Source organism: Gossypium hirsutum, chromosome A05 (genome assembly GCF_007990345.1).
Source record: "Gossypium hirsutum isolate 1008001.06 chromosome A05, Gossypium_hirsutum_v2.1, whole genome shotgun sequence".
Classification (NCBI taxonomy): Eukaryota; Viridiplantae; Streptophyta; class Magnoliopsida; order Malvales; family Malvaceae; genus Gossypium; species Gossypium hirsutum.
This window is the reverse complement of record NC_053428.1, coordinates 33,303,260-33,363,557: the sequence shown is the minus strand read 5'-3', so window position 1 is coordinate 33,363,557 and position 60,298 is coordinate 33,303,260. Positions and strand designations below refer to the sequence as shown.

Here is a 60,298-nt window from a genome sequence, read left to right as displayed (position 1 = left end):
CAGCGAGAAGAGAAAAAGGAAAAAGAAAAAGAAAATAGAGGGGTGTGGGTTTTGGGTTCGTCGACGGTGATGATGGAAGGAGTGCGATGGTGCGAAACTGTGGCAGCGAGGAGTTGGCGATGAGGGTTTTGACAGTAGTGTGGGCTGGTTATGGGAGTTAGGTTTTTTCCTTTTTCTTTTTTTTTGAAGAAGATGAAGAAGAAAAAGGGTTTTGAATTTCTGGGGTTTGGGGTGTTCTATTTTTTTTGTTTTTTATTTTTTTATTTTTCGGTTGGGCCTATTGGGTATTGGGTTTATTTATGGGTAATTTGGTTTTTTAGGTAGGTGAGATAATTGGGTTGGATGGTGGGTATTGAGCCAATTTTGGATTTGTGTTGTTGAGTTGGTATTTGGGTATGTGTGGATCGGTTAAATGGGTTGGTGGGTATTGGATTTGAGTTTTGGGGTTTTATGAAGGTTAGGTAATTTGAATTTTTTTCGTAGGTAAATAACTGTCACCAAATTAACATGTCGTGCCCACGTCACCAAAATTATCCGACTATCGAAAAAGATTCATAATCTCCATTACGTTTCTGAAAATATTAAATTAACTGAATTAAATAAAAATTTATTTATTTACATCCTAAATCTTACTAAAACTCAAAATTAAATAAATGAAAATAAATTTGGGTTGCCTCCCAAAAAGTGCTTTTGTTTAACGTCGTTAGCTTGACGACATGAGAATTTATTTATCCGTCTCTTCGAGGACTAACTCTTCAACCACGTGGACTTGAAAATTCTCGTAAAAATGGTTTAATCACTGTCCCATTAACGTTAAAATTTTTTCTGGATTCTTCCCTTTTAACCTCGACTGCACCATGTGGAAATACGTGAGTAACAACAAAAAGCCCTAGCCACTTAGTCTGAAGCTTACCTGCAAAAATTCTTAATGTAGGGTCATAAAGTAATACTTTCTGTCCTACCATAAATTGTTTATGGGTTATCTTTTGGTCATGATATGCTTTGACCTTATCCTTATAAATTTGGGCACTTTCATAAGCTTCTCGTCGAATTTCCTCAAGTTCCTAAATATGTAACTTACGATGCTTACCTGCAACTTCCAACTCCATGTTACATTGCTTGACTGCCTAAAACGCTTTATGTTCTACCTCAATAGGAAGATGACACGGTTTACCAAAAATTAGTCGATAGTGAGACATACTTATGAGTCCTTTATAAGCCGTACAGTACGCTTACAGTGTCTCGTTTAGTCGCAAACTTTAATCTTTTCTACTTGGCTTGACGGTCTTCTCCAAAATCAACTTGATTTCCCAATTCAACACTTCCGCTTGACTGTTTGATTGAGGGTGATAAGCCGTAACGACTCGTTGCACTACCCCGTATTTTTTCAAAAGTGTGTCGATTACCTTATTACAAAAATGTGTTCCATGATCGATGATCAATGCTCACAGTGTGCCATAGCTAGAAAAGATGTAACTCTTTAAAAAATCGACTACTATTTTGGCATCAGCATGACGAGTGGCTTTTGCTTCCACCCACTTCAACACATAGTCAACTGCAAGTAAAATGTAGACATTACCGTATGAAGAGAGAAAAGGTCCCATAAAATTTATACCCCATATATCAAATATTTCACAAACATGTACAGGGTGTAGAGGCATTTCATTTTTTCGGCTCAAGTTTCCTACCCTTTCACACTTTTCGCATGTTTTATAGAACAAATATGCATCTCGAAAGATATGTGGCCAATATAGTCCACATTCAAGTACTTTAGGCGCAGTCTGTTTAGGGCTAAAACGTCTGCCACATGCATAAGAATGACGAAAAGAAAAAATAGAGTTTACTTCAGTTTCTGTAACACATCGTCAAATTACCTGTTCGGAACAATATTTCCAAAGGTAGGGGTCGGCCCAAACGTAGTATCGCGATTCACGTTTGATCTTATCTTTTTCAGATCATGATAAATTAGGAAAGACTATACCTGTAGCAAGGTAATTCATCATGTCCGCGTATCAAGGAAAAATTGTCTGAGTAGCAAGCAGACTTTCATTCGGAAATTGTCTTTAAGTGGTATGACATCCTTCGATGGAAGTATTCGGCTCAAATGGTCAGCTACCAAATTCTCGCATCCTTTTTTATCCTTTTTTTCGAGATTGAACTCTTGCAAAAGTAGTATCCACCTAATAAGCCTCAGTTTTGCTTCCTTCTTCCTGATCAGATATTTAAGAGCTACATGATTAGAAAAAATGACAATCTTAGTCCCTAATAAATACGAACAAAAATTTTCCAAAGCAAAAACTATAGCTAGAAACTCTTTTTCAGTGGTCGAGTAATTACTTTGGGCAGCACCTAAAGTTTTAGACGTATAGGAGGTAATGTGTGGTTCTTTCTCTATCCTTTGCCCAAGGACTGCTTCTACGCTATGGTCACTTGCTTCACACATTATCTCGAAAGGATAATTCCAATTTGGTGGTTGAATGATAGGTCCCGAAATGAGCTTATGTTTGAGTGTGTCAAATGCATCTCTGCATGAATGGTAAAACTCGAACTCCTTGTCCTTCTGTAAGAGATTGTAAAGCGGTTGCGCAATTTTTGAAAAGTCTTTAATGAACCGCCTGTAGAAACCTGCATGACCAAGGAAAGAATAAATCTCCTTCATAGTTGTAGGGCATGGTAGTGAGTTAAATATGTTGATTTTTACTTTATTGACAAAAATTCCCTCAGTAGAGATGATACAACCTAGAACTAATCCTTTATCTACTATAAAATGGCATTTCTCATAATTTAGAACAAGATTAAATTCTAAGCATCTTTCCAAGATTTTTGCAAGATTTGATAAACATACCTCAAAAGACTTACCATATATAGTAAAGTCATCAATGAACACCTCAATTATTTTGTTGACGTAGTCAGAAAATATACTTACCATGCCCCTCTGAAACGTGAGTGGTGCGTTGCAAAGTCCGAGCTGAATTCTTCTGTAAGTGAATGTGCCAAATGGGAACGTAAATATCGTCTTCTCTTGATTTTCAGGCGCCACTGGAATTTGGAAAAACCCTGAGTAACCATCAAGAAAATAATAATGAGACTTCCTAGCTAAACGTTCTAACATCTGGTAAATAAAAAGAAGTGGAAAATGATCTTTCAGAGTTAAGGAATTCAACTTCCTGTAATCGATGTAAACTCTCAACCCATTTTGGACCCGAGTGGGAACCATATCACTTGCCGAATTCTCAATTATAGTTACGCCGGTCTTTTTTGGTATTACATGGACTAGGCTGACCTAATTACTGTCAAAAATAGGATAGATCATCCTAGCATCAAGTAACTTCTAGACTTCTTTCCTTACTACCTCCATCATGGGCAAATTGAGACGCCTTTGAGCCTCTCTTTTGGGAATAGTGTTATCGCCACTTTAATTTTATACATGCAAGTCAAGGGGTTCAACCCCTTAATGTCTACTATCATCCACCCAATTACCTCTTTATAGTTTCTAAGAACTTGTACCAAGTGTTCCACTTCTACCTTCGAGAGTTTACTCGAGATTATTTCTGGTAAAGTATTTCCTTCGCCAAGAAAAGTATACTTCAAATGGTCTGGAAGGGGCTTGAGTTCCAACTCTGGAGCCTGCAAAACAGACGGTACAAGCTTAGTCTGTGAAGATGATAATTCAAGATATTTACATGGATTTCTCCATAATTGCAGCGCCTCCAAATAAGCCATTGTTTCGTGAACAGACTCTTCAAAGGTTATCCACTCTCCTTGTTCCTCTATGGCATCAAAGTCTAGTCTTCTACACAGAACAGTTTGCTCAAAATGATCGAACATTCCTTTACATTCTTACTCATGTTTATAAAACACTTAAAAACGAAGACGATGTTCAATGTTTGGCAATTTGAGAATCGTGCCTACCGTGCTGGGTTGCACTTTTTCATTGGTCTGAAACAATTGGAGATCCCTTCGGAATTTCACTCACATTTTCTAAAATCCTTCAAAATGAAGGCGATGTTCGATGTTTGGCGATTTGAGAATCGAGCCCTATCGTGCTGGGCTGCGCTTTTTCATTTGTCCAAAATAATCGAATATCTCCTCGAAATTTCACATGTATTTTATAAGGTAAGGCAATGGTCAATGTTTGGAAATTCGAGGAATCATACCCTACTGTGCTGGGTTTCGATTTTTCGTTGGACTAAATAGTTGAGCATCCTTTTGTGATTTTCAAATTATAAATTTTCGGTCGTCGAAATAAGAAGATTTTTGACAATCAACTCGGGTTATTCAAATGTTATCAAAAAGGGAACCACATTTCAAAAACATTTTAGACATAAGGACAGAATTTAATCGCTTTGGTACCAATTTTGGGCGTAGAGAGGGTGCTAACCCTTCCTCATACGTAACCGACTCCCGAGCCCGTTTTCTAAAATTTTCGTAGACCATAATCGGTGTTTTAGTAAACTGAAAATGTTTTATTAAAATAACCAAATTCTTAGGTGACCCGATCACACCAAAACAAAAGGATCGGTGGCGACTCCATGCATTTGTTTTTCAAAAGTCGATTCCCCTTTTTTATTAAATTTAAAATTTTTAAATCGAAGGATGGTTTCGACAGCTTGGCGACTCCATTGGGGACTTGAGAGTTGAGCCATAAAAATCGATTATTTACTATCTTTTTCTCAAAAACCGAAAATGCCTTTTTAAAAAATCATGTATCTTTCGATTGCATTTGATTGTATGATTGTTTTGGTGCGGGTCTTGTAGAATAGCACTGCATTTCATTGCATGACCACTGTGGTCACACCTTCTAAGTAGGAGTAAGAAGCTACGCTTTCGTGAGGTTTTCACCTCTGCATGGGCTAGTGTATTGCTTCCGGGGTACATCCGTACCTATGATTTCGTGGGATTTTCATCTCCGTATGGTCATAGGGAAATGTATCCCCCCGAACCGAACTCGATCTATATGAGCCTATAATGGGTGAGGATTAAGGAAACTGCTGGTTCAGGTACCCTATCCCTAGAACTAAACCACATATAGTGAACCTTAGGAGCTATCCTTGGGTGAAGCTGCATCGAGCCTTAGTACTTACCCGAATATGCATTATAATTATCGTTTATGTGCTTGCATTCTATCGCTATTATTTGATACTAACCGGTGTTTTGTTTTGATTGTCTTTTTTGCATGACATTGCATACTAAAGGAGGCGTTAATCTGTATTCAATTACTAAGTTAGAAAATTTGACATGGAGAATGAATTTCTTAGTAAAGTCGAGGATAATGCGGCCGTTCGTGCATGGTCGGAGAGGCTACAATCTGATAGAGGGGATAGCCTGGCAGAAGGGTATGTGTCGGAGCTACAGGATTTCACTCGCGTCAATGTAGTATAGAATGAGCTGCAAGAGTTGAGAGACATTTGGGCTAGTTGGGATGAAGGGATCAAGTAGTTGTTTTACCAAAGCTATGGTGACATATCCTACCTGCTAGACATTAGAGTGGATAAGCATTTGTTCTAAGCCTTGGTGCAGTTTTGGAATTCTGCGTATAAGTGTTTCACTTTTGGAGAAGTGGATTTGGTACCTACCATGGAGGAATACACTACGCTGCTTAGGTGTCCAAAGCTTCAGGTCCGAAAGAATTATGCCCGTGTTTTTAGTAGTCAGACTTTCGTGAAGAAACTGATAAGTATTTCTGGGATGAGCGAGCCTTGGGTCATTACTCGAATTCAGCAAAAAGGAGATAGCAAATGTATCCCTTGGGAGAATTTACGAGATTTGATCTTGACGCATCCAGATGAAAGAAAGAGGGTTGATATATTTGCCTTAAGCATCTACGGATTAGTGATTTTTCCTAAGGCTTTGAGGCACATAGACGAAGCGGTCATTGACTTGTTCGATCGCCTTGAAAAGGGAATCACACCGGTACCGGAGATATTAGGAGAAACGTTCAGATCTTTGAGCTTATGTCGGAAGGCAGGTGAGGGGCGGTTTATTGGATATGCACAGTTGTTGATGGCATGGTTTCACAGGCACTTCTGGAAGGTAGACAAGGTTTCCTATCAGGTCTTTTCCGAGGGTTATTCACCGTTAAAAGAAGAGGCAGCTATACAGAGGAGAGAGGATATCTCGGAGGAGAAGTGGATGGACATTCTTCAGAACTTCAAGGAGGGGGATATCGAGTAGAGAGTTTATTAGATGGTTCTTGACGAGATCATGTACCGATGTGGTAACTTCGATTGGGTGCCATTGTTAGGAATTTGGGGAGTTACCGGCTATACTCCATTGATAGCCTTGAGGCAATAAAAGTCGAGCCAGTTTGTACCCACGACCTATGGGCTTGCTCAGAGTGAATTCTCATTTAAAGGTGCTCATTATAAGAAGAGAGTTCGGGAATTTTCAGATGCTTGGAAGCAGACTTGTTGGATGAAGAGGTTAGCCGTCGGTTCAATGGTAACACCCGAGTACAGTGAGTAGTTTAAGAAGAGGATTAATGATAATATTCCTAGGCCAAGCTTGGAGAATGCTCGACCTATCGAGGAACAATTACATGTCGCCCCATCAGAATTGGAGATTATAAGGCAAGATTTCGAGAAGAAGAGTTTGGAGTTTGGGAAGAAGATCGAACAATTGGAGGAAGAGAAGATGCTCCTGAGATTAGATGCTGATGTTCAGAGGTCAGAGGTTGAGAAGTGGAGAAAAGGAAAAACTAAGGCCGAAGAGGATCTAGACAGCTTGAAGACGGACTACAAGAAGCTGCGCCTATCTATGAGGACTGCGGGTTTAGGTAAAACTTTCGAACAATGGCGTCATGAAATTCGAGAAGAAAAAGCCAATACCGACTGGTGGGAAAGGAAATTCTGAGAATCTCAAGCATGAAACGAAGATTTGGAGAAGAGTCTGTCGGAAAGCAGAAATGAGCGAGGGGAATTAAGGGCTAGAGTGGCAGAACTCGAGAAGTCTCTACATCACTACCGAAACCGCAACATCGCGATAGAGTTGAGGGCGAGCTTGAGCAAGATAGAAGAGATGAAAGGAAGAATAGAAGAGTTAGAGGCGTCACTGCAAAACTGCGAGATGCGGATCCAGTTTTTTGAAGCAAACGAGGATCGTTGGAAAGAGCAGCTTCACCGTGCGCAAGACCAAGTCAAAAACAGAGATTACCTTATGGGGGAAGCCATAACCCAGATTTAGGAAGTAGCGGACTATTTGCAAACTTTAGCGATTCAGGCAGACACACTAAGCGTGAAGTATGAGTTAGAGTCGGACCGCGGACAAGAGCTGGCCTCGTTGCTTAGAAAAATTAAAACTTTGAGTGTTAGAGCAAAATTTTATCTGTAACTCAACTTTATGTAAAAGATTTTATTTTCAAGTGAAATTTTGTAAAGGCAATTGAATCAAAATTGATGCCTCCTTTGCATTCATGCAGTTGCATTACATCATATCATTATGTATTAGAGGCCATAAGAGGTTTCTAATTAATTAATTAAAAATCATTTCAGTAACCTGGAAACCAACCAACCACGCACCCCTACGGTACAAGAAAAAAATCAATGGATAAGAGACTCGAGAAATTGGAGCAAATGCAAAAGGACATGGAAGAATAAATACAGTCTCAGATGCAAGAGTAGCTAGCCAAGATTCAGCGAGAGATGAAAGAGCAAATGATGGAGTTCCAGAGGGAAATGATAAGTCAGTTATCTCAATTGCTGTTGGGAGGAACGGATAAGGGAAAGGGCCCCATGGACAAAATTGAAGAAACTAACGAAGATCCTCAATACCCCCTGGCTTTACTCCGACACATGTACCGATGAAGCCTGAGATTAACCTACCGAAACCATCTGTCACGATCATGCCCCAGCAGGTTCAGGTCAGAGCTTCAATACTGATGAACTTCTAAACTGGCTCAGGCTCTAAGTTTGTCAACAACCCGAACTATCTGCCCATTCCCGATTTGGACGAAATTGTTGAAGAAGAAAAAACGAGGATGGATTCGTAAAAACAATTGGAAGAACGGTGTAAATGGCTTGAGGAGAAATTCAAAGCCATGGAGAGCGCGGATCATCATCAAGGGATTGATGCCAAGGACCTAAGTTTGGTCCCAGATTTAGTTCTTCCCCCTAAATTCAAAATGCCCGAATTCGAGAAATACAATGGAAAAAGTTGCCCTGAAGCTCATATCACTATGTTCTGTAGGCTAATGACGGGATATGTTAATAATGACCAGCTATTAATCCACTGCTTTCAAGATAGTCTGGTCGGGGTAGCGTCTAAGTGGTAAATCAATTAAGCCGCTCTAAGATTAACTCGTGGAAGGACCTGGCCCAGGCCTTTATGAAGTAATATAATCATGTGACAGACATGACCCCTGACAGAATCACTCTCCAGAACATGGAAAAGAAATCGAATGAAAACTTCAGACAGTACGCGCAAAGGTGGAGAGAAGTGGCCATACAAGTTCAGCCATTGCTTCTAGAGAAAGAGATGACAATGCTCTTTATCAATTCCTTGAAAGCCCCTTTTATCACCCATATGTTAAGAAGCGCCACAAAAAGCTTCTCCGACATAGTGATAACAGGGGAAATGATTGAAAATGCTATGATGAGCGACAAGATAGAATCAGGAGAGAGTGTCAGGAAGTCGGCCCCGAAAAAAAGAGACAATGAAATGAACAACGCGAACACATCCAACAAAGGTCAGTGTGACAGCCCAAAATTGACCCTAGTCGGGAAGTGGTTTCAGGACCGCTAAACCGAGTCACCGAAAGGTTTGAATGCGATGTTTATTATCTAGAATATGTAATCATGAATGTGTGAAAATTTCAAGCTTCGATTTAGTCGATTGCATGTGAATTTAGTCAATAGGACTTATATGAGAAAATTTTAAAATTTGATAGGTCAATGCATGAGGACCTATTAGTGCATGTGGAAGAAAAAGGGGACTTGCATGTCAAATTCCCCCTCCCTAATATGTAGTGGCCGGCCATGCTATGGGTGGAAACATGTTGGGAACATGTTGGCCTAGTGAGGTATGTAGGATAAAAATATAATAAGAAGTATGGGGAAATAAAGAAATGGAAAAAGGAAAGGATGGGTGGTAATTGTTTCTTTCCTCCCCTTTTGCCGTGAAAGTAAGAAGGAAAAACAAAAAAAAAAAAGTGTCCATCTTTCTTCATTTCCCCTTGGCCGAATGTTCTAAAGAAGAAAGAAAAAAATTTGTTCATCTTTTATCATCCTTGGCCGAAAATGCTAAGAAGAAGGGGGAAGGGGAAGTAAGACATTCGGCCACTCCTTCTAGTCTTGAATAAGGTATGTAATGCATGGTAGCTTTTGGAAATTGTTGAATGTATTAAGCTAGTTACTAAGTCCCTTACTTAGCCCATGTTCAAATCTTGAATATTGTTGGTAACATGAGCAATCGGTCATTTTAAGTCACTATTAAGGTAAGGAAGTATGTACTAGCTTTTGAAATTTTAGTTGATATTGAGTATGGTTTTCGGCTATAAAAGATTAATATGTTTTGTGTTGAAGTTTTTGGTGATTTTGAGTAGTTAGGGCTAAATTACAAAAACAAATTTTTGAAGGACTCAAAGGTGAAATAAATGAGATGTATGGACTTATATGGGCACTAGGAAGATTCGGCCCTTAAGGAGTGTGACCAAACTTTGTGTATTTTGTGTTTTGTGGAATAAAGACTAAATTGTGAAAGTGCGAAATATTAGGGGTAAAAATGCAATTTACCCATTTATGCGTTATTAGACTAAATTGAATGAAAATATGTTAAATTAAGGCTTGGCAAGCTAGCTATTAAGGTGAAATGCTAATGTTAGTATTTGATTCGGTAATAATCTGTTTGGGGACAGCAGCAGTAAGGTGATTTTGGAAAATCGCCATAATTTGTAGGAGTTGAATTAGAAGCTGAGTGAATTATGCCATTAAAGCTTGAAGAGTCTATTTTCTTACAAAAGAAACTATGAAAACAAAAGAGTTACCGATCTTGAGATATTTGAAGTATTGTGGGGCTGAGTCAAAATGACTACTAGATTCCCTGTTCTGTTTTTAGAAAATCATTATAAATTGTACAAAAATGATTATAAGATAAAATTTATATGCTTAGACTCCTTAATGAGTCTAGTTTCAAATGAGATCAAATACAACACATTTTGAATTCTGTAAAATGAGAAATTTGATTCGTAGTGAAGAGTGGTCAGAATAGTCAAACAGTGAAACAGGGGAAACTTTAAGAAAAATCTGGTATTGATTGGCCGAGCCAAAAATTCTGAAAATTTTATGGATGGAAGATATACGAGTCTATATTCAGGGAAAATTAACGGCTAGTGATTTGGAGTTTTGTAGCTCCAGTTATAAACAATTTAGCGACTACTGCTCAGGAAAACAGCTCGTAGTGAATATGTGATTTTGTTGTAAACATTAATGAAAATTTGCCAATGAGTTATTTATTGACTATTATAAAGCTTACTATAATCTATGTGTGTGAAAGTCAAATCAATATATATATTATTCTGAAAGTAATACTTGAATAGTCGATTAATGACTATTTTAAATTATTGATTTGGCTCAAGGAGTTAAAGGAGGTGAATCGAGCAAAGGCAAAGAAAAGGTTATCGAGTAGCCGAGTTGGAACCGTCTTACCCAACACGACGTAAGTCATTAAGCATGTAGTTGGTATTGTTTCAAATGGTCATAATGTGTATGTATTGATGCTGAATGGAATGAATAAATATACATATATATATATAAATGCATGTACGTATGTGATGATGAAATTGTTGAATGAAAGAAAAGAGGTAAGATGTACTGAGTTGTTGATCTCGGCACTAAACGTGCGGGATAACCATTTATGACCATGAGATTGGCGCTAAGTGCGCGGGATTAAATTGTACAGCACTAAGTGTGCGATTCGACTATGTTGCACTAAGTGTGCGAAATGAATATGATGCACTAAGTGTGCGAATTGACCATGCGGCACTAAGTGTGCGAGTTTGACTATGTGGCACTAAGTGTGCGATTTGATTATGTAGCACTAAGTGTGCGAGTTGATTATATAGCACTGAGTGTGCGGACTCGATATACATTCGTGAATCATTACGGACACTATGTGTGCGACACCATTGAGTCGATCGCGGACAGCGGATCGGGTAAGTGTTTTGAGTACATGGCTATTATGTGCTATGCTCATACTTGGTGTTGAGCTCGGTAAGTTTGAACCTATGTGACAAATATACTTGAAGTCACGTACATAAAATTTATCGTAGGATGGGTGAAAGGCCGTTTAGTCGTTTGATTGTAACGAAAATAAATTGATTTATGAAAATGTTTCAATGTCCTATTGATGAGTATATGGAATGTGAATGCATGAATTGATATGAAATTGAATTGATAGGTTGGAGGAACTATGGTATGGTTCGGAATGGATGGAGTAATTAGCCTCGTTCCATTTTGTTTTCTCTTGTGATAATGTTATTGATGGATGGTAGTGCATAGCTTATGACTTACTGAGTTATAAACTCACTCGGTGTTTCCTTGTCACCCATTATAGGTTGCTTGGACTCATCTATTTTTGCGTGGTCGGGCCGTCATCGAAGTCATCACACCGGATAGCAAGTTTTGGTACTTTCTTCTTAGTTGGCTTAGAAGAACATTTTGGCATGTATAAGCTAGTACGTTGTGTTTGAATTATGGCATGTAAACTTTAAGCCATGCGAAAATGGCACGAATGTTCGATTGAGTTGGATCAAGGGTAGGCATGAAATGGACCTAGTTACTTTCGTAACAGATGCTGGCAGCAGCAGTGTCATGAGATTGAAAAATCACTAAAAATAGTAGGAGTGGAATTAATTGATGAATAAATTATGTAATCGAAGCTCGATGAGTCTGTTTTCACGAGGAAGTAACGAAAAGATCATATGAGCAGTATATTAAGAGATAATCAGATTTTTGTGGGACAGGGCCAGAACGGTTTCTGGATTCCCTGCTCCGACTTTGGAAATTCATTATAAATTAACCAGAGATAATTAGGGGTCGTACCATATATGTACAGATTCCCCTCTGAGTCTAGTTTTCGTAGAAACAAACGGCATCAGTATTGAAGCCCCGTGCAGGGAGATATCCAAGTCGTAATGGGCAAAGGTCAGTGTAGTCGACCCCTGCAATATGGGAGATTTTGACTAATAAACTGTACTAATTGGCCTGACCAAAAATTCTATAAAAAAATACATAGATGGGCACATGAGTCTAGTTTCTGGGAAAAATCACGAAACTTATTTTCGAGTTACGAAACTCAAGATATGATTTTTAAAACGACTAGTACACAGATTGGGCAGTGTCTGGAAAATAAATTTTATAAGGGGTTAAAGTCAGTTAACACCTCGTGTTCGACTCCGGTGTCGGTTTCGGGTTCGGGGTGTTACAGTCAGTCCAAGTCATTCACCGTAAATCAACCTAAGATGGTGACCACCAATCAGGAAAGCTCTGTAAGACAAGAATCCAACGCGAGGGAGAACACAGAAAGGCCACAATTCACCCCTATACCCATGACGTATAGAGAGTTGTACCAAAACCTGTTCAACGCTCATGTGGTGTCCCCTTTCTACCTGAAGCCACTGCAGCCCCCGTATCCCAAATGGTAGGATACAAACGCCCAATGTGAATACCACGTGGGAATCACCGGGCACTCTATCAAAAACTGCGCTGCGTTTAAAAAATTAGTCGAAAGACTCATTAAGATGGGGATAGTGAGATTTAACGACCTAGCCACACCTAATGTAGTAGGAAACCCACTCTCCAGTCATACCGACTAAGGAGTGAATGAGATAAGTGAAGGCTTGAACAAGAAAACCAAATATGAGGTGGCAGAAGTTAGGACCCCGTTGAGGCGGGTATGGAAGGAGATGGCCAAGAGAGGATTGATCGCGTTGAATTCGAGGGAAGATTTCGAAGAAGAGAGAAACTACTGTGAGTTTCACGACGAAGTGGGGCATGAAATCCAAGATTGCGTGGAGTTCAGGGCCCTAGTACAAAACATGATGAACAATAAGGAAATGGAATTCTATGAAGAGACCGAAGACCCCGTAGAGGGAAATATATGTGCATCAGAGGGAGGATCGGCAGCGCAGAATCAAACGACCAACTATCCTGTGGTTATCATATCGAGACCCAAAAATAATGAAGCTGGAGTTCAAATGCCACCGAGGTTCATAATCCAAAGACCTACAGTCTTCCCCTACAAAGACAGCAAAAAGGTCCCATGGAATTATGATTGCAGTGTGACGATGCCGGGAAAGGAGAGCCCGGTTGACGTTTTAAGAGGGGATCAATACAGGGGTTCTTATACACGTAGCAGGAGACGTTACGATACAGCGAATGAAGAGGTACAGCCCACAAAAGGAAAAGCCTAGCTGATCGAGGAAATAAAGGGAAAAGCAACCAAACCTGTTAACGAGCCAGTTAACGAAGAGGAGGCCAAGGAGTTTCTAAAATTCCTAAAGCATAGCGAATATAGTGTGGTATAACAGCTACGTAAACAACCAGCCCGTATCTCGGTGCTGGCCTTACTATTAAGCTCGGAAGTTCATCGTAGCGCGCTAATGAAGGTCTTAAACGAGACATATGTTGCCAATGATATCTCTGTTAACAAGCTGGACTATTTGGTGTGCAACATAATTGTCGACAATTATATATTTTTTAATGACGACGAGATACCACCCGGGGCATGGGGTCGACTAAAGCTCTGCATATCACCACACGCTGTAAAGGGTATACGCTACCAGGCGTACTGTTTGACAATGGATCGGCTTTGAACGTCCTACCATTGGCCACACTTAACAGATTGCCTATAGACAGCTCTCACATGAAGGAGTGCCAGAACATCGTGAAGGCATTCGATGACACAGAGAGAAAGGTGATATGCAGAATCGATGTACCTCTTCAGATCGGGCCAAACACATATGAGGTGGATTTTCTTGTAATGGATATCAAGCCCTCATACAATTGCTTGTTGGGGAGGCCTTGGATACATTCAGCTGGGGCAGTGCCTTCCTCGTTACATAAAAAATTGAAGCTAGTATCGGAGGGGAGGTTGATAACGATCAAGGCTGAGGAGGATATTATTGCAACTATGAGCAATAATACACCCTATTTGGAGACAGATAACGAAGCAATCGAATGCTCATTTCGATCTTTAGAATTTGTTAACGCGACGTTCATCGCCGAGGGAAGTAAAATTCTGGTGCTGAAATTGTCTAAAACCACGAGGATAAGCCTCCAGTTGACGATTGGAAAAGGGGACCTACCCAGAAGGGGACTTGGGAGACACCTACAAGGAAGGATTGAAACACCAATGATGAAAGACAAGAGAGACCGCTTCGGCCTAGGATTTAAGCCGGATGTCAAACAACGGAGAAGGGAGCTAGAAAAGAAGCAAGAAAAAAGAAGAGCACGATTAACGGGAGAGGAAATCAAGTGGGAACCAATGATATTCCCTCATATATCGAAAACATTTGTGTCCGGGGGAATCATTCATCCCGAGAGAGATACGCCAATGACGGGAGCTATAGAAGAAAGGCTGAAAAGCTTGGACATCAACGTTATGTACGAAGAGGAGACTGAAAGAGAAAATTTGTCGGGCATTTGCCCCTACACACCTGGAAGTGTTCTGGACAACTGGACTGCGGAAGAGATTCCTGTAGTTTTTAGAACGGATTCAGAGTAATGTCCAAAACACACTTATTGCTCTAGGCCTAGGAGTAATAAGAATCTTTTGTGAAATAGGCTGATGTTTAAAAATGTTATTTCAATAAAAGGCACGGTTATTATCATTTTTGAGCAAATGTTCTCTCGTCATTTCAATTTCATTCATAACCATGCAAATGATTACTTTCGAATTCTTTTATTCTTGAAACATTCTTCTAAATATTCTTTCATTTTTCTTTCATAATCATACCACGCAAATAAATATTTTGAATTCTTTTGATTCTTTGTATCTGCCTTCATCCTCATAACAGGTCCCCGGATATTAATGATACGAGTGACACTGCTAGCGACTCAGAATTTCCTTTCGAGCGAGATGTGTGTATGGATGATTCTCAAGATTTTGAAGATAACCAAGGCTGTAACCTATCTCCTGATTTGTTGAGAATGGTGGAACAAGACGAGAAACAAATCCTACCTCACAAAGAATCAGTTGAAATTGTGAGCTTAGGGGAAGGACAAGAGGTGAAGATTGGAACGTGTATCACTACGGAGATAAAGCGAGACCTCATTGAATTACTTCAAGAATTCAAAGACATTTTCGCATGGTCATACCAAGATATGCCCGGGTTGGACATTGACATCGTGGTACACCGACTTCCCATAAAGGAAGAATGTAAGCCAGTTCAGCAAAAACTCCGAAGAATGAGGCTCGATGTTTTGCTAAAAATAAAAGAAGAGGTTCGAAAGTAGTTTGACGCTGGATTCCTGAAGGTGGTAAAATACTCAGATTGGGTAGCCAACATCGTCCCTGTCCCAAAGAAAGATGGAAAAGTGCGAATGTGTGTGAACTACAGAGATTTGAATGAAGCCAGCCCGAAAGACAATTTCCCATTGCCTCATATCGACACCTTAGTGGACAACAGGGCAGGACACTCATTGTTTTCATTTATGGACGGTTTCTCTGGATACAACCAGATCAAGATGCATCCAGAAGATATGGAGAAGACCACATTTGTAACCATGTGGGGCACGTTTTGCTACAAGGTGATGCCGTTTGGACTAAAGAATGCGGGGAAACTTATCAAAGAGCCATGGTAACCCTTTTTCACAACATGATGCATAAAGAAATCGAGGTTTATGTCGATGATATGATAGCTGAGTCTCGAACAGAGAAGGACCACATACAAGTCCTGAGAAAATTGTTCTTGAGGTTGAGGAAGTTTCAGCTAAAACTCAACCCCGCCAAATGTACCTTTAGAGCCAAGTCGGGAAAGTTGCTCGAATTCGTGGTTAGTGAGAAAGGGATCGAGATTGATCCAGACAAAGTTAAAGCCATACAAGAGCTATCCCTGCTGCGCACTCAAAAAGAAGTTCGAGGCTTTCTAGGAAGATTAAATTACATTGCTCGGTTCATTTCACAACTGACCGAGAAATGTAACCCTGTCTTTCGCCTCCTCAAGAAACATAACCCAGGTGAATGGGATGAAGAATGCCAAAGGGCTTTCGACAAGGTCAAACAGTACTTATCCAACACCCCGGTGCTGATGCCACCTAACCCCGATAAGCTGTTGATACTGTACTTAGCAGTATTCGAGAATTCCATGGGATACGTATTAGGTCAGCATGATGAGTCAGGAAGGAAAGAGAAGGCCATTTACTATCTTAGTAAATATTTCACAGAATGTAAGACAAGGTACCCATCGATAGAGAAGTTGTGTTGTGCCCTAATTTGGACAACCCGAAGGCTGAGGCAGTATATGTTGTATCACACCACTTGGCTCATATCAAAATTGGACCCTTTAAAGTACATGATGGAGTCAACAGCCTTGAATAGAAGGATGGCCCGATGGCAGATTCTGCTTTCTAAATTCGACATAGTCTATGTGAACCAGAAAGCAGTAAAAGGAAGTGCAATAGCAGATTTTTTGGCCAGTAGAGCTTTGGAAGACTACGAGCCTTTAAACTTCGACTTCCCGAATGAAGACCTAATGTGTGTTGCTACCATTGAAGAGGGGGCTCTGGAAGAACTTCCTTGGAGACTGAACTTCGATGGGGCGTCAAATGCTGTGGGCAATGGAATCGGGGCCGTCTTAGTATCCCCAAATGGAGATCATTATCTATTCACTAGTAAATTGGATTTTGATTGTACGAATAACATGGCGGAATACGAGGCATGTATCATGGGAATTTGTGCAGCCATAGAACGTAAGATTAAGGTGCTAGAGGTGTATAGGGATTCTGCACTAGTAATTTATCAACTCAAGGGAAAATAGGAGACCAGAGACCCCAAGTTGATCGACTATCGAAAACTGGTCCTTAAACTGGTTAAAGAGTTTGGTGACATTACCTTTCACTACCTTCCACGAGACGAAAATTAGATGGCTGATGCTTTGGCTACCTTAACCTCCATGATCAAGGTGAACAAACAAGAAGATGTCAAACCCATCCGGATGAGCATTTATGAAATTCTGGCCCACTGTTACAATATTGAAGAAGATGAAGAGAAAGATGATCACCCTTGGTATCACGATATATTGTAATACGTGAAGAATCGTGAATACCCGGACTAGGCAAGCGAGAATGACAAAAGAACGCTAAGAAGACTGGCCATCAACTATGCCTTAGATGGGGATATATTATACAAAAGAAGAAATTATCAAGTGCTACTAAGATGTGTAGACGCTGTAGAGGCTAGAAAAATCTTGGAAGAAGTCCATGAAGGTGTCTGTGGGATGCACACTAATGGCTTTACAATGGCCAGGCAAATTATGAGATTCAGGTACTATTGGTCCACCATGGAAGGAGACTGTGTCAATTATGCTAAGAGATGCCATAAGTGCCAAATCTACGGAGACAATTCATGTGCCTCCTTCACCGCTGCATGTCATGGTTTCTCCATGGCCATTCTCTATGTGGGGCATGGATGTGATTGGACCAATATCACCGAAAGCTTTTAATGGGCATCGGTTCATCTTTGTGGTTATTGACTACTTTACCAAATGGGCCACTTCGTATGCTAGTGTTACAAAGTCAGCAGTGAGCAGGTTCTTGAAAAAAGAGATCATATGTCGATATGGAATGCCGGAGAAGATTATATGTAACAATGCATTAAACTTGAACAACAGTACGATAGCGGAGGTCTGCAGTCAATTTAAGATCAGACATCACAACTCATCACCGTATCGCCCGAAGATGAATGGGGCAGTGGAAGCGGCCAATAAAAATATTAAGAAAATTGTGGGGAAGATGACCGAAACCTACAGAGACTGGCATGAGAAGTTACCATTTGCCCTCTATGCTTATCGAACGTCAGTCAGAACCTCAACTGGGGCAACCCCTTTCTCTTTGGTCTACGGAATGGAAACGATGTTGCCAATCGAAGTCGAGATCCCGTCTTTTGGAGTGTTGTCAGAGTTAAAGTTAGAAGAAGCTGAGTGGATCCAGTCTCGATATGATCAATTGAACCTAATTGAGGAAAAGAGGTTAAGAGCTATCTGTCATGGTCAAATGTACCAAAAGCGAATGATACGGGCTTATGACAAAAAGGTTCGCCCTAGAGAATTCCACGAAAGAGACCTGGTTTTGACAAAGATCCTTCCCATACAGAAGGATTTTCGAGGGAAATTGATGCCTAATTAGGAAGGGCCTTACGTGGTGAAGAAGGCTTTCTCCAGAGGAGCATTGATTCTAGCTGAGATGGACGGTAGAAACTTGCCCAATCCTGTAAACTCAGATTCAGTCAAGAAGTATTTTACCTGAAGAAAGAGAGGCCAGAGTGAAAACCCGCAAAGGGCGCTCTGAAATCTGAAAGCTAAACAAAAAACAGAGAGGCCAAGGTGAAAACCCGCAAAGGGCACTTTGGAACCAAAGGGGCTTTTGAGTTGAAAACCCGAAAACGGGCAGCTCAAATTTTGAATATGGGGCATATAGTAGTCTTGTCCTTCCAAAATCAACAAGATAGAAGAACAGTACACCTTGGAGCATCAACGAAATACGCAGGATCTCCTGAATACACATTTGGTTCAAAAAGCCTTTGAGAAATTGGAATAGTGAAACTCGTGCTGCAATATCTGGGGCACCTCTTTTCTCAATTTTATTTCACACCTTACCAGATTCGTTATCCTATGTATTCACGTCAAATTTTTCTTAATAAAATTACATTTTTCCATTATGATAATCTCTTTCGAGCATTTTTCTTGAAATTACGATTTTTGAACATGTAATATCTACACAAAAGATGTTATGCATATTACTCTGGAAAAGTCTCTAAATAGTACAAGGACCTGAAATAGGGTCACTAGTCAGAACTAACCAGGTTCAAAGTTGGAAAACATTGGAAAAAAAGTAGTTCAAATTAGGATTGTTTCTTCAAATTTTCTGTCAGAGATAACGGCTAAGCAAGAAGACTCGATAGCACATCAATGATGGGACCCGGGTGAATTATGAGCAATAGCACCTTAAGCATTTTAAAAGGAATCACTCTCATAACATTTCTACATTCATAATCATTCATTCAGTTAGGAGCACTTGATTCATTTCGATCATAGCATTCTAGTTACTTGACATAAGCACCACGTATAGCTAGGGGCATGGGATTCATTTAGATCATGGCACCCTAATTATTTGGCATATACAGATACAGGAAACCCATTCTACACATCATGTCTTTAGAAGATAGTGTAGCAACATTGGCGAATCCTGCATATTTGGTATTTCTGTATTGGCGGAAACAGATCGAATATAGCAGATTTGGCATCTCTGTATTGGCGGAGAGTAGATCGAAGATAGCAAATTTGGCGTCTCTGTATTGGCAGAGAGCAGATCGAAGATAGCAGATTTGGCGCCTCTGTATTGTCAGAGGGCAGATCGAAGATAGCAGATTTGGCGTCTCTGTATTGTCAGAGGGCAGATCGAACATAGTAGATTTGGCGTCTCTGTATTGGCGAAGAGCAGATCGAAGATAGCAGATTTGGCGTCTCTGTATTGTCAGAGGACAGATCGAAGATAGCAGATTTGGCATCTCTGTGTTGACAGAGCGCAGATCGAAGACGACGAATCTCGGCTTCCTGAAGTTGCAGTGAAGCCGATTTAAGTCACTAACCTAGCTCCCTAAAGTTGTAATGGAGTAGGTTGAAATTTTAGATCCCGTTTTCTTGAAGTTGCAGTGAAGCAGATTTAAGCCACCAACCTAGCTCGCTAAAGTTGTAGTGGAGTAGGCTGAAATTTAAGATCATGTCTCCCTGAAGCTGCAGTGGGGCATATTGAAGTCACTTGAAGAAAAGAAGCACCAAGAAGTCAAAGCTCAGTAGGCCCTGGCAAAATTTGCCCATTTATAGTCTCTGCTCTATTCTCGTTCCACGACAATGAGCAAAGAGGGGCAGCTGTAGTGGGCCAAATTTGCCCGGCCCAAATAAACCAAAAAAAACCATAAACATAAAATATAAAATAGTCCATTAATTAATGTCTTTTTACAAACCAAGTCATTACATGGACCAACCCAATTACATAAACTAGACCTAAATGTAAAACCCAAGTTTTATAACAGCCCAATTACATGGCCTAATGCCCTATCATAAACCCAAATATCAAAAATAGTCCCTCTAGCCCAAAACTAGTGGCCCAACACTTAAAGTGAGCCCCAAATAGCCTGAGAGCCAAACCAAACTTTGGCAAACCCTAGGGCAGAGAGGTCCTCGCGCCGCAGCCTTCACCAGGTAGCCAAGCCTCAGCCCCCACGTCAGCCACCTCTGCATCCGCGCCAGCACAGCCCCGTACGCCTTATGCCAAGGGCCAACGCACAGCCCCGTACTCGTACCTGCAAACAAATGAGGCAGAACAACAGAAAATAGGAAATAGAAGAGAAATATTGTATTTTTTATTTTGATTTTCCTTTTTTCTTCGGCTATAAAGCAGAAGTTTTGATCCTTGTAATCGGTTACACACAAGCAATACGAACACGTTTACAGAGAATACAAACGTGTAATATGCAATACAAATAGAACATTGGCAGATTAAATACAAAAGAAAAAGAAAAAAAATGTGATTTTCGAGTGATTCATTCGTCTTCTTTTTTTTTTGAATCTGTTGTTTTCTTCCTAGTTTTTGCGCACATATTCCCGTATATAAGGATATCAAATGAAAGAGGAGCTTACTTGGCGAAGCTAGCCGTTGTTCCCTCTTAGCTTAACCGTAATCGAAGTCCGAAGGGGGTTTCAAAGGTGAAAACCCCTCCTTTAGGGCTCAGATGTGCAGACCATTGCTCGTGGTGGCGCATTAGCGTTGAGGGTAATCTTTTGGAGAGGTTAACTGGGCAGCAAAATCGAAAAGCAAATACACTACTAGGGTTTCGGCTGAATGAGAACCCATTTAGTCTTTTAAAGAGGCGAAAACGGTGCTGTTTAGGCCAAATGAAATGGCCCAGAAAACGACGTCGCTCAAATCCATGCCCGGTGACCTGATCCGATCTCCCCGATGACCCGCGCGTTTTAGCGGTGAGGGTTATTTGCCTCATAAGTCCTTCCCCTTTCGTCCCGCTTTCAAATCAGCTAACATTTGCATTTTTTTCTTTTTTTTAAATTTCACCCCGTAAATTCGCGCGTACTCGCACTTTGGTCCGAACCAGAGCGTTGCGTTTCAGGGGTCTGGGTTATTTTCAGACTTGGTCCCTGCACATTCGCAAGTGCTACACGCCGGTCCCTTTTTTTTATTTTAACAGCTTATTTGATTTAAATTTTTCTTTTTATTTTAACTTGATTTCAATTTAGTTTCCTTTAGATTCATTCCATGTTTTTTTATTCATGTTTATTTATTCGTATAAATTGTATCATTGGTATCATTTATTTACTTACTTATTTATAATTTTGATAACCGTATTTTCATACCTTGTGTATTATTTTTTTTATGAATGTTTTTATATATATACTATTATGTAGATGTATATACATACTTTATAATAAGGTCAACTTTTAATTTCAAGCTTATTGTCAATATTATATTATTTTATATACATGAAGTTTTCTTTAAGTATATTCTTATAATCATATTACGTAATTCTTATAATATATCTTTTAAATCATTGTTTTAAAACTCTTCTTGCATTAAGCCATTTTAATATTCTTATATATAACCTCTTGTCTAAACATTAATATATATATACTTTGTGTTGAAGCCTTTTTACATATATATATATATATATGCATACTAGTATCAACCCTACATTATTTTTATACATGTGATTCCTTAAATAATTTTCTTTTTGTATTCTATTATATAATCTTACGAAATACATCTTTTAAATTATTATTATATATGTGTATATATATTCATCGATACCTATATTTGGTCTATATATTATTAAGCCCGTGTATTTTAATAAATATTTTTGTTATTCAAATAAGCTTCGTGTATATATATTTTTTACATAAAATCCGAATTATTTTATAGCCATACATGTTTTGATTCACATGCATTATTAAATCTACATTCTATGTACATAGTTTCCTTTGTACATAAGCACGCTTTTAAGTCCGTCATAGTTTTTAATAAAAATAATTCAATCTCGAGTCCGTTTCTATGGTTATTTTTTTTACAAGCAATGATTTCTGGTTTATTTATATACATATATATATTTTTAATTTGTGATAAAATCGATCCAATTTTTTTGTATAACTCATATTTTAATTCCATGTTATATTGTATATAATTGCTTCAAAAATCATTCATACACATATAAGTATTCTTAATTTTCCTCTTATAAATTATTTCAAACTCAAGCATATATTAGTTGATTGTTAGTACATCATTCTTAGTCCACTATTTTTGTGTCGTGTTGATCTTATATCATTTGATATCCCATGTGTTAATTATCTTCATGACATTCCTTGTATATTTGCTACATCATGCTTGCTCATTTTCATATGTTATCATATCAATTATTCCCCATGTATGATTGTAATCGTATTATGTTCTTTAGGTTAGTTATATCTTTAGGGTTCGTTAGTCGATTGTATCTCATGCATATATAGCCCCATATCATCATTTTCCACTTAGTTTTTGACATGTGGTTCTATATGATCCAAATTTTTATGATTAATTTCGTCTCATTTAAAAAATGCATTAATACGTCTTAAGCTAGCTTTATAATCATTTATTCAAAAAATTCTTCAAAACGAAGACGAGATTCGATGTTTGGCAATTCGCGGAATCGTGCCCTAACGTGTTGGGTTGCAATTTCGCGCTTGCTCAAAATAATCAAATATCACTTCAAAATTTCATTCATGTCTTTTAAAATTCTCCAAAACGAAGACGAGATTCAATATTTAGTAATTCGCGGAATCGTGCCCTAACGTGTTGGGTTGCAATTTCGCGTTTGCTCAAAATAATCGAGTATCCCTTCAAGATTTCATTCATATCTCCTAAAAATTATTTAAAACGAAGGCAATATTCGGCATTTGACAATTCGAGAATCATGCCCTATCGTGCTGGGTTGTGATTTCTCGTTTGCTCAAAATGATCGAACATTCCTTTACATTCTTACTCATGTTTATAAAACACTTAAAAACAAAGGCGATGTTCAATGTTTGGCGATTTGAGAATCGTGCCGTACCGTGCTGGGTTGCACTTTTTCATTGGTCCGAAACAATTAGAGATCCCTTCAGAATTTCACTCACATTTTCTAAAATCCTTCAAAATGAAGGCGATGTTCGATGTTTGGCGATTTGAGAATCGAGCCCTATCGTGCTGGGCTGCGCTTTTTCATTTGTCCAAAATAATCGAATATCTCCTCGGAATTTCACATGTATTTTATAAGGTAAGGCAATGGTCAATATTTAGAAATTCGAGGAATCATACCCTACTGTGCTGGGTTTCGATTTTTCGTTGGACTAAATAGTTGAGCATCCTTTTGTGATTTTCAAATTATAAATTTTCGGTCGTCGAAACAAGAAGAATTTTGACAATCAACTCGGGTTATTCAAATGTTATCAAAAAGGGAACCACATTTCAAAAACATTTTAGACATAAGGACAGTATTTAATCACTTTGGTACCAATTTTGGGCGTAGTGAGGGTGCTAACCCTTCCTCATACGTAACCGACTCCCGAGCCCGTTTTCTAAAATTTTCATAGACCATAATCGGTGTTTTAGTAAACCGAAAATGCTTTATTAAAATAACCAAATTCTTAGGTGACCCATCACACCAAAACAAAAGGATCGGTGGCGACTCCATGCATTTGTTTTTCAAAAGTCGATTCCCCTTTTTTATTAAATTTAAAATTTTTAAATCGAAGGATGGTTTCGACAATTAACATTAAGGAGGATCGTATTTTAAATTCTTACGGATTTTCAACTTTCAACATTAAGATATTAATTAATCGATTAGGTACCAATTTTGGGCGTGACAAGGGTGCTAATCCTTCCTCGCACGTAACCGACTCCCGAACTCATTTTCTCAATTTTCGTAGACTGAAATAATTTGTTTTAATAAATCGAAATATTTTATTAAAACGACCAAATTTCTAGGTGATCCGATCACACCTAAATAAAAAGGATTGGTAGCGACTCCCAATTTTTGTTTCTCATTTTTAAAACCAAAGTCGATTCCCTTTTTTAAAAGAATGGTTTCGACACTATTAAAATAAAAAATTATATTTTTACTATTGTAAAAATATACAATTTAATTTCGAAGTATGAAGAATGTTTTTTAGAGGCTTTGGCATTTGTTGATATTAGAAAACACTAACAACAAAAGATTCCCTGGCCTGTAATGGATGTGCGGGATAGCAAAGATGCCAAAAAGAACTAACGCAAACACAAATAAAGATAAAACATAAAAAAAAACTACATCAAATACTTTAAAATCGTTAAATATCCATATCTTATTATTTATATCCAAAAATTAGATTTAAATACAAGTAATATAGGACTAAAACATAATTTTTAAAAGATAAGTGATAGAAATACAAAACATCAAAAACTATGATGACTAACAAATCTGCAAAATTTATAACGCCCAGGACCAAAAAAAATGATATTCTAATAGTTTGATGAACATTTACCCAATAAATATATCAAAGCCTTTTGGCATTTACACTTCAACCCATAATAAAATTCCTTTGATCACAAGCTGACAAATTCGATAACTACAAGCAAAACATGGTATAATTTTATTGATAATCACTCACATATATCGAAAGGATTAAAAAGAAGTATATTACAAGACCAAGTACCTTAAAACTTGTGATTTAAACTTAGGGGAACTATAAATTAACCTACGGTATGTATGTATTGTTTAAATTACAAAATGATCAATTAGCTTAAAAACAAAAAAACAAAAGAGACATAAAAGGTTTCATATGTGATTTTCATAAGTAGGGTTTAAAGATTCTTTGTCATCATCATTGCCATCAGGCTGCTCCATTATTTCTACAGGTCGCAGCATGCCTCCCATAACCAGCAGCAGCACAAAGCAAAGAGACTGCAAACAAATTCCAAAGCATAATATTATATTTTTTTAGGATAATTTTAAGGGACTACTACAAGTCCAATGATATTAACCATAATTTATAGAAGAGTACTTACCATCCTTCAAGGCAGCTTCTCTTCCTACCTCCGCTCTTAGCTTTGGTCACCGGAGGACAACATGCTGGTAATTCATCTAAGTATAGAAAAAAACGACAACAACAACAATTATAATCGACAATTGAGAAACAATAAAAGGACAAGAAAATTGATGGATATGTGTGAGATTGAGAGGTTCACCTTTGGATTTGTCTTCGGTTGTTCGATCTGGGATTTTTTGTTTAGCCATGAGAGAAAGAAAAAAGAAATCAAAGAAGGAAGTTGGAGGTAGATTTGAGTGTATTGATGATGGTTAATGTTGTGCAATCTGATGAAGTTCCTTTCGCTGGATTTGGTTATTTAAAGCGTGTGTTTTTTCATTTTAAACAAAAGGGTAAAACCCTAGTTGGCGGATTCTTGACAATTCTACAACTTTACGTGTTGCTAAATTTTTGTCTTGGAATCTGATTCCCGATAAAACTTTCGGTAAAGCCACCATTGTTACTGTTTCCAGATTCCATTTACTCGTTTGATGTCCTCCAAAATCCTAATGGAGAATCAAATTCTTTTCTTCTCTCTTTTCGGTTATTGTAATTAATAATCTAGCTAGGATACTACGAACATATGCACACAACAGTTGACAAATGAATAATCACTTTAAATAATGGCAAAGCAGGGAATTATGTCATACGAGTTTGGAATGATTTATAAATTTTTGATAATTTTTTTGTGTGATTTAGATTAAATTATTAATATTTAAGAGAGTAAAGTCTAATGAAAGGAGCACGTTGCATGCTTGCGTCTAGTTACGTCTCTACTTCAAAAGACTCGTGCCGGCCTCATAATAAGCTGGCGGCAAAGGATCAATGTTTTTTTTGAGGGCTGGAATTAATTTTATATTTTATGATGATAAAAATATAATTTTATAATTTTAATATTTTATATTTTTATATTTTTATATTTTTTTAAAGGATTAAATTAAACTTTTATCATTTTGGGAGGTTAAAGTGTAATTTTATCATTACTAATTTAAAGTTTTATAAATTATAAAGGGATCCAAATGAGAAATTTTCTATTTTAGGGGGCCAAAATTAAATTGTATATTTGTACGATAGTAAAAATACAACTTCACCATTTTAATAGCCTACATCTTAATAATTTTTAAAGAATTAAACCAAATTTTTATCATTTTGGAGGCAAAGTGTAATCTTACTATTACTAATTTAAAATTTTATAAATTATAAAGGAACTTGAATGAAAAAATTTTCATTTTAGGAGGGTCAGGTACTGCCAGCTCCTTGGCTTTGCCGTTGCATTCATAATTTGTTTCTTTAAGAAAAAAAAAGTTCAAGGTTGGATTTTGTGGTGAATCGTAAGATTAAATTTTGAGAGGTTTAGTAAAAATGTTAAAAGTTTTAGGGGTTTAATGAGAATTATTTAAAAAAAATTGGAGTCTAATTAAAATATTTAAAATTCAAAATTTTTATGAGATTAATGAAAAGTTTTAAATATTTTAAACAAGTTTAATTAAATTTTAAAAAAATTAAAATGTATACTGAAAATTTTCAAAAGATTAAAAAAGTCTAATTATTTTTTTAAAACTTTAAGGGATAAGGTTTTCAACTTAAAATTTTGGGGGCTAAACCTCCACCTCTGCTTTTAATCCAAACTTACGTAATTATAGTCAATATTATGAAAAGTTAGGAATATAAAAGAATAAAGGGGTGCATGCATGCATGCATGATGCATCTTTTACCATGAATTAGAAAAGAATTAGTATATTTGACAAAATAAATAAAAAGGGATAGGTTTACTACCTAATCGGCAATGTAAGGACTTTCAATGAATGCTTCCAATTGCTTTCAACTAAAGCATTTCCCCAAATAAATTGGCTGCCCATGTGGGGGAAGCTAGGAATTCGATATTATAAGGAGTTAGAAGTAAAATATTACAAGTTTGGGGCATGCATGATGCATCTTTTACCATGAATTAGAAAAGAATTAGTATATTTGACAAAATAAATAAAAAGGGATAGGTTTACTACCTAATCGGCAATGTAAGGACTTTCAATGAATGCTTCCAATTGCTTTCAACTAAAGCATTTCCCCAAATAAATTGGCTGCCCATGTGGGGGAAGCTAGGAATTCGATATTATAAGGAGTTAGAAGTAAAATATTACAAGTTTGGGGTGAAAGATAAAAAATATTAAAAAAATAATTTATAATTGAAAATAACTAAAATTGAATTAATCAAACACGTATTTTTAATAAGAAAAAAAATTTAATTATATTTAATTTTTAATATATTAATATAAGTCTTTTATTACTTTATTTGTAATTTTAATATATAAAAGAATTAGGTATATTCTTGGCTTTAGTATATGATTTATATATATTAGCTGTATAGGATAGAGATGAAATAAAAGTATAAAGTGAACCTCTTTTCATACAAAAAGAAAAGGATAATCACAATCTTGACATTATTTGACCATCTTTCTTTACAGGTTAACACATATTTTGGACAGTTTAAGTGCAATTAAAAGTGATGTGTTATTTATTATGTACGGTTAAATCTCTTTCCATATATTTATCTTTTGGATGAAATCTAAAGATCCTTATTGTGGCTGACACCTAAAAATACAAGAAACTGAAAGCAATTCAAAGGTTTCATATATAACGTTCGTTTATATTCGTTTATTAATTAAATAAATGAGTATTGTAACTGGTCATTTTTGTCCAGGCCCAAGATCAAATAAATAAAACCAAACTAAAAAATAAAATTAAAATTAAACAATTTAAGATCAATTACATTCAAGCCCAAAACAAAGACCCTAACCCAAAAAATTATAAGCCCAATGGCCCAAAATGTTTAAACATTTTCAGTAAAATAAAAAGACCCTAGAGCCCCCGCATCGTTTCTCCTCAGTCATGCCGCCTGCGCCTCGTTCCAAGGCCTAACACCCCTGCCGCCATTGCACCAAAATGGAAAAGGCAGCCCTTCTCTACTCTCCGTTGATCGCGCGCCAGTTCCTGCAAAAAGAACAAAAAAAGACAACAACAACAGAGAAATAGCATAGCAAAAATAGTAGAAATATTAAAAATACATAGAAAAATCAAGATCTAATTTATTATTCGGCTATAAAAGCCAGATCCACCATGTATTCTTTTACATAGAAGAGATTAATCAAAAATAGAATTCAAAATTCCAAAGGTGATATTTTTCCTCTTTTATTTTTTACGAATTTATTTTTATAAATAAAACATAAAATGAAAAGGAAAAATTTCAAAAAATGTACTTGACGATTTGCGTTCTGTTGCCATGAGTGGTCGAGACCATCACTTCCGATGAAAGGTGACCCTTTTTTAAAAAAACCCTAACACCGAAGGGTTCTCCTTTTCTTTTTGCGATTTTAACATTTTTTTTAAAATAAGCCGAAATCGGAGTTTGGAGAGTCAAAAATCCCAAAAAATACCTTTTTTGCTCTTCCGGCCACCGTGGGGGCTGTGTCGTCGCTGGTGACCGGCGGCCGCCATGGTGGTCAATGGCCGGAGCCAAGACCGGAGAAAGGGAGGGCGAGAGAGAATCTAAGAGAGAGTTCTCAGAATTTTTTGAAAAATGAAGAGGGAAGTGTTTTTTTTTCTTCTGATTTTTGCTATTTATATGGGGGTCTAAACGGTGCCATTTTGGACTTAAGCATCAGTTGCCAAAACGACACTGTTTTGCTTAAGACCCGAAATCTGACCCGCCCCGTTAATAGGATCCGCGTGTTTTTGAAAAATGGTATATTTTCACCTTTAGCCCTTCCGCTTTTGCGGCTTGTTTTAATCCAGTCCTATCCCATCTTTTATTTTTTTTTAAAAAAAATTCCACTTATTTTTGTTTTACTTTCATTTTGGTCACTGGGCCATTTTTGAGAATAGACTTCTGAAACGACATCGTTTTGATGTCTTAGCCTAATGACCTGACCTGAACCGCGTGAGACCCGTGTTTCTTGATACGAATGAGGTCTATTTATTTTCCTGATCCCTCTGTTTTTTAATTATTTTCAAATCGAGTCCCATTTCTTTTCCCTTTTTAATTTTTGCCATGTAATTTTATTTTTATTTTGTTTTGGACCCTATGGAACGGTGTGTTTAAGGAGTGCGGGATAATTTCATATTTAGTCCCTATTTCTTTTCGCGCGTTTCATTTTATTCCTTTATTCTGTTTTATTAATTATTTTTATTTATTTACGATTCACCCCCTAATTTCATTCTGATTTCGATTTAATCCTTAGCCTATTTAATTTCAACTTTTCCAAAAACTTTTATATTTTATTTATTTATTTATTATTATTATTCCTTTATCTTTTTATACTTTAAAAATAGATTATTCATATTATTTTATTTGTGCATTTCTATTATTATTGCTATCATTTTATTTTAACTTTTTTTATATATTATTTTTTGTTATTTTATTATTTCTTTTATTATTTTTGATATTCTCATGCCATGTTTATTTATCTTTATTATCATGCAATTTCCGTTTTACTTTATTTTAAGATTACTTTATTTATTTTATTAATATTATGATTTGATCATTAATATTATTATTATTATTTATTTTTCCTTATTATCATTTAATTAGTATAGAATTAGAAGTTATAATAGGATTATTGCCATTGTTTATTTGGTGTTTTATTATTATAGTTATATCATTATCGTTTATTACTATGATATTTTTATTTTTTTTGTATATCATTGGTGCTATCATTTTATTTTATTATAATCATGTCATGAATTGTGTTTAAACATACTTACGCATTTTTTTACTCTGCCCAAATAAACTAAATATATACCATTTTAAGTGTTACATTAATTTTTACTCAATGCATAAAAAGAAATTTTTGAAAATAGGCAATTTTTCGTATTTGGAGATTCAAGAAGTCGTACCCTAACTTACGGGATTTCAATTTTCTCGTTGAACCCAAATGACCAAATATCTTCTTAAAATCAAAATACATGAGGTTTAATTAAATAATAAAAAAACGAGCTTATTTTTCGAGATTTCAAGGTGTCGTATCCTAACTTACGGGATGTGATCTTTTATTTCCTCAAGATAAGATAACCTTTAACTTTTCGTTTCCATACCACGCCAAATAAATTAAATGCGTATCACTTTAAGTATCATGTTTGTTTATTTGCACGATGAATAAAAAGAAAAAATTTAAATCAAAATGACATTCATTAATTTTGGAATTAGAAAAGTTGTGTTCCTAACTTACGGAATATGTCTTCTTTCTAAAACCGAGATAATAAAATATATTTTAAAATAAATAAATTTTTTTAACGTTTATTCTTGTTTTTGGGGATTTAAGGCATTGTATCCTAACTTACGGGACATGATCCTTTCTTCTTAAATAACTTGAAATAAACTCTCTTCATGAAAATTATTTTAGCTAAATAGTGCCTTAATACAAAGAGGGATCGTACTTTAACTCCTTTCAAATTTTTAATTTTTGACACTAAAGACATCAAGTAATTAATTAGGTACCAATTTTGGGTGCAATGAGGGTGCTAACCGTTCCTCATGCGTAACCGACTCCCGAACCCATTTTCTAAACTTTGTAGACTAAAAATCGTTGTTTTAAATCAAACATTTCATTAAAACAATCAAATTATAAGGTGATCCAGTCACACCTAATAAAAAGGATCGGTGGTGACTCACATTTTCATTTGTTTTAAAATAAAAAGTCGATTTAAAAAAAAAATAGTTTCGACAGCTTGGTAACTCCGCTGGGGACAAAATAAAAGAGTCAAGCCACGAGTTGATTATTTCTTGTCTTTTTGTCAAAAATTTATAATTTAGTTTAAATTTACGATCATTTCGTTGAATTTCATTTTTATGGTTTATATCATTTTGATATATCTACTTTATTGGTTCGAGTCTTTGGATATATTTTCGCATATTGCATTATACCCTTTTAAGTGGGAGTGAGAAATTATTCCTTTGTGAGGTATTCACCTCTGTATAGGATAGTGGATCGCATTCGGGATACATCCGTACCTATGTCTTCATGAGATTTTCCTCTCCATAGAGCCACAGGGAAATGTATTCCCTTGAACTGAACTTGGTTCGTATGAGCCTATAATGGGTGAGGATCAAGGAATCTATCGGTTCAAGTACCCTTACTTTAGAACCAAACCGCATATAATGAGCCCTAAGAGCCTACCCTAGGTAGAACTGCAACGAACCCCTAGTGGTCACCCAAATAGCTGCTTTATTTATTATTTCTTGCTTTAAATTTTAGCTTTGTATAAGATGTACTAACTTGTTTTGTTTTGCTTTGACTATGATTGCATAACATTTTTATCATAAAAAAGGTGTTGATTCACATTCAGTTACTAAATAGAGAGCTCGCCATGGAGAATGGATTTCTTGATAGAGTGGAAGATAATACGGTTGTCCGAATATGGTCCGAGAAAACGCAACTAGAGAGGGGTGATAGTCTGAAGGAGGGGTATGTCTCAGAACTGTGGGATTTCATTTGTATCAGTGTGACTCAGAACAATCTTCAAGAGTTGAAAGAGACATGGGATCAATGAGACGATAAAATCAAGCAACTACTCTACTGTAATTATGATGACTTGTCTTATCTACTTGATATCAAAATAGACAAACACTTGTTTCGAGCTTTGGCTCAATTTTAGAATCCCGCCTACAGCTGCTTTACCTTTGGGAAGGTAGATTTGGTACCTACTGTAGAGGAGTATACAACTTTGCTTCGATGCCCTAAGATTCAAGCCAACAAAGCTTACTCTAGAGTTGCCAATATCCCGACTTTCCTAAAGAAACTAATGAGCATCACGGGGATGAATGAGCAATGGGTCGCGTCCTAGATCAAGCAAAAAGGAGAAAGCAAATGTATCCCTTGGAAAAGTTTGTGAGATCTGATTTTGGCACATCCAGACATAAAGAAAAGGGTTGATATCTTCGCCTTGAGTATCTAGGGGTTAGTAATCTTCCCTAAAGCACTAGGGCACGTAGATGAGGAAGTTGCAGATTTGTTTGACCGGCTCGATAAAAGGGTCACACCCGTCCCGACAATCTTAGATGAAACTTTCAGATCTTTGAATGCATACTGGAGAGCGGGTGAAGGTAGGTTCATCGGATGTGCGCAACTTCTATTAGCATGGTTCATAGCCACTTTTGGAAGGTAGAAAAAGTTTTTTATCGAGTATTCTCCAAGAACTACTCTCCATTGAAAGAATTAGTGGTTACATTGAGGGGAGACAATATTTTAGAAGAAAAATAGATGGCGATTCTCTAAAATCTACAAGACAAAGACGTTGAATGGAGGGCTCCTTGGATGATCCCGATGAGACATTGTACTAGTGCGGAGACTTCGACTGGGTCCCCCTACTTAGGATATGGAGAGCTGTTGGATATGCTCCTCTACTTGTGTTGAGGCAGTATAGATTGAGGCAGTTCATACCAGCAACACAAGGGTTGGCTTAGTGTGAGTTTTCATATAAGGGTGATAATTACAAGAAAAATGTTTAAGAAATATCTAACGCTTGGGACCAAACCCGTAGGATGAAAAGATTTGCTACAAGTCCCTTGACGACCCCCGAGTATGGTTGGTGGTGGGGTCAAAGAGTCAATGACAACATCCCTGTGCCAAGTTAGAAAAACACTCGACAGATGGAAAAACACCTGCAAGTGATCTCATCTTAGCTAGAGGTCATCAAGTTAGAGATAATCAATCAAGATTTTGAAAAGATGAATTTGGAGCTAGAAAAGAAGATAGAAAAATTGGAGGAGGAAAAGATGCAACTAGGATTAGACATTGATATCCAAAAGTTAGAAGCCAAGAAATTGAGAAAAGGAAAGAACAAGGCTGAGGAAAACTTGGACAATATAAAAATGGATTATAAGAAGTTGCGTTAGTTAATGAGGACTGCTAGGCTAGGAAAAACATCAGAATAATGGCAGTAAGAGATCAAAGAAGAAAAGATAAAGTCGATCAATAGGAAATGAACTTCCAAGATGCTCAGGTTCGAAAAGAGGCTCTAGAAAGGAGTTTGTCAGAAATTCGAAGTGAAAAGATCAGATTAAAAGCCCGGGTGCCAAAGCTAGAAAAGTCACTTCATCAGTATCGTAGTCGCAACTCCACAATTGAGTTGAAAGCGAGCATAAACAAGATTGAAGAGCTGAAAGGAAAAATAGAAAAGCTCAAAATTGCATTACAAAATTGCGAACTCTGAGTTGAGCTTCCTGAAGCAAACAATGAGCATTGGAAAGAGCAACTCCACCATTCTCAAGGTCAAGTCAAGGATAGAGACCATATCATGGGTGAAGCTGTGGCTCAAATACGAGAGGTGGTCGATCATTTGCAAACCCTAGCAGTTCAGGCTGACCTGCTAAGCTTGAAGTATGAATCAGAATCAGATCGGGGTCGAGAGTTAGCTTGGCTTCTTAGAAAGGTTAAGGTTTTGAGTATTAAGGCAAAGCTGTATATGTAATCCGTTTTATGTAAAGAAATTTATTTTCTAGTAAAGTTATTCTAATAGAATTGAATCAGAGTCAATGCCTTTTTTTCATTCAATCCTTGCTTTGCATTACATTGCATCATATGCATTAAATTTCACAAAAAGACCCTAATTAATCGAAATTATGATAGTTAACCTAGAAATCAACAAGTGTTTACCAACGAAATATCAATACAGTACTTGTGCCAAAACCAAAGTAATGGACCAAAGATTGGAAAAGCTAGAACAAATTCAAAAAGACATGCAAGATCAGTTGCAAAAATAATTTGCAAAAGTACAACAAGATATGAGGGATCAGATACAAGAATCCCAAAGAAGTATGATAAGCCAATTGATGCAGTTGCTGGTTGGAGGACTTGAAAAAGGGAAGAGCACTGTGGTCAACTCAGGGGATGATAATAATGATCCTATTTACTCCACGGGTTTTACCCAGATAAATGCCCAGGCACAACCAGGGGCGTACCCATTAAGGGTGCCCGTTACTATCGGACCCTAACAATATCAAGCTAGTACCTCAGCGCCAACAAACTACCCAACGGGTTCAGGCTTCAATCTGGGGGATAATTCAACCAATCCCGTTGTTTCAGATCTAGATAATATGGTAGAAATGAAAAAAGTAAGAGTGGAACTGCCAAAGCAACTTAAAGATTGGTGCAGATGGTTAGAAGAAAAATTTAAAGCAATAGAAAACACTGATTATCATTGCGAATTGATGCCAAGGACTTGAGTTTGGTCCCAGACCTAGTGCTCTTTCCAAAGTTCAAAACTCCAGAGTTTGAAAAGTATAATGGGACTAGCTGCCCTAAAGCTCATATTAAGATGTTCTGTCGAAGGATGACAGGACACGTTAATAATGACCAATTATTAATTCATTGCTTCCAAGACAGACTGATCGGGTCAGTAGCCAAATGGTACAACCAACTGGGTCGTGCCAAAGTCAATTCATGGAAAGGCTTAGTATAAGCTTTTATGAAGCAATATAGTCATGTGACAGACATAACACCCGACAGAATCACGTTATAGAATATGGAGAAGAAGCAAAGTGAGAGCTTCAGGCAATATACCTAAAGATGGAGAGAGGTGGCAACGTAAGTCTAGCTACCTCTTCTAGAGAAAGAAACTATAATGCTTTTCATCAATACTTTAAATACCCTGTTCATCAACCATATGTTGGGAAACGCTACTAAGAGCTTCTCGGATATAGTAATGTTTGGTGAAATGATTGAAAATGCAGTGAGAGATGGTAAGACAGACGCGGGGGAAAGCGCCAAAAGATCAGCTCTGAGGAAGAAGGAAAATGAGGTGAATAATGCAAGCATATATAGCAAGGGTTATTCAAAACCAATCACGGTAGGCCTACCAAGGACAGTAACTACTAACCATCAGGGCCCCCTAAGGCAAGAATCCAAAACAAGGACAAATATAGAAAGGCTCCAGTTCACACCCATCCCGATGACATATAGGAACTGTATCAGAGTTTGTTTGATGTACATGTGGTATCCCCTTTCTACTTGAAACCTATGCAACCTCTATTTCCAAAATGGTACGACACAAATGCTCAATGCGAGTACCACGTGAGAATCACGGGACATTCAATTGATAACTGTACCACTTTTAAAAAGTTAATTGAAAGGTTTATCAAGATAGGCATTGTGAAGTTCGATGTTCCATCGGGACCTAATGTGGCAGGAAATCTATTACCCAGTTATTCTAATAAAAGGGTAAACGCGATAATTGAGAGTGGATGGAAGAGAACCAAAATGAATGTAGCGGAACTGAAAACCCCCACTGAAATGAGTTTGGAAGAAAATGGTGGGGGGAGGATTAATTAAATAGGATTCAAAGGAGAGACCCAAAAGGATGAGAAACTATTGTGAGTTTCATGCTGAAGAAGGTCATGAGATCTAGGAGTGCATTAAATTCAAGGCCCTAGTGCAAAATCTGATGGATAATAAGGAGCTAAAATTCTTTGAATATGCTAAAAGCTCAAAAGGAGAAGATGTGTACACCTCAGAAGATGGGTCAACAGAGAAGGTCTATAAAGTCAACCACCCAGTGGTTATCATTTCACGAATAAGAAGTAATGAATTCAGAGCACAATTTGAACCAAGGGTCATAATCTAGAAACCTGTAGCCTTTCCTTACAAGGACAGCAAGAGGGTTCTCTAGAATTATGATTGCAACGTGATGATCCTGAAAGAAAAAAACCCGGCTAGTGCTTCAGAAGAGGGCCAAAATGTCAGTTTCTACATATGCAGTGGGAGACTTTATGACCTTACAAGTCCAAGAACCGAGCTCGTTAAAGGAAAGACCCCAACAGTTGAGTATAAGAAGAAAAAGATGGCTAGGCTTGAATCGCCAGTTAACGGGCTAGTAACTGAGAACGAGGCTAGGGAATTCTTGAAAAAATTAAAGCATAACAAGTACAACATTGTAGAATAACTACACAAACAATTGGCTCACATATCAATATTAGCCTTGCTCTTGAGCTCAAAGACTCATCGTAGCGCGTTGATGAATGTGCTAAATAAAACTTATGTCTCTAATGATATCTCTGTAAACAAACTGGACCGCCTAGTTAACAATATAAGTGCTGAAAAATTCATCTTCTTTAATGACGACGAAATACCACCAGAGGGCATGGGATCTACAAAGGCTCTGTACATCACCACCCGCTACAAATGATATACATTGCCAAGGGTTCTAATAGACAATGGCTCTACAATGAACGTCTTGCCTCTATCCATGTTGAATAGATTACCAGTGGATAGCTCTCACATGAAGACATGCCAAAACATAGTGAGAGCATTCGATGGTACGGAAAGGAGAGTGATGGGAAGGATTGAGATACCCTTTTAATTGGTCCAAACACGTATGAGGTAGATTTCTTGGTGATGGACATCAAGCCTTCTTATAATTATTTGTTGGAGAGGCCTTAGATTCACTCAGCTGGGGCAGTGCCATCATCATTGCACAAAAAGCTAAAGTTGGTAACTGAGGGTCGACTCACAACAATAAACGCGGAAGAAGACATTATTGCATCCGTAACCAGTAACATGCCATACATAGGGGCAGATGATGAAGCAATAGAATGTTCCTTTCGATCTTTCAAATTTGTGAATGCAACTTTCATCGTTGAAGGAAATAAGGTCTCGATACCCAAAATATCCAAAACTACGAGGATGGGCCTACAGCTGACGGTTGGGAAAGGAGCCTTGCCTGGAAGGGGATTCGAAAAATACCTGCAAGGAAGGGTCGAGGCACCCATGTAATGGATAAACGAGACTGTTTTGGCTTAGGATACAAGTTAGATGCGAGGCAAAAGAAGAGAGAGCTGGAGAAGAAGCAAGAAAGGAGAAGAGCGCAACTGAAAGGGAACAAGTCAAGTGGAACCAATGACCTTTCCCCATATATCCAGAACTTTCGTGTCATGAGGAACTATTCACCTTGAACGGAAGATGTAACACCCCTAACCCTAAACCATCGCCGGAACAGGGTTACGAGGTATTATCGGACAATCGAACAATTTACGATTAATATTCAAATAATTATCGAACATATTATATTATAAAATAATTAGATTTTTATATGATAAATATAGTATGATTTTGACAAATGGATGGTGATAAAAATATAAATGTAATAATAATATGTATACAATTGTAACATAAATATTTAATTACTTTTTATTTAAGTAAATAGATATTTATTACTTATTATTATAAAGTTAAACGATATTTATTAATTAAATAATTATATTATAAGATTTTTATGTGATAAATAAATTAAATGGTGACAAGTGTATTAATAAAAATACATACATTTGTAGTATAGGCAATAATTATTAAATAGATATTTATTAAATTATTGTTATAATAATACTAATAATAATAATAATAATATTATTATTATTAAATAAATTGAATTGTGACAAATGTAGGGTGGAGATAAAATACATGTGTAATAATATGTATAATACAATTGAAATACATGTATTGTTTATTAAAATAGATATTTATTATTTATTTATTATTATTAAGTAAAATATATTTATTAGATAAATAATTATTATATAAGATTTTTATATGACAAACTAATTAAAAGGTGACAAATGTAATATAAATATTTGTTAATAAAAATATATTTATTATAATAATAATTATTATTAATTAGTATATATATATAAGAAATGAAACAAAGGAAAAAAGAAACAGAGGCATATGAAACAGAGCAAGAAAAAGAAAGAAAGAAAGAAAAGAGAAAGGAAAAACTAAGAGTTTAAGGTTTAAAGCTTTGATTGCTAACAAGGAACTCGAGGCATTGGCATCGAAAGGAAAGGAAAAAATTGTCAAAGAGTAACCGAATAAATCCGGGTTTATATTATTATAATTCAAGTTATTTTTATTAAATGTTAAATTTTTAATTATGTGTATGGTAAGTAAATTATGAGGTAAGTTTTATTATGGAATTGAAAAAGAAATTGAATTGATGATAGATAAGTATTGATATAGAATTGTATATTGATGAAAAGTGAAATTGAATTGAGAAAGTGAATCGAATACCCTATTAACTAGTCGGGCTGAGTCGAATATAGTTGGCATGCCACAGGATTGGAATAGTTCAGGAATGCTTCGACCTCGAGTCGATGAGACGCTGGGTGTCACTATTTTATTTCAGATAGATTCAATGAGGTACTGAGTACCACTTTACTTCGGCTTGGCCGATGAGACACTGGGTGTCAATTATTTGCTTCGAACTATCCAATGAGGCACAGGATGCCATACTGGAGTGTTTGGTTGGATCTGTGTATCCGCCAAAGTCCGAGTTTGTTAATAGGGGTAATTAAAGGAAATGTTAAACTGAATAAAATGAATTGGTTGAGCCATTGAAAGAAATGTGAAAATGGAACGTGAATAAAAAAAATGTGATTTGAATGTGAGTATGAGAATTGAAAGCATGAACCAATAGTTCATGAGATAGATAATGGTTCAACATGAATGTATATGATTTCAATTGTTGATTAGCTAAATTGAATTGTATGAATATATTGAGAATGACAAATTTATGTTTGAATTGGTTTAGTAAAAAAATAATAATAAATAAATAAAGTTATATGATTTAATGATATGATTATTATGTTTATAATTTGAACTATGGTAATACCACTGAGTATAAAATACTCAGCATACGGTTGTTTCTGTGTGCAGGTTAATAGGTATTCAGAGTCTTGGTTCAGCATCCAGGCGATCCCGACTCCAGTGCAAAACTCGGTGATGTATTCTTCTTTTGGTAAAAGTGGCATGTACATAGGTGTTAAATAGGTCACTTTAAAATGCTATATGATTTTTGTTGTAAAGAATGATATTTGGTGTTTTGGTGTTTAAACTAATGAAATGGTATGAAAATTTATATGATATACATGGTATAATTGGTGCTAAATTTAGAATGGAATGAATAAAATTCTAATTTAATTATTAATGGTAATATAAGTGGTCATAGAGTAAATTATCAAATTAATGTTATAGGTATGATTTTAATACGATTAAACATGAAATTGCATTCGTTGAAATATTGGTTTTGGATTGGTTCTGGTTTGAAATTGCAGGGAAGGTTAGATATTTATAAAGGGGTAATATTGAGTTTTTTTAAAAAAAAATCCTCGGAGCACCCGAGCAAGTTTCAATTCCCCTCTAATACGTATTTTGGGCCTTGAGGGTCCAATTAAGGGACTTTATAATTATTTTATAATATAATATGTTGGATAATTATTTGAATATTAATCGTAAATTGTCTGATTGTCCGGTAATGCCTCGTAACCATGTTTCTGGGACGATTTAGGGTTAGGGGGTGTTACATTTTGTTGGTATCAGAGCTATCAGGTTTAGTCAATTCTCGACCTAAATCGAGCTCGAAATTGAGTCTAGAAGTACATGCCACTTTTGAGTCGAAACTGAGTCGGGATTTTTAGATGCTGACCTATTTTTTTGTTTCTGTTTTATAGATTAAAGATGTCAGATGAAAGACTAGAAGATACCGATCAAGAAATGTATACTGGTGATGAAGAGTCATATGGACTAGATGAAATTGAGTCAGTAACACCTAGCATAAATCCTGTAAGAAATCAACCACCTAGAGTTGATAAAAGAAATGGTAGAGATGATTCTGATATATTAAAAGTGATAGTCGATGCCTTATAAAGAGTAGTGGGAACTACTCCTGCTATGACATCTGCACCTGTTCAAAGACGGGCTCCGATAAAAGAATTAAGGAAATATGGTGCCACAGAATTTATGGGTCTAAAATGAGTCGATCCATCAACTGTTGAAAATTGGATGGAATCAACTAAGAGAATTTTACAGCAATTGGAATGTACCCCTCGAGAGTGCTTGCTTGTGCTGTATCATTGCTACAAGGGGAAGCTTATCTATGGAAGGAATCAGTGGTACGACATTTACCAGAAGATCAAATAACATGGGACCTATTTCAGAAGGAATTTTAAAAGAAATATGTATGAGAGATGTATATTGAAGACAAGAAACAAGAGTTTTTAATGCTGGAGCAGGGTGACATGTTATTTATAGATTATAAGAGAGAGTTTTCAAGACTCAGCAGATATGCCTCCGAGTTTATTCTAACTGAAACAGATAGTTGTAAAAGATTCTTACGGGGATTGCGAGATGAGATCAAAGTACAGTTAGTATTTTACCGTATCATTAAGTTTGTGGATTTGATTGAGTGAGCCAAAATGGTAAAGCAAGTGTTGGGTCTCGACAAAAAGACTGAAAGTGTCAGACTAATTGGGAATGTGTGGGAACTACCAGCTCAAATCCGTAGCCAAAAAGATCAAAGGAATCTCTAGGAGGATGGAGATCTAATTTTAGATCTGATAGAGGCGGCAGAAGCAGAGGGAGATAGACAACAATATCTACTTGCAGTGTGAGAGGTCCCTCTCGGGAAATAGAAATTCTAGACTGTCAACACTGCGGAAAGAAACATAGAGGAGAATGCTAGAAATTATCTAGAAGCTATTTCAGATGTGGTTCTACCGATCATTTCATTAGAGACTGCCTGAAAACTAATAGTGCTGCACCAGTAACATCACAGAGATTAGTATCTACAGCTAGAAGCAGGGGATCTGGTAGAGGTGGTTCGGTTTCTAGAGGAGGTAGAGTTAAGAGAAGCAGTGGCATTGTTACCCAGCAATCTGAAGCCAGGGTACCAGCCAGAGCTTATGTGGTCAAAACTGTAACGCCCTAATTTTCGGGAATTCTGTGAATGTTGGCAAAATTTCATGCTTTGATTTTGTCATTTGTGAGTGAAATTATGAAATAGAACCTATGTGAAAATGTTTGAAAATGATATAGGCTAAATTGAAGTGGCCAAATAAATAGGAGTGCAAAATAGGAGGATTTGCATGACAAACCTCCCATTTTACATGAAGTGGCCAGCCATCATGTTGTTGTAGACAATATGAGCACTTGATATCCATAATTCATGGTACAAATTGATAATGGGTTAGGTAAATGTTCCATGATAATGGATTAGGTAAATATTCCATGATAATGGGTTAGGTAAATGTTCCATGATAATGGTTTAAGTAAATGTTCTATGATGGGCATTTCATGTCTTTTGTATTAAAGAATTAAATGGATGAAATATGAAATTTTATTAAAAGAAAAAGGGGTGAAAAAAAAAAGTTTTGTCCATCTTTGTTCATCATAGCCTAAAGTTAGAGAAGAGAAAGGAGAGGAGAAAGCTCTTGAATGTTCAGTCACTTGGGGAAGAAAATTGAAGGTAAGTTCATGGTAGTTTGCTTCTATCTTGATGTTCATGAGCTCTTCTTGATTCTACCTTAACTCTTGAAGCATATTTTGGTTTTTAGTTGTGTTGTGAGCATTTGGTCATGAATTAAAATGAAGGAAATGGTTGTTGTTTCATGTTCTTTTGATGAAAAATAGAAGATAGGTGAAGTTGAGCCAAACAAATGAGCATGCATGTGCCTTAGATGCTAAGGGGAAAAATCGGCTAACATGTTGTGCTTTAAAATGATGAAATGGAGACTATACTTAAGTAAACTCATAGATATGTGATGATTGATTGGTGATATACATGTTTAAATAACATGCATGCAAGTTATGTGTGAAAGAGTGATTTAGTAATAAATCTGCTTGGGACAGCAGCAGTAACATGATTTTGGAAAATCACCATAAATTGTGAGAGATGAGTTAGAAGGTGAATAAATTATGTAATTAAAGCTTAATGAGTCTAGTTTCAAATTAAATAAACTAGAACATATTTTGAATTCTGTACAATGAGAAATTTGATTTGTAATGAAGAGTGGTGAGATTAGTCAAATAGTGAAACATGGGAAACTTTAAGAAAAATCTGGTATTGATTGGCCATACCAAAAATTCTGAAAATTTTATGGATAGAAGATATATGAGTCTATTTTCAGGAAAAATTAACGGCACTTGATTTGGAGTTTCGTAGCTCCAGTTATAAATGATTTAGTGACTGTTGCTCAGGAAGACAGCTTGCAGTGAAATTATGATTATGTGGTAAACATTGACAAAAATTTGTTAATGAGTTGCTTATTGATTTCTTATAAGCTTACTATGATCTGTAGGGGTGGTTGGCCGAATATCGTAAGGGGTTAATACGTAGTTTGTATTTGAATAGTTAGATTAACATGTTAGTAATCCAATTGTAGGCGATTCGTGTGTGGATCTCGTCAGCATATCGTCGCAAACAGGTGTGTAACTAACACCCTCTTTCTTAGTCTAGATCGGCAAAAGTCAAAAAGCCGAAATGCCAAAAACCGGTATTTTGTAGATTTGCGAGTGTGCGAATGCTCGTGAGGTAAATCGATTAATGTTTTTGGTAAGCTGCAATGTTTGGACTGCAAAGTGCATAATTTCTGTGCCCTCGATATTTTTGGGCTTAATAGGCCAAAACTGGAATGATGGGCCAACGGGCCCAATTCGGTAAGAACCCTCGGTAGTGATTCTGTTAGTACGTGAAAGGTAAGAATATGCATGAAAAACCCTAAAATAGATAAATTATTGAAATACCTTTAAAAATGGAAAATTTACAGTTTTACCCTTAGGAGATAAATTACCGAAATACCCCTAGGGTTAAATTGACCTAAATGCATGTTTGACTGTTGTTATTTAGTGCATGCCATGTTGTTATTATCTGATGCATGGGACTGGGATATTGACAGAGGAAGTACTGAAAGTGGCTTGTCCACGTACTGGAGGCTTTGCCTCAATTTACTGTTAACTGAGCAACAAGGCTGCAACTGTGGAGTGTTGGGCTGGGTGGGTTAAGCTATTCCCCACATGGAGTGTATGGCTGGTACGGGTGGAGTGTAGTGGTTGGTGGGTTGAGTAGTCTCCCCAAATGGGCTTGCATATGTTTACTGATGTTGCATGTATTTTGAAATGGGCCTATGGGCCATACTGTTATCTGAATAAGGGGCTAAGGCCCAGTTTATTGTAATCTGAAAAGGGATCTGGCCCAGTACCACTGTTACCTGAATGGGCTTGAGCTGACTTGGGCTTTGAATGGGTTTTCCTTACCCACGAGTTTCCCCAAACTCAACCCTTTTATTTTCATCCACGCAGGAAATCCCCAACCATAGTGGGCTTGGAGTTGTGAGGGAATTCGGAGTGGCCACCCGTTCTGAAAGTTTGATTTTCTTCTGGTGAACTGGACATCCTTTTATTTACGTTTGAAGTTTTGGGTTTTTAAATGTAATAAGGCCGCTTAATTATTTTTGATGGTTTTAATATTTATTACTAAGATAGATATTACATATTTTAACTGTTGAAATTGGATAGCTTTAGGGCGCGTTTTCAAAAAAAACAACAATTGATTTCAAAATAACACGACAACAAGCAAAGCTTCCGCAATGAAAGTATTTTCCAAAATTAATCATTTTTCCTAAAAATGACTCAATCAAATCGGTTTCCTAGAAATATGCATGACGTTAAGGTGTGGCAATGGCGGTGTGCATGTCTAGGATTGGATCCGAAGGGAGCTTGGTACTTAAGTAGTCCGATAGACTCACCTCCTCGTTTTCGGTTTCCTACCTGGTGCACAGCTTCCATTCACTTTAACCTATAATGAAATTATCTTTTAAAACACTAAGTAGGTTTTCTGGATCAACAATATAAAATGTTTTGAACGCTTCGATGTGGCTTGTCGGATCCGGCCATAACGTCTGGGCCGGGTTTGGAATGTTACAAAAACCCATGAAGAAGACGATGCTCATGATATGGTAGCAGGTATATTTCTATTATATTCTGAGCCTGTTCATGCTTTAATTGATCCGAGATCTTCACATTCCTATATTAATTCAAAATTAGTTGAGTAGGGGAAGTTAAAATTTGAAATGTCTAGAGTGTCCATTGAGGTGTCGAGTCCGCTAAGGCAAACAGTGTTAGTGAACCAAGTCTGTCCAAGATGCCCATTGATTATATAGAATAAAACTTTTCCAGTTGACTTGTTGATTATGCAATTTGGGGATTTTGATGTAATACTGGGGATGAATTGGTTATCTGAACATTGAGTGATTTTGGACTACAATAAAAAAAGATTCAGTATTCGGACAGAGAGTGAAGATCAGGTTGAAGTAAATGGTATTCGTACTAGTGGGCCAGTACGAATTGTTTCAGCAATAAAGGCTAATAAATTACTTCATTAGGGTTGTTCTACATATTTGGCATATATTATAAATTTAGATTCAGTTGGAAGCCAGTGCAGTAAAATTCGGACAGTTTTTGAGTTTTCTGATGCATTTCCTGAAGAATTATAGGGTTTACCGCCAAATAGGAAAGTCGAGTTCGCTATTGAGGATTATCTAGTCACAGCACCAATCTCTATACCTCCATATCAGATGTCATCTACAGAGTTAAAAGAGCTGAAGAGACAGTTGCAAGACTTATTAGACCGTGGTTTTATTCGACTGAGCATATCACCGTGGGAAGCTCCGGTGTTATTTGTTAAGAAGAAAGATGGATCAATACGACTTTGTATTGATTATCGGTAGCTGAATAAGATGATAATTGAAAATAAATATCCATTGCCTCGCATTGAAAATTTGTTTGATCAGTTGAGAGGAGCTTCTGTATTCTCTAAGATTGACTTAAAGTCAGGTTATTATCAGCTGAAGGTAAAAGAAAATGATGTACCGAAGACAAGTTTTCGTACGAGGTATGACCACTATGAGTTTTTAGTAATTCCATTCGGGTTGACAAATGCCCCAGCCGCTTTTATGGATCTCATGAATCGTATCTTTCAGCTGTATTTAGACCAGTTTGTGGTGGTTTTTATTGATGATATATTGGTTTATTTGAAGTCAGAGTCAGAGCATGATCAGCATCTCAGGATTGTACTACAGATATTACACGAAAAATAGTTGTATGGAAAGTTCAGCAAATGTGAATTTTGGTTTTCAGAGGTTGTATTTTTGGGACATGTAGTATCTGTAGATGGAATCCGAGTTGATCCAAAGAAGATTGAAGTGATTGTTCAGTGGAAACCACCAAGAAACGTATCAGAGGTACGTAGTTTTCTTAGTTTAGTTGGGTATTATAAAAGATTTGTAAATAGATTTTCGAAAATAGCTTTGCCGATGACCAAGCTGCTACAAAAGAATATACCATTTGTGTGGGATGATCAGTGCTAAGAAAGTTTTGAAAAGTTAAAGAAAATGTTAACAGAGGCACCAGTTCTGACATTACTAGAGTCGGGGAAGGATTTTGTAGTGTATACTGATGCTTCTTTGAGTGGTCTAGGTTGTGTACTAATGCAGGATGGAAAAGTAATAGCTTATGCATCTCGTCAATTGAAGCAGCACGAACGTAACTATCCAACTCATGATTTGGAACTAGCAGCTGTGATTTTTGCTCTGAAGATTTGGAGACATAATTTGTACGGTTAGAAATGCTATGTAATGACCTGAATTTTACAATTATCGAAAAGTGCATTTTTGGGTCTCTGTTTCTAAAAAAAATGTATTCGTAAATATTTATTAAAAATATTTACGAAGTTAATTGAGTGATTAATTTAAAGTTTAATGAAGTGAATTAACTTAAATTAAGGATAATTAAATAAAAGGATTAAATTGAATGAAGAGTAAAAGTTTAATTATAGAATAAAGAAAAGTGAAGGGACTAAATAGGCAATTAAGCCAAAAGGTGGTGACAAATGTATGGTGAAAATAAGGTAGATGTGTAAGAAATATAATATGTACACATGTATTATACATGTGTATTTACTTAATTAATAAGTAAAATTATAATAATTAAAGTATTATATTATATTATTATATTATAAAGTAATATAAATAAAGAAAGAAAAGAAAGAAAAAGAATAGGAAGAACAGAATATGAAACAAAAATGGGGAGAAAGAAAAGAAAAAGGGAAAACTAGGGATTTGGAGCTTGAAGTTTAAATTGGTAAGTCAATCAAGCCCTTTTTACTTAATTTTGATGTTTTAGAAGTTTTAGAACAAAGATTTGATGAAATTAAGTTGATATTTTGAAGGTTATTAGATTTCTAGATATTATTCATGTTGAATAAAATGATGAATTATGAGTTTTATTGATAGGAATTTAAGTTAGAAGTGGGAAAATGATTAAATTATAAAGAGAAAGTTAAGTTTTGACATAGTAAGGACTAAGTTGAAAGAAATTCAAAATTTAAGTTTTATGTTGAATATGAAAAGCTGGAATTTATTTTAAACAAGTATAAAGATGAAAAGTTAAGTTAATTTTGAAGAAAAAGAATGGTTAAGGTGGAAGGATTAAATTGGAATTTATAGAAAAGTTACATGGAAAATTAGAGAATAAGATATTAATGATCTTAAATGTTGTGTTAATTTTTCCGTAGCTAATATAGCGCCGAAAATGTCATCAAGGAAAGGGAAAAAGAAAATGGACGAGGATATCGAGTGGACTCAAGAGTTACGGTTTGTTTTTCTATAACCTGAACTTAATAGTTAATTGTTATGTTAATATTTGAATTGCTTGAGAATGGAAATGTTAGGGTAAGAATTGTATTGTTTTATAATTTATTGAATTTGATTATTAATTGTTGTATCATGATTGATATGTGACAAGTAATTAAAGTATGAAATATCTGAATGTGTGATTATTGGAAAATGAATTAAAAGGTATGTTGTATTAAAAATTGAATTACATGTGAATTGATAAAAAAAAAGATATTGAAATGAAGTGAAATTAAATTACGAATGAAATCGAAAATTTGAAAGTTTACTAAATACCCTATTGACAATGTCGGGCTAGTTGGATATAGTTGGCATGCCATAGGATCAATGGAGTTAGGGATATTCCAACTCTGTGTCGATGAGACACTTTATGTTTAGCCAGGCTGTGACTGTTCCGGATTCGTTCCGATGAGGTACTTTGTGTACCGTTACTGTGACTGTTACTGTTACTGTTACCGTGGCGGTGTATTCTGGCTTCGGTTGATGAAACCCTGTATTATATCCCTGGTGTGTGGGTTGGATTTGGATCCGTGTATCCGTCCAGGTCCGAGTCATGTTAATAAGGGCAACTAAAAGTATTAAAGACTGTTTGCTACGGAATAATTTACTGTTACTGAATAAATGACTGTTATTGTATAACTGACTGTTATAGAGTAACTGAATGCTACTGAAGAAATGATTATAACGGTATAATTAATTGTTGATGAATGACTGAATGTTCTGTATGAAACCGATAAATTGATTGATAATTATTGACTATTGACTGTTATGTATTAATGGATAACGAATTAAATGGTAAAATTTATAAGTTATGAAGTGAAGTTAAGTGATTGAACTATAAAAACTGTGAAGCTAAAGGCTACAGCTCGAGTACATATATGAATGACAAATATTATTGTTTTATTGATTTATTGAAATTACTGTAAAAGTTGCATGATTTTAAGCCAATGTTATATTTTTTTATATATACTATTAAGTATTTAGTTTATAGAAATACCATTGAGTTTATACTCAGCGTACGGTTGTTTCCGTGCGTAGGTTAAGTTAAAGAAAGATCGTCGAATCAGCATCCTAAGCCAATCCCGAACTCAACAAGGTAAAATATGTTAATTGTTGATAATGGCATGTACCTAGGCTATTAAGTTAATAGAGTAAAAATGTTCAAGAATGGTTTAAAGATGTTAGGTCATAAAATGAAATATGCATGCTTGAAAGTTAATATAAGTAAGTCGTTAGGCCGTGTGTCCCCTGCATCCAAAATGTTCTCCAATTAGTATATTGGAAATGCTACACGGGCTAAGCACACGGGCATGTGCTTTGGCCGTACGAAATTAACAGATTCTAAAGAAAAACAACACGATGTTCCCACACGGACGTGTAAGAAGAGAACACGGGTGTGTCCCCTAGGTCACACGGGCGTGTCCCCTAGGTCACACGGGCGTGTGACATTGTTCATAAAAGGAAATTTTTAATTTTTAACAAAAATTTTTATAAGCTTTCGGTCGAACCCCGGTTGGATTCAAAGGTTTATAGTAATCAATATAGGCCCATTTAAGATACAAAATGACATAATTTTAATTTATGTATCATAATTATCCCTGTTTAATGCATAAAAGTATTGTAAGGACTAGTAATGCTCCGTAATCTTGTTCCGACAACGGGACGGAGTTAAGGGGGTGTTACATGCTACATCTATATCGATCATAAAAGTTTAAAATATCTTCTCTCCAAAAAAAATTTAAACTTGAGACAAAGACGGTGGATAGAGCTCCTAAAAGATTATGACGTGTTATAGACTACCATCTAGGAAAAGCTAATGTTGTAGCTGATGCACTAAGTAGAAAAGCTGCAATTGAATTAAGAGCAATGTTTGCACAGCTCAGTATTAATGATGATGGGAGTCTTTTAATCGAGTTGAGTGTAAAGCCGGTAATGTTTGATTAGATCAGATCAGATCAACACAACTAGAAGACAACAATTGATGAAGAAAAGAGAAATGGTATAGAAGGGTTCAGTAAATTTCAGTGTTGATGATCATGGTTGTTTGAGATTCTGAAATCGGATTTGTATCCCAGCTACCTTTGAGCTTAAAGAGTTAATTCTTTGAGAAGCTCATGATAGTCCATTTGCCTTACAGCTCAGAGGTACGAAGATGTATCGTGATGTACAAGAACTATATTGGTGGCCTGGAATAAAAAGGGACATAGTTGAGTATGTTAGTAAATGTTTGACATGTCAGTGGGTAAAAGCAGAACACTAGGTTCCTACTGGATTACTTCAGTCTATTAATATTCTTGAGTGGAAATAGGATCGTATCCTGATGGATTTCGTTACGGGATTAACCCTGTCAGCAAGCAAAACGAATGTCATCTGGGTGATAGTTGATCTACTTACCAAGTCAGCACATTTCATAACAGTCAGAACAAATTGGACGCTGCAGAAACTTGCTGAGATATATATCCAGGAAATTGTTAGATTGCATGGAATTCCAGTATCAATAATTTCAGATTGAGATCCTCGGTTTACATCGAGATTTTAGAGCCAGCTACATGAATCATTGGGTACTCGACTTAGTTTCAGTACATCTTTCCATCCACAAACCGATAGACAGTCTGAACGGGTAATTCAAATATTAGAAGATATGCTTCGGGCTTGTATCATCGATTTTGAATCAAGTTGGGAACGTTATTTTCCATTAGCTAAATTTGTTTATAATAATAGTTCCCAATCTAGCATTCAAATGGCTCCGTATGAAGCATTATATGGTCGAAGATGTAGATCGTTGATATGTTGGACAGAATTGAATGAAAGAAAAATAATTGGGCCAGAATTAATTCAAGAAACCGAGGTAACAGTTAGAAAGATCAAAACCAAACTGAAAGCGGCATTTGATAGGCAAAAATCTTATGCTGATTTGAAACGACGGGACATTGAATATTCAGTCGGAGATAAAGTATTTCTTAAAATATCACCGTGGAGGATAGTTTTGAGGTTTGATCGAAAGGGTAAATTGAGTCCTCGATATATTGGACAATATGAGATTGTGGAAAGAATTTGGTCGGTCACATATCGGTTAGCTTTACCTTCAAAATTGTAGAAGATTCATGATGTTTTTCATGTTTTGATGCTTCGAAGATATATATCAGATCCTTCTCATATCATTTCTACTAAAGATATCGAAGTTCGACCTGATTTGTCCTAGGAAGAAGAGTCGGTTCAAATTTTAGCACGGGAAGTAAAAGAATTAAGAAATAAATGGGTTCCCTTAGTAAAAGTTTTATGGAGAAGTCATAGTATGGAAGAATTGACATGGGAACCAGAGGAGATGATGAGAGCACAATATCCCCATCTTTTCTCAGGTAAATTTCGAGGACGAAATTTATTAAGGAGGGAAGAAATGTAATAACCCAAGATTCACAGGCACCGAAAAAGTACAGTATTGAGCCTCCGTCTTAATAAACTGAATTAGTAAACAATTATTAGGAGTAATTATAAGTCTAGTAGTGAGCTTAATTAAGTTTTAATTAGGTGAATTTAGCTTAATTAATAGTAATTAGAAAAAAAAAGACTAAATTGAATAAGGGATAAAAGTCTAATTATAGATTAATAAGAAATAACAAGGACCAAATAGGCAACTAAGCCTATTTGGGAAGATGAGGCGGCAAAATGGAGTAAAAATCTAAGATTTTTACTTAGACAATGATTATATAAATATTTAATTTAGTTATAAAATTTTATTAAATCAATTTAAAATAATTAGATTTTTATATGATAAATATAGTATGATTTTGACAAGTGGATGGTGATAAAAATATACAAATGTAATAATAATATGTATACAATTGTAACATAAATATTTAATTACTTTTGATTTAAGTAAATAGATATTTATTACTTATTATTATTAAGTTAAAAGATATTTATTAATTAAATAATTATATTATAAGATTTTTATGTGATAAATAAATTAAATGGTGACAAGTGTATTAAAAAAAATACATACATTTGTAGTATATGCAATAATTATTAAATAGATATTTATTAAATTATTGTTATAATAATAATTATTATTATTATTATTATCAAATAAATTGAATTATGACAAGGTGGAGATAAAATACATGTGTAATAATATGTATAATACAATTGTAATGCATGTATTGTTTATTAAAATAGATATTTATTATTTATTTATTGTTATTAAGTAAAATATATTTATTATATAAATAATTATTTATATAAGATTTTAATATGACAAACTAATTAAAAGGTGACAAATGCAATATAAATATTTGTTAATAAAAAGATATTTTTTATAATAATAATAATTATTATTATTATTATATATATATAAGAAATGAAACAAATGAAAAAAGAAACAGAGGCATTCAAAACAGAGCAGGAAAAAGAAAGAAAGAAAAGAAAAAGGGAAAACAAAGGGTTTAAGGTTTAAAGCTTTGATTACTAACAAGGAACCCGAGGCATCAGCATCAAAAGGAAAGGAAAAATTTGTCGAGGAGTAACCGAATAAACCCGAGTTTGTATTACTATAATTCAAGTTATTTTTATTAAATGTTAAATTTTTAATTATATGTATGGTAAGTAAATTATGAGGCAAGTATTATTATGGAATTGAAAAAGAAATTGAATTGATGATAGATAAGTATTGATATAGAATTGTATATTGATGAAAAGTGAAATTGAATTGATTTGTAAATGAATTGAAAGTGATATTGAATTGAGAAAGTGAATCGAATACCCTATTAACTAGTCGGGCTGAGTTGGATATAGTTGGCATGCCATAGGATTGGAATAGTTCAGAGATGCTTCGACCTCAAGTCGATGAGACACTGGGTGTCACTATTTCACTTCAGATAAATTCGATGAGGTACTAGGTACCACCTTACTTTGGCTTGGCCGATGAGACACTGGGTGTCAATTATTTGCTTCGAACTATCAGATGAGGCACTGGGTGCCATACTGGAGTGTTTGGTTGGATCCGTGTATCTGCCAAAGTCCGAGTTTGTTAATAGGGGTAATTAAAGGAAAGGTTAAACTGAATAAAATGAATTGGTTGAGCCATTGAAAGAAATGTGAAAATGGAACGTGAATAAAAAAAATGTGATTTGAATGTGAGTATGAGAATGGAAAGCATGAACCAATAGTTCATGAGATGGATAATGGTTCAACATGAATGTATATGATTTCAATTGTTGATTAGCTAAATTGAATTGTACGAATATATTGAGAATGACAAATTTATGTTTGAATTGGTTTAGTAAAAAAGAAAAGAAAATAAATAAAGTTATATGATTTAATTTTATGATTATTATGTTATGGTAATACCACTGAGTATAAAATACTCAGCGTACAGTTGTTTCTGTTTGCAGGTTAATAGGCATTCAGAGTCTTGGTTCAGCATCTAGGCGATCTCGACTCCAGCACAAAACTCGGTGATGTATTCTTCTTTTGGTAAAAGTGACATGTATATAGGTGTTAATTTGGTCACTTTAAAATGCTATATGATTTTTGTTGTAAAGAATGGTATTTGGTATTTTGGTGTTTAAACTAATGAAATGGTATGAAAATTTATATGATATACATGGTATAATTGGTGCTAAATTTAGAATGGAATGAATGAAATTCTAATTTAATTATTAATGGTAATATAAATGTTTATAGAGTAAATTATCAAATAAATGTTATAGGTATGATTTTAATACGATTAAACATGAAATTGCATTCATTGAAATATTGGTTTTGGATTTGTTCTAGTTTGAAATTGCAATGAAGGTTAGATATTTATAAAGGGGTTATATTGAGTTTTTAAAAAAAAAATCCTCGGAGCACCCGAACAAGTTCCGGTTCCTCTCTAATACGTATTTTGGGCCTTAAGGGTCCAATTAAGGGACTCTATAATTATTTTATAATATAATATGTTGGATAATTATTTGAATATTAATCGTAAATTGTCCAATTGTCCAGTAATGCCTCGTAACCCTGTTTCGGCGACGGTTTAAGGTTAGGGCGTGTTACAGAAGATGTCAAAAAAAGAACCACAGAAGAAATGTTGGGAAATCTAAACATCAACGCCATATCCGAAGAAGGATATGGGGGAGAAAATTTATCAGGCATCTGCCCCTATGTACCTAGAAGTGTTCTGAACAATTGGACCGCGGAAGAGATTCCTGTAGTTTTGAGAGCTAATTCAGAGTAATGTTCAAAACACGCTTATTGCTCTAAGCCTAGGAGCAATAAGAATCATTTTGTGAAATAGGCTTATGTCCAACATCTTTATTTCAATAAAATGCATCTTTGCGTGTCATCTTGAGCAATTATTCTTTTATTCTTTCCATTTCATTCATAATCATACCATACAGATAATTATTCTTTCATTCTTTTGTTCTTTGAATTTTCCTTCATCCCCATAATAGGTCTCCAGATATCAATGATATAGCGACGCTGCTACTGACTCAGAGTCTCCTTTTGAGCAAGATATGTGTATGGAGGATTCTCAAGTCTTTAAAGATGATCGAGACTGTGACCTATCTCCTGATTTGTTAAGGATGGTAGAACAAGATAAGAAACAAATCCTACCTTACAAAGAATTAGTAGAAATTGTGAGCTTAGGAGAAGAGAAAGAGGTGAAGATCGGAGCTTGTATCACCACAGAGCCAAAGCGAGATCTCATTGAGTTACTCTAAGAATTCAAGTATGTCTTCGCATGTTCATATCAAGACATGCTTGGGTTAAGTACTAATATTGTGGTACACCGACTCCCCATAAAGAAAGAGTATAAGCCAGTTCAACAAAAGCTCTGAAGGATGAGGCCTGACGTTTTGCTGAAAATAAAAGAGGAGGTCAAGAAGCAATTAGATACTAGTTTCTTACAAGTGGTTAAATACTTAGAATGGGTAGCTAATATCGTCCTTGTCGCTAAAAAAGATAGAAAAGTACGAATGTGTGTAGGCTACAAGTATTTGAACAAAGCCAGCCTGAAGGACAATTTTCAATTGCCACATATCGACACCTTAGTGGACAACACGGTAGGTTACTCACTGTTCTCTTTTATGGATGGTTTCTCGGGATACAACCAGATAAAAATGCATCTTGAAGACATGGAGAAGACCACATTCGAAACCATGTGGGGAATATTTTGCTATAAAGTGCTGCCATTTAGACTGAAAAATGCGGGAGCAACGCACCAAAAAGCCATGGTAACCTTATTTCATGTCATGATGCACAAAGAAATCAAATTTTATGTTAATGATATGATCGTAAAGTCTCGAACAGAGAAGAAGCATGTACAAGTCTTGAGGAAATTGTTCTTGAGATTGAGAAAATTCCAGCTGAAGCTCAATCCAGCAAAATGTAGCTTCGGGGCTAGGTCGAGAAAATTGCTAGGATTTATAGTCAGTGAAAAGGGGATTGGGATCAATCCAGATAAAGTTAAGGCTATACAGGAGTTGCCTCCTCCATGCACTGAAGAAGAAGTTTGAGGTTTCCTAGGAAGACTAAATTACATCGCCCGATTCATTTCACAACTAACTAAGAAATGCGACCCCATATTCTGTCTCCTTAAGAAACACAATCCAGGCGTTTGGGATGAGAAGTGCCAGAAGAATTTTGACAAGGTCAAACATTACTTGTCTAATGCCCCAGTACTGATCCCACCTAGCCCAGATAAGCTGCTGATACTGTACTTGGCAGTATTTAGAAATTCCATGGGATGCGTACTTGGCCAACATGATGAGTCAGGGAGAAAAGAAAGAGCAATATATTACCTCAGTAAGAAGTTTACTGAATGTGAGACAAGATATTTTTCAATTGAAAAGTTGTGTTGCGCTTTAATCTGGACAACCCGAAGACTGAGACAATACATGTTGTACCATACAACTTGGTTCATCTCAAAACTGGACCCTCTAAAGTATATTATGGAGTCAACTACTTTGAATGGAAGAATGACCCAGTGGCAAATTCTACTTTTCAGATTTGATATAGTTTATGTGAATCAGAAGGCTATAAAAGGGAGCGCTATGGTAGATTTTCTGGCCAGTAGAGCTCTAGAAGATTACGAGCCTTCAAATTTTGATTTCTCAAATGAAGATCTAATGTAGGCTGCAACCACTGAAGAAGACTCTCAAGAAGGTCATCATTGGAAGCTAAATTTTGACGGAGCCTCAAACACTGTAGGTAATAGAATTGGGGCAGTCCTGGTATCCCCAAACAGAGGTCATTATCCATTCACTAGTAAATTGGATTTTGATTGCACGAATAATATGGCAAAATAAGAAGCATGAATCATGGGTATTCGTGCAGTCATAGAACGTAAGATTAAAATACTATAGGTATAAAGGGATTCTGTATTAGTGATCTATCAACTCAAAGGAAAATGGGAGACGAGAGACCCCAATTTGATCAGTTATCGAAGGCTGGTTCAGGAGCTAATTGAAGAGTTTGATGATATCAATTCTACTATCTCCCACAAAATGAAAATCAAATGGTTGATGCCCTGGTTACCTTAGCTTCCATGGTTAAAGTGAACAAACAAGAGGATGTAAAACCTATCCAGATGAGTATTTATGAGACTCCAGCTCATTGTTACAATATCGAAGAAGAAGAAAATGATGATCACCCTTGGTACCACGATATACTACGATACGTGAAGGATCATGAATAGCCTTACCAAGCAACTGAGAATGATAAAAGGACACTCAGAAGATTGGCCAGTGACTATGTCTCAGTTGGGGAGATCCTATACAAGAGAAGAAAGGATCAGGTGCTATTAAGATGTGTGGACGCTGTTGAGGCTAAGAAAATCTTGGAAGAAGTCCAAAAGGGTGTCTACAGAACACATGCTAATGGTTTTACAATGGCCAGACAAATCATGAGATTCGGGTATTATTGGTCCACCATAAAACAGGATTGTATTAATTACGCCAAGAGAGGTCATAAGTGCTAATTTTATGGAGAAAAATTTCATGTGCCTCCTTCACCTCATCATGTCATGACTTCTCCATAGCCTTTCTCTATGTGGGGCATAGATGTAATTGGGCCAATATCGCCAAAAGCTTCCAATAGGCATCGATTCATCTTTGTAGTCATCGATTACTTCACTAAGTGGGTAAAAGCCACTTCATATGCCAATGTCACGAAGTCAACAGTCAGTAAATTCTTGAAGAAAGAGATCAAATGTCGGTATGGAATGCCAGAAAAGATTATATCTGACAATGCACTGAATTTGAACAACAGCATGATATCAGAAGTCTGCAGTCTGTTCAAGATCAAACACCACAACTCATCACCATATCGCCCAAAAATGAATGGTGCGGTGGAGGCAGCCAATAAGAACATTAAGAAGATCGTGGGGAAAATGATTGAAACTTCTAAAGATTGGTATGAGAAGTTACCATTTTCCCTCTATGCTTATCGAACATCTGTTAAGACCTCAACCGAGGCAACGCCTTTCTCTTTGGTTTATAGAATGAAGGAGATTTTACCCATTGAAGTCGAGATTCCTTTTCTCCGAGTTTTGGCAGAATTGAAGTTGGATAAAGCAGAATGAATCTAATCCCGATATGATCAGCTAAACTTGATTGAAGAGAAAAGGTTGAAAGCCATCCGTTATTGTCAGATACCAAAAACGAATGATGCGAGCTTACAACAAAAAGGTTCATCCCAGAGAATTCCATACCTGGTATTGAAAAAAATCCTTACCATACAAAAGAACTTCAGAGGAAAGTGGATGACAAACTGGGAAGGACCTTATGTGGTAAAGAAGGCCTTTTTTAGAGATGCACTTATTTTAATTGAGATGGATGGAAAGAACTTGAAGAATCCTATGAATTCAGATTCAGTTAAGAAGTATTTCACTTAAAAAAAAAGGGAGAGGCCGAGGTGAAACCTCGCAAAAGGCACCTTGAGACCAAAAGGGTTTTGAGTTGAAAACCCAAGAAAGGGCAATTCAAATTTTGATCAAAGATGGAGCATGCGATAGTCTTTTCCTTTCCAAATTAACAAGAAGGTGGGACACTACATCTTGGGTGTAACACCCTTTACCCGTATTTGATGTCGAAACAGGGTATGAGGTATTACTGGGCTTATACACAAGTAATCATACAAAACCGAGACGTAAATTTCCATTCAAATTTAAAACTTTCCATTTACATTCATATCGTCCCTAAAACGAACATACGAGGCTCAAAACATGTATTGGAAGCAGTTTGGGACTAAACCGAGAACTTTATAAAATTTTACAATACTTAGAAATTTTTTCATGTTTTAAGTGCCACACGCATGTGTGGCTTGGGACAAGCCCGTGTGGGCAGGCCGTGTGGTCACACATGCTCATGCCCCTAACCCGTGTAGCTCTCTATTTTTCACCCAAGAACAAATTGAAGTCACATGGCCAAGGTACAAGCCCGAGTGTTTAGGCCGTGTGGTCAATTTAATTTTCATAATTTTTTATAAAATAGGTGCAGACTTCACACGCCCAGGACACACGCCCACGCCTGAGGCTGTGTCATCCACACAGCTGAGACACACGCCCGTGTCTCTACCCGTGTGCTCGATACTGAGCATTCTATTTTGCAACAATTAAGGTGCAGGAGACACACGGCCAGAACACACGCCTATAGGACTGACTGTATGTCACACACGGCCTAGACAGATGCTCGTCTGTCTACCGTGTAGACAAAAATAAGGCTATTTACCAAGCCATTTTGTCACCCTTCAATGCACACACCTACCCTACATATCATGGCACCAATTCAAGCATTCACATACAACCAAATCAGCCATAATCAAGACATCCACACATCATTCACATATTACCATCTATCGCATATCAACATCACACACTTATCAACTCAAACCTTGCAATTTTCCACATCCATGAAAACATCATCATATGCATATATACTTAAACCAATATTAGCCAATTTCAATTGCCATTTACAAAAATGAATTATCAACCAACTTAAGCCAACATATTTGGCCAAATCAATTATGATGCATAACAAAAGACCAAGTCCCTATACATGCCATAACTCAAAATATTAAAATCATTGGTACCCAAAATATTAAGTTGATAGTGTGAATGGATCTCCAACAGTCTCCGATCCCCGAGCTGGCTTGGTGACACTATAAGACAAGGGAAAAGAAAGTGGAGTAAGCTATATAGCTTAGTAAGTTCCTATGCAAAAAATAATCATTATAAACATGCATGTAACACACAATTAACATGATACAAATTAACATAGATGTAACTATAAATCACATAGTCATACTTACTCAACCACAACCTTACCGAGGGTTCATCACATATCGAGCTCATTACGTATGAGTTTTATGTACATACCTGTACCAATATACAACATACCATAATCTTTCACAACTTTAAAATTCCCGTTGAATGTCTCATTGAACCACTTGGAATACTAAAGAATACTTGGGAATCCCGCACACACAGTACCATACCAATGCCATATCCCAGATATGGTCTTACATGGGATCTCGTATCAATGCTAATAGCCCAACTATGGTCTTACATGAAGTCTCATATTGATTTCATATCCCAGATATGGTCTTACACGTAATCTCAGATAACCCTCATGTCATGACATTCGTATCCTATCTATTCCTAAGGTTCAACCGAGATTTCTCACTTGTCAAACTTTTTCGATTACATCCAAGGAGTTAATCATAATTCATACAATATTAAAGCATCTAAAACATAAATAAAACAATGCATTCTTTACTTACGAACTTACCTCAGTACAAAAATAGTAGGAAATGGACTTAATCGTCAAACACTTTGTTTTTTCCTCGATCTAGGTCTGAACCTCATTTCTCTTGATCTATAATAGAAAATTTAACTCATTTATTATTCACATTACTCAATTTAATCCAAAATTACATTTTGCCCCTAAACTTTGACATATTTACATTTTAGTCCCTAGGCTCGTCAAATGAAATTTATTCAATTTCATCAAGACCCAAGCCTAGTCGAAATTTTTTCATGCTTATAATAGCCCACATTTTTCATTTCATCATGCTTTTACACACATTTTGAAAATATTTTTACCAATAGTTCCTTTTAACATTTTCATCAAAAATCACCTAGCAAAAGTTGTTTATCTTACACCAAACATACATTTTCTACCATTTGACATCAAAATACACAAATATCTAACATGGGTCAAATCCTAGACCTCAATCATCTCTCAAATTAATGGTAGAAATAGATAGATCAAGTGATAACGATGTCAAATATGTAAAGAGCATTAAAAACGGGGCAAGAACGAACTTACAATCGAGCTTGAAAGTGGCCAAACCCTAGCTATGGCTTCCCTTCTAAATTTCAGCACAAGAATGAAGAAGATGGACTAAATTTTGGCTTGATTTTTGGTTTTTAATTCATTAAATTGCCAAATGACCAAAATGCCCTTTTCTTAAAACACTAAAATTCTTTTACCTCATGTCTATTTTTGTCCAAATTAAATTAAAATGGTCTAATTATAATCTAAAGACCTTCAATTTAAAATTTCACAGCAATTAGACACCCCTAGCATGTAGAACTCAACTTTTGCACTTTTTACAATTTAGTCTTTTTTGCTAAATTGAGTGCTCGAATGTCAAAAATTTTGAACTAGATTTTCACGAAATCATTCCATAAAACTATAGACCATAAAAATATAATAAAAATGAGTTTTTTTACGTCAGATTAGTGGTCCCGAAACCACTGTTCGAACTAAGCCCAAAATCACACTATTACATTGGGGCATCAACAAAGTACTCTATGTCTTCTAAACACATATCAAGTTCAAAATGGTCCTTGAGAAGTTTGTGGCGGAGAAGCTTATACTACGATATCTGGGACACCAATTTTCATCTTATTCCTTTTGTATTTTAGCAAATTTGTTATGTTGATTAATCTATTTCGAGCTTCGCTCCCAATAAATTTCAATCTTGTCTATTATTACAATATTTTTCAAGTATTTTTAAATTGAAATAACGATTATTGGACTAATAATATTCAAGTAAAAGGAGTTCTGCATATTGCTTTGAAAGCTTCTAAATAATACAAGAATCTGAAACGGGACCACTAGTCAGAACTAACCAAATTTAAAAATTGGAAATGTTTAGCAACAAATAGTTTAAATTGTGATTATTTCTTAGGGTTTTCTCTCAAAGATACCAGCCGAACAAGAAGGCAGGGTAATGCGTCAGTGATAGAACCTTGATGAACAATGAGCAATGTCAACCTAAGCATTAAAAAGGGATTATTCTCGAAAAAATGACATTTTACATTCATGCAAACATCATTCATACACTTCTAGTTAGGATCATTTGATTCATTCTGATCATGGCATCCTAATCGCTTGGCATAAATTCCAAAGGCCAATGAAATGGATCTTAAAGGTCATGTTCTTCAGAGCACGATGTAACAGATTAGTGAAACCACAAATCCTATACCCTTGGATAGATTGAAGTCA

The 60,298-nt window shown here is 36.0% G+C and overlaps 1 protein-coding gene and 1 long non-coding RNA gene across 2 annotated transcripts; one reads left to right on the top strand and one right to left on the bottom strand.

Annotated features, from left to right (window-relative positions):
* Window positions 1-24,839: 24,839 nt before the first annotated feature.
* LOC121229068 (uncharacterized) lies at window positions 24,840-25,670 on the bottom strand. Its single transcript, XR_005926505.1, has 3 exons — window positions 25,458-25,670; window positions 25,278-25,353; window positions 24,840-25,173 (listed from the first exon to the last, which is right to left on the bottom strand). It is a non-coding gene; the product is annotated as an uncharacterized lncRNA (long non-coding RNA).
* Window positions 25,671-37,058: 11,388 nt separating this feature from the next.
* On the top strand, window positions 37,059-45,734 carry LOC107902518 (uncharacterized). Its single transcript, XM_016828685.1, has 8 exons — window positions 37,059-37,214; window positions 38,995-39,057; window positions 39,393-39,397; window positions 39,789-39,900; window positions 40,892-41,032; window positions 44,607-44,783; window positions 44,904-45,182; window positions 45,606-45,734. Exons 1-8 carry the CDS (start codon window positions 37,059-37,061, stop codon window positions 45,732-45,734), a joined length of 1,062 nt encoding a protein of 353 aa, XP_016684174.1.
* The last annotated feature ends 14,564 nt before the right edge of the window (window positions 45,735-60,298 follow it).

What these genes read in the sequence shown, in the direction of transcription:
- LOC107902518 (XM_016828685.1), top strand. Translation starts at nt 37,059, where the DNA reads ATGGATAAACGAGACTGTTTTGGCTTAGGATACAAGTTAGATGCGAGG. An exon ending in CATATATCCAGAACTTTCGT is followed by an intron (nt 37,215 to 38,994) that starts GTCATGAGGAAC and finishes TTCTGTGTGCAG; the next exon opens with GTTAATAGGTATTCAGAGTC. An exon ending in GAGCTTATGTGGTCAAAACT is followed by an intron (nt 41,033 to 44,606) that starts GTAACGCCCTAA and finishes GAAGAATTATAG; the next exon opens with GGTTTACCGCCAAATAGGAA.